The 70,297-nt window shown below is 46.0% G+C and overlaps 3 protein-coding genes and 2 long non-coding RNA genes across 11 annotated transcripts; 1 reads left to right on the top strand and 4 right to left on the bottom strand.

Moving 5' to 3' along the window:
• Positions 1-14,161: 14,161 nt before the first annotated feature.
• Positions 14,162-16,060, bottom strand: LOC126991721 (uncharacterized). Of its 7 annotated transcripts, XR_007745785.1 has the most exons (4): positions 15,807-16,032; positions 15,006-15,136; positions 14,586-14,837; positions 14,162-14,501 (listed from the first exon to the last, which is right to left on the bottom strand). It is a non-coding gene; the product is annotated as an uncharacterized LOC126991721 (long non-coding RNA). The 7 variants fall into 7 exon arrangements; XR_007745783.1 differs by lacking the exon at positions 14,162-14,501 and having other exon boundaries at positions 14,509-14,837; positions 15,006-15,089; positions 15,760-16,060; XR_007745784.1 differs by lacking the exon at positions 14,162-14,501 and having other exon boundaries at positions 14,509-14,837; positions 15,090-15,136; positions 15,807-16,060.
• Positions 16,061-16,534: 474 nt separating this feature from the next.
• On the bottom strand, positions 16,535-20,139 carry LOC126991724 (uncharacterized). The gene is made up of 8 exons (XM_050850420.1): positions 19,900-20,139; positions 19,714-19,837; positions 19,466-19,589; positions 19,342-19,403; positions 19,094-19,155; positions 18,653-18,838; positions 17,351-17,531; positions 16,535-16,566 (listed from the first exon to the last, which is right to left on the bottom strand). The coding sequence occupies exons 1-8, from the start codon at positions 20,131-20,133 to the stop codon at positions 16,535-16,537; spliced, it is 1,005 nt and encodes a 334-aa protein (XP_050706377.1). The 5' UTR covers positions 20,134-20,139.
• Positions 20,140-34,222: 14,083 nt separating this feature from the next.
• On the bottom strand, positions 34,223-36,286 carry LOC126991720 (uncharacterized). The gene is made up of 3 exons (XM_050850417.1): positions 35,980-36,286; positions 35,600-35,729; positions 34,223-35,202 (listed from the first exon to the last, which is right to left on the bottom strand). Exons 1-3 carry the CDS (start codon positions 36,283-36,285, stop codon positions 35,063-35,065), a joined length of 576 nt encoding a protein of 191 aa, XP_050706374.1. The 5' UTR covers position 36,286; the 3' UTR covers positions 34,223-35,062.
• A 120-nt stretch (positions 36,287-36,406) lies between these two features.
• On the bottom strand, positions 36,407-42,513 carry LOC126991723 (sulfate transporter-like). Its single transcript, XM_050850419.1, has 11 exons — positions 42,408-42,513; positions 41,739-41,891; positions 40,336-40,446; positions 39,916-40,154; positions 39,474-39,641; positions 39,121-39,225; positions 38,444-38,577; positions 37,938-38,100; positions 37,488-37,664; positions 37,015-37,287; positions 36,407-36,616 (listed from the first exon to the last, which is right to left on the bottom strand). Exons 1-11 carry the CDS (start codon positions 42,511-42,513, stop codon positions 36,407-36,409), a joined length of 1,839 nt encoding a protein of 612 aa, XP_050706376.1.
• A 2,203-nt stretch (positions 42,514-44,716) lies between these two features.
• Positions 44,717-53,945, top strand: LOC126991715 (uncharacterized). Its single transcript, XR_007745778.1, has 3 exons — positions 44,717-44,932; positions 49,988-50,103; positions 53,814-53,945. It is a non-coding gene; the product is annotated as an uncharacterized LOC126991715 (long non-coding RNA).
• The last annotated feature ends 16,352 nt before the right edge of the window (positions 53,946-70,297 follow it).

Genomic DNA, 70,297 nt, shown 5'->3' with positions numbered 1-70,297 from the left:
GTGAATTGTTTTCACCTCAGGGAACTAGACGTCCCTGCCCTGCATAGTCTCAGGTCACCCTTGGACAAGGTGTAATACCTGATCTGTCTCCCGTGCCAGGGTCACGGTGAAGCCTCTGGGCAGCAGCAGTGGTGGATTGGACTGCAGGCAGAGGATCTCTTTATGAGACAATGGCTGGAGTTCCAGGGTCCTAGTCAGCTGGACCGTGCCTAATTATTTAGGCCTGCGGTGTAGAGGAGTGTGGCGACCTCTACACTAATAAAAGCCTCCCTGGGAACCAGTTGTCGGTGTGAGCTCCCCGTCCCTCCCCTCTATCGACGGTACTCCCATCTCTATTCTGCATAACAGCTGGTTCTTGTTTTTTTTTTTTCTCCTGAAAGAGATATCTTCCGTGGGCCATTTGAGGTTGTACCTCCCGGCTTCTAGGTGGAGTTTCTGAGGGTTTATCTTATACTCAAGGAATATTTCAGTCTTTTGGTCTCTCAGGAAGGGCGTCTGATACTCTCTAGAGTTGGTGGAGAACACCTGGTGACAGGTGCCACTGGCCAGGCCTCGAAAGGGTCGCAGAGTTGGGTTAGACGTTTCGGAAAGTGGGAACGAATTGCTGGTTCCTCTCCTCCATTGCCAGCTCTGCTCTGTGTGACTACGCCGGCCCCGTGCTATGGGACAAAACTTCGAGGACAATAGCTGAAAAGCGCCGGGTTGTGAAAGTCTCTCTCGTGACCGAGGCTCAGGACAAGCTATTGGTCTTTGAGGCGTTTTCAAGACCCTGTGGGAGCGAACTCCCAGTGTTGGAGGCATCTAACACAGCAGTATCTAATTTCCATGCACAATTTTTATACAATTCAATTTATGGTCACAATTTAAAGTATTTCGAAAGCGCTTTTAATATTTGCCCAAACTGTTAACTCGCTTAAAATTCTAACAATGCCTTCGAACCTAAAGTGTGACGTCTGTCCCGGACGTTTTGCAGCTCAGTTCTTCCAGCTGAGTAAAACTTACCGCCTCTGCGTTCAAAGATTACATCTACAGAAGGCTGTGACTGAGTGGAAAGTCAAGCACAATGATCTTGAAAAGAAATTTGTAGCCCTTCAGGAATTTGTTTTAACAAATGTGGCAGTGACTCCACTATCGATGGTGGAGAGGCCCTCCACTGAGACTGTGCCCTCTCCAGACGACCCTCCTGCTTCACGGGAGGACGTGTTACCTGCCTCACAGGTTGACTCCCAGCCTGCCTCACAGGATAACCCCCAGCCTGCCTCACAGGCTAACCCCCAGCCTGCCTCACAGGCTAACCCCCAGCCTGCCTCACAGGCTAACCCCCGGCCTGCCTCACAGAACAACCGCCAGCCTGCCTCACAGGCTGACCCCCAGCCTGCCTCACAGGCTAACCCCCAGCCTGCTTCACAGGCTAACTCCCAGCCTGCCTCACAGGTCAACTTCCAGCCTGCCCCACTTAACGCTCCTCTTCCTGCTTCACAGGATGTCGGGTTCCAACCTGTAAGGAATGGAGCCAAACCGAAGCAGGCAACCAAGGATTTACTGACCCCCACTACCTTCAATAGGTTCCAGGTGCTGGCAGACACCATGGAGGATGAGTTCGAGACTCGCCTAGTTGGGGACTCCATGGTGCGTGGCCAGCTGGTTGAGTTCTGTGGTCGTTCATCAAACGGCCGCAGAAAACGTTACTGCTATCCAGGTGCCAGACTGGACGACATCACCGCAGCGTGCGATGATGTCACGAGAAATGCCGACCGAAACACCCTCTTTGTCATTCACGCGGGGACAAATGACGTAAAGACAACCCTTTCTGAGGAACTGCTTGAAAAATACCGCCGCATGATCAAGCAGTATAAACGTAAAACGGATGCCAGTAACATCATAATCTCAGGAATCCTCCCGAGGGTCGGTGCCGAATCTAGCTTTTACAGTAAGGCCTTCAGCACAAACAACAGACTTCAGTCCCTTTGCTCACAAGAAAACGTCCAGTTCGCTAACTTGTGGAACAATTTTTACTACGATTCGGACTTGTTCCTTCCTGATGGCATTCACTTAAACCCTGTTGGAGCAGCCCGTTTCGGGAGGCTGCTCTGTGACCAAGTGGCTCTTCGAAAGCCAAAAAACGCGGAGGCGAGAACACCAGCAGCTCCACCGTAAGGGTGCACTCAACCCGAAAAACTCCCGACTCGAATCACATTAAAGCTTGCTATGTAAACGCTCGTAGCCTACGTAACAAATTTGAAGACTTAGAAGTCCTCGCAGCTACAAATCATTATCACATCATCGGAGTCACAGAATCTTGGATAGACACTTCAAATAGAGATTTCATTGCGGAATATAGATTACCGGGTTATACCATTTTTAGTCATGAAAGAGAGAACAGACAGGGTGGAGGCGTTATCTTTTATATCCACAACTCTCTCCATCCAGTATCCGTGAAAACAGATATTATAACCAATGTAGACACGGTCTTCATTGAAATTAAAAATAAATCTCGTAAAATAGTAATTTTCTTATCTAAAGAACGCACATTCAGACTCTTGATATATACCACGCATTAAGTGAATTATTATTTGAAAAAAGTAGCAGTTGCGAGGCAGTAATTGTTGGGGACTTTAACGCCAGTGAAAAGATGGGGTGAACCGTTGAACTGTCATACAGGGCTCGACCTGTACACAAATTTACTAGAAAGTGATTTACATCAACACGTTCAAGAACCGACTCGGGAAAATAATATACTTGACCTTATCTTTTCAACGACAGCTGATCTAGTTAACGAAGTAAATGTTGGTCAAATTTTTAGTTCTAGCGATCACCGAACAATCACATTCAACATCAATATGAAAGAAAGTAAAGTAACTCCTAGTAAAGAAAAGGTGCCTGATTATCAGAGAGCGAATTTTGCAAGACTCCGATCAATTCTAAATAATTCTGACTGGACTGAAATCACGGCGGAAACAGATATTGATAAATCTTGGGGGGACTTCACCACAATATTGAACAATGCCATAAGCATATGCGTACCCTATCGTAACAGACGTTCAGCTTCTAAGAAGAAACCCAAATGGTGGAATAACGAAATTCAAAATAGCCTATCTCTTAAAAAACGCGTATACAGTAGGTACATATCATCTCAGAGCGAGGCTGACAAATTAGAGTTGGACAGAATTCGCAGCGAAAGGAAGAAATTAATAAAACGAAGCAAGAAAAATCTTGAAGAATATATAGCGGAAACAAGTAAATCTAATCCTAAATAATTTTTCAGCTATGTAAATAATAAAAAGTCACTCACTTGTGGTATCGGACCGCTTGCTAATGAAAATGGTAACCACACGAACGATGAAAATGAAATGGCTACAATCCTAAATAACTTTTCGCATCCGTATTTACCGACGAAGATTGTTTATCACCTCAACCGCCGGAGGTTAGAAGGACCGAAAAGATGTTATGGCGTGCTCATCTTAGAAAGTGACATTTTACGCACAATTGAAAAGATTAAAGTAAGCAAAGCTCCTGGTCCAGACAAAATTACCCCTAGGTTCTTAAAAGAAATCAAACATCAAATTTGTAAACCGCTCTCCATCATATTCAATAAATCTTTAACAGCTGGAAAAGTTCCGTCGGATTGGAAACTTGCAAATGTCACACCAATTTTCAAAAAGGGGGACAAGTCTCATCCTGGAAACTATCGACCAATTAGCCTGACATCTATTGTTTGTAAGTTAATGGAGACTATCATTCGCGACAATATGGTGAAATTCTTCGAAGAAAATAATATAATAAATAATTCGCAACATGGCTTCCGTAGTAAACGTTCGTGTTTGACTAACTTACTTGATTTTTTCACTATATTTTGAGGTGTTCGATGAAAGCAGATCAGTAGATATCATATATCTGGATTTTCAAAGGCATTTGATAAGGTCCCCACCAACGATTGCTCAGCAAACTACTGGCGCACGGTATCTCGGGTAACATTCACAATTGGCTTGCGGACTGGCTCTCTGAGCGGAAACAGAGAGTAGTTCTAAACGGTGTTACATCTAACTGGCTCGATGTCAAAAGCGGCGTACCTCAAGGATCAGTGCTTGGCCCCATGCTCTTCTTAATTTATGTTAATGATATCGATGATGGGCTCACTTGCAAAGTATCAAAATTTGCTGATGACACAAAAATTGCTAGTAAAGTAACTGCGATACTCGACGAAGAAGCTTTACAATCAGATATAGATCGACTTGCACGTTGGGCCAATCAATGGCAAATGAAATTTAACGTTGAGAAATGTAAAGTGTTGCACATCGGAAAAAATAACAATAACGTTCGGTACGTAATGAATGGCCAACAACTTTCTGCAGTAAGTAAAGAAAAGGATCTTGGAATCACTATATCAAGCGATTTAAAGCCCGGTCAGCATTGTTCAGAGGTAGTTAAAACTGCAAATAAATTGGTTGGCTTCATCGGACGAGTCTTTAATAATAAATCGGAAAAAGTAATATTAAAACTGTATAATTCGTTGGTTCGACCTCGTCTAGAGTACTGTGTACAGTTTTGGTCTCCCTACTACAGAAAAGACATAGAAAAGTTGGAACGGGTCCAACGAAGAGTAACAAAGATGATTCCTAGGTTGAGAAATTTGTCATATGAACAAAGGCTTAAAGAAGTAAATTTATTCAGCCTATCAAAACGAAGAATGCGAGGCGATCTAATAGAAGTGTTTAAAATGTTCAAAGGATTCAGTGATATTAATGCGGAAGATTACTTTACAATTGATCGATCAAATAGAACAAGAAGAAATCACAATTTGAAGATAAGTGGTAAAAGATTCTCATCGCACGAAGCTAAACACTTCTTCTTCAATCGAGTTGTTAATGTTTGGAACTCTCTACCTTGTGATGTCGTTGATAGTACAACAGTTACGGCCTTCAATAATAGATTAGACAAGTGTTTTGAATCCAACCAGCAACTAAGATATTACTCATTGTCGTAATAACGTTAAGTTCTTTCGAATACTGGTGTCCTTGTCCGCTTTTATCGCCCGGTTAGTGGTAGCAGTAATGATAGTTCTTTCCTCTTTCCTACATAAATTCCATGCAGTTTTTCCATGCTGCATGGTTCTTTTTCCTTTCCTGCCAGCTTTGGCTGGAGGGATGGGGGGGGTGGGGAGGAGCCTTCGCCTTTGCTGTCCTTCATCTTCCACCTTTGATTAGATAGTTAGTGTAGCTTGTCACAAACAACCTCGTAAGGACCAGCAGGTCTGCTGTTGTTTGTTCTTCCTTTGTGTTCCTTTGTATATCGGGTTATAAATTTTTCCGAAATGACGCTCCCTTAAATCTAAGAATTCACGGTGTAGGGATTTACATTCGTGATGATATTAAAGTGGGGAAAACTTATTCAGATCATCCGAATACTGTTGGGGTATTTTTGCCTGATTTTGGCATTACTATATTAGTAGTTTACAGGCCCCCAAGTAATTCTTTGGAAGATAATATTGCTCTTGTTTCATACCTGGAATCTTTCTGTGTTGGTAAAGAATTAATACTGGTTGGTGACTTTAATCTCCCTACTGTTGTCTGGTCCACTGAGGTTCCTTATTGCACTTCCTCTATTGATATTAGATTTCTAGATTTGTTTTCATCTTTGGGTCTCATGCAGTGGGTTACGCAAAGTACCTATGTCCGGTCTAATAATATACTTGACTTGGTCTTTACATCTGAAGATGATAGAATCTCCCATGTCGATATAATAGACCCCTTTCCAGGTTGTGACCATTTTCCAGTTTTGTTTGAGTATTTATTTAGTCCTAATCCAAACATTAATAATGTACATAACAACTTTGACTTTTATAATGGCAACTACACCTTGTTAAACCATCACATTTTGAATTTTGATTGGGATAATGAATTCCTTGGCTTAGATATTGAACAATCATATTCAAGATTTAGAAGTTGAATGCTTAATGCCATTCAGCTATTTATTCCAATTAAGAAGCCAACAGGAATCAGGAAACCTCCTTGGGCAAAATCTATACCTCCTTTAAAACGGCATAAACGACAAGTATGGTTGGAGTATAAGGATTCTCGGACAAAGTTTGGCAGATCTTCCCCAATAGCCTTGAGGTTGTGGCATTCTTTTAAGACAATACCTGTTCAATATAAAGATGCTGTCCATCAATCTGTAATTAAATATGAAAAATCCTTAGTTTCTCCCGGAAATCCTGATGTTAAACGTTTTCACTCCTATCTTCGTAGCAAGAAGGGTCAGCGTCCTACTATTGGACCGCTGTTTGGAGATAATGGCTGGTGCACTGACACAACTGACATGGCAGATCTTTTTGTTGATGCATTCTCTGGTGTATTTTCTCCTGCTGACTTATTGAATCCTTATCCTGCTCAGCATTGTGACAATTCATTTATATTTAATATATTTAGTTTTGATATTTTTAAAATTGAGATTATCCTTTCTAAGCTGAAATCTTCTGCTTGTTGTGGCCCTGATGGTATACCTTCAGTATTTTTAAAGAGATGTGCCCCCTCCAGTAAAAAGACTAGTAGGTCAGGCAAAGCGTAGATATGAAGAAAATATTGCAGCCAACTGTAAAAATAACCCGAAATCTTTCTTCAGTTACATAAACAACAGAAAGGCGATCAAAAGTGGTATTGGACCTTTAACAAACAGCGGCGGTGCACTAGTGACTGACAGCCAACACATTGCAAACCTCTTAAACAATTACTTTTCCTCGGTGTTTAATACTAACAGTCTTCCTCTCGCTACCACCAACACCAGTACTATTGTAAATCTCGAGCATTCATTGCCTAATTTTGAAATAACAACCGATGAAGTCCTTAAAGCTCTCCATTCACTTAAAACAAATAAAAGTCCTGGACCTGACAAAGTATATCCAACTCTGCTGAAAGAAACGAAGAGCGAAATACTCTCCTCCCTCACAACCGTATTCAATATGTTCTTGCGACAAGGCATCGTCCCTTCAGATTGGAAAAAGGCTAACGTGACACCGATTTTCAAGAAAGGAGACAAAAAAGTACCAGGTAATTACAGGCCCATTAGTCTAACTTCGGTTGTAGGTAAGCTACTTGAGGGCATAATTAGAGACAAAATTGTGAGTTACCTTGAAAGCCACTCATTGATTGGGGACTCACAACATGGCTTCCGAAACAAAAGATCCTGCCTATCAAACCTATTAACCTTTTATAACGACCTCTTCACTGTTTATGACGTAACCAAATCACTGGACGTAGTCTATCTTGATTTCCAGAAAGCGTTTGATAAAGTCCCGCATCATAAATTACTTTACAAATTAAAGCAAATAGGTATTGACGGTCAAGTAAGCCAATGGATCACGAATTGGTTGAGCAACAGACAACAAAGAGTAGTGATTGGCGGATTTAACTCAGAGTGGGCGCCTGTCACTAGTGGCGTCCCTCAGGGCTCGGTCCTTGGCCCAGTGCTCTTCATTATTTACATCAACGACGTGGATGTTGGACTCAATAACCGCATTAGTAAATTTGCAGACGACACAAAGATTGGTAACTCGGTTCTCACTGACGAAGACAGGCAAAGCCTCCAAGAGGATTTGCACAAAATTTCAGCTTGGTCGGATAGATGGGAGATGCCCTTTAACGTAGACAAGTGCCAGGTCCTTCAAGTTGGAACGAGGAATAAGAAGTTCGAATACGAAATGCGCGGCGTTAAACTCAAAAGCGTTCAATGCGTCAAAGACTTGGGGGTCAAAATCGCGTCAAACCTCAAATTCTCACAGCAATGCATCGATGCAGCAAATAAAGCGAACAGAATGTTGGGCTTCATTAAAAGAAACTTTGTATTCAAGAATAAAGATGTAATACTCCCGCTCTACAACAGTTTAGTCAGACCCCACTTGGAATATGCGGTACAGGTTTGGTCCCCCCACCATGCAAAGGATATTGCTAAATTAGAAGGTGTTCAGCGTCGGGCAACGAAAATGATCCCTTCCTTGCGCAACAAATCCTACGAAGAAAGGCTTTCTACCCTTAACATGTTCTCTCTTGAGAAACGTCGCCTCCGAGGAAAACTGATCGAATGTTTTAAAATACTTAATGGTTTCACGAATGTAGACAGATCAACATTGTTTATGATCGATGACAGTCTGCGCACGAGGAACAATGGCGTAAAACTCAGATGTAGACAAGTAAATTCAGACTGCACAAAATTTTTCTTCACCAACGTTGTAGTGCGAGAATGGAATAAGCTTCCACCATCAGTGGTCCAGTGTAACACGATTGGCTCCTTCAAAAATAAGCTCGACCGTCACTTCCTTCAACTTAATATCAACTAGAGTAGAAGTGCAACGTTTTGGAGTCTTCTGATTAATGTAAAATCACTTAGGTTTAAGGACAGACCACCAAGTCTGGACCATGGGGTCTGTGTGGTCTGATTTTCTATGTAAATCTATGTAAATCCATTAGTTATCCTTTGCTCTTGTTGTTCAGAAAATCTCTTTTATCAATGCAAGTCCCATCTGACTGGAAAGATGCTAATGTTATGCCACTGTTCAAAGGTGGAATCCATTCTGATCCCCTCAACTATAGACCAATCAGTTTGACATCAGTGTGCTGTAAATCTTTTGAAAGAATAATTGTGTCTCAACTTATTTCTTATTTGGAAGATAATAACTTACTTTCACAGCATCAGTATGGTTTTAGATCTGGTAGATCAGTTTTCGAGCAACTGTTGTTTACTTATGACTAGGTGACTCATTTCTATGATAGTGGTATGTCAGTGGATGTGATATTTTTTTTATTTCAAGAAAGCTTTTGATGTTGTTAATCATAGATTATTACTCACAATGCTGTCTAGCATTGGGATTGGGGGGTGTTTGCTGGGATGGCTGAAAGACTATTTGAGTGGGAGAAAGATGCAAGTAGTTGTCCATGGAAGTAAGAGTTATAGAGCGGATGTAAGCAGTGGTGTTCCCCAAGGGTCTGTAATTGGTCCCTTGCTTTTTCTCATTTACATTAATCATGTTGTTTAAGAACTAAATTGTAAGTTTTGTTTATTTGCTGATGATCTTAAATTATACCTAGCTACTGAAATTTCTAAGTCTAACCAATTAATTTCTCACAGTATCTTGCAGAGAGACATCAACACTCTCTAAAACACAAGCAGCTCTTGGGGTTTATCTTTCTCAGTTGGCAAATGTGCCAGAATGAACTTTTGTAGGAATTTCCTTTATGCTCCTGCTCCTTTACCGTATTTTATTGGAAACCAACCCATACAAGATGTAGATAACTATAAGGATCTTGAGGTCAGGGTGGATTCCTCCCTAAAGTTTCATTTACATGTGAGAGAAATCACTGGCAAGGCTGGAGGCATTGGTTACAGTATTCTAAAGGCTACCCTTTGCAGATCTCCTGATTTCATGGAGACAGTTTTTATCTCGCATATTCGCCCTATCTTGGACTTTGCCTCTGTGGTTTGGTTCACTGGTTATACAGGAGACATTAGGCTTTTAGAAAATGTTCAGATGAGGTGGACCAAGAAAATTACCGGTTTCCATGATCTGCCATACAGTGAACGTCTCGTTAGATTGAGTCTTCAATCCATTAAAGGAAGATTGATCAGAGCTGATCTCATTATGGTGTTCAACATTCTGAAAGGGTTTTGTCCGAATCTAGGTCACCTCTTTGTTAGAAATTTCAACAGAGACACGAGAGGCCACTCCTTTAAGCTTTTTGTTCCTCGTTACAATACAGATGTTCGAACTCGTTTCTTCTCTGTGCGGGTCATTAGCATTTGGAATAATTTACCAGAATCAGTTGTTGTGGTGAATTCTGTTAATGCTCTCAAACGGCATCTCCACACTTCTCTCAGTCAAATTTTGTATGATTTTGATTGACTTTGGGTTGTTGAGTATCTCTTTAACTTGTAAACTTGTGTCCTGTTCTGTGCTGTGTCTCCACTCGGGATTGCCAACCTGACTATATTGTCTTGGCACTTACTCAAGAGTATTATGGCAGTTGTTTGTGTGGTCTTGGTGATGCCACATTAGCCAACCACCAGAACATCTAAAGGACAATCTACTTGCTGTCTTGGTTGGAGGCGTCACCTGATTCTAGATGGGGTTCTCCCCATCTAGGTAAGAAATCTAGGTAAGGTTCCCACAGGTCCCCAAGACCGTTTAGGGCAGGGGATAGGCATAACTCGAAAAGTAGACATTTGCGACGGAAATGAGGTACAAAATCGTGCAATTCTCTAAATCTATCACCAGAAAAACATGAACCCCATCAACAATCGTTGGTTGAGTGAAACGGTAAATTGACCGTTTTTTTTTTTTTTTTTTTTTTTTTTTACGACAAAGGAGGCAGCTCAAGGGCACACAAAAAAAGGAAACAATAATAAAGAAAAGCCCGCTACTCGCTGCTCCTAAAAAATAAACAAAAGAGGTGGCCGAAAGGAATATCAAATACGGGAGGAGAGGTGTCCTGGGCGATAAAACAACACCTCTTGCTAGTTTGTGTTTGTGGTTTATGAAGCCAGTGTGTTCATTTTGTAGTCTTTCTATAGTGAGGAAAGTGATCGGCTTAAATAGCTTGTTGAGCCGTGCGTCCTTTTTTAATAGGTACTACTTGTTATGTCTAATTCTCTCTCTCTCTCTCTCTCTCTCTCTCTCTCTCTCTCTCTCTCTCTCTCTCTCTCTCTCTCTCTCTCTCTCTCTCTCTCTCTCCCCAATATTTGTTAATGTCTTGTTGTTTTGGCAAGTGTTTGTTGCATCCATTGTTTTGCTGTGGACTTTGTACAGCACAAGTGCTTGCATTATTTTGTCTCTTTATTGAGCCAGAGGCCTTCCAGTAGTCATGGAGGTCACAGCATCCCAGGCAGTGGACAGCCTGGGTCTGGTCCCCTTTTTTTTTTTTTTTTTTTTTTTTTTTACAGCAAAGGAGACAGTTCAAGGGCACAAAAAAAGCAAACATTAATAAAAAAAAGCCCGCTACTCGCTGCTCCTAAAAAGAATCCAAAGAGGTGGCCGAAAGATAGGTCAGTTTCGGGAGGAGAGGTGTCCTGATACCCTCCTCTTGAAAGAGTTCAAGTCGTAGGTAGGAGGAAATACAGACGAAGGAAGATTGTTCCAGAGTTTACCAGCGTGAGGGATGAAAGAGTGAAGATGCTGGTTAACTCTTGCATAAAGGGTTTGGACAGTATAGGGATGAGCATGAGTAAAAAGTCGAGTGCAGCGGGGCCGCGGGAGGGGGGAGGCATGCAGTTAGCAAGTTCAGAAGAGCAGTCAGCGTGGAAATATCGATAGAAGATAGAAAGAGAGGCAACATTGCGGCGGAATTTAAGAGGTAGAAGACTATCAGTATGAGGAGGAGAGCTGATGAGACGAAGAGCCTTAGCCTCCACTCTGTCCAGAAGAGCTGTGTGAGTGGAGCCCCCCCACACATGAGATGCATACTCCATACGAGGGCGGACAAGGCCCCTGTATATGGACAGCAACTGTGCAGGGGAGAAGAACTGGCGGAGACGGTACAGAAAAACCCAGCCTCGAGGAAGCTGATTTAGTAAGAGATGAGATATGAAGTTTCCAGTTGAGATTTTGAGTTAAGGATAGACCGAGGATGTTTAGTGTTGAGGAAGGTGATAGCTGGGTGTTGTCAAAGAATAGGGGGTAGTTGTTTGGAAGATTGTGTCGAGTGGATAGGTGGAGAAACTGTGTTTTTGAGGCGTTGAAGGACACCAGGTTCTTCTTGCCCCAATCGGAAATAATAGTAAGGTCTGAGGCTAAGCGTTCTGCAGCCTCCAGCCTTGAGTCGTTAAGTTCCTGAAGGGTGGGTCTTCTATTAAAAGAAGTTGAATAATGCAGAGTGGAATCATCGGCGTAGGAATGGATAGGACAGTTCGTTTTGGAAAGAAGATCATCAATGAACAACAGAAAAAGAGTGGGAGATAGGACAGAACCCTGTGGGACACCACTGTTAATAGATTTAGGGGAAGAACAGTGACCGTCTACCACGGCAGAAATAGAACGGTCAGAAAGGAAACTGGAGATAAAGGTACAGAGAGAAGGATAGAAACCGTAGGAGGATAGTTTAGAAAGCAAAGATTTGTGCAAGACCCTATCAAAAGCTTTTGATATGTCCAGCGCAATAGCAAAAGTTTCACCGAAACGGCTAAGAGAGGATGACCAAGAGTCAGTTAAGAAGGCTAGGAGATCACCAGTAGAACGCCCCTTGCGGAACCCATACTGGCGATCAGATAGAAGGTCAAAAGCGGAAAGGTGCTTTTGAATCTTCCGGTTAAGGATTGATTCAAAAGCTTTAGATAGAAAAGAAAGTAAAGCAATAGGACGGTAGTTTCAGGGATTGGAGCGGTCACCCTTCTTAGGTACAGGCTGTATGAAGGCATACTTCCAGCAGGAAGGAAAGGTAGATGTTGACAGGCAGAGGCGAAAGAGTTTGACCAGGCAGGGTGACAGCACGGAGGCACAGTTTTTAAGGACATTAGGAGGCACTCCATCAGGTCCATAAGCCTTCTGAGGATTGAGGCCAGAGAGGGCATAGAAAACATCATTTTGAAGAATCTTTATAACAGGCATAAAGTAGTCATACGGGGGATGAGTAGTAGGAAACAGCCCAGAATCGTCCAGAGTGGAGTTTTTAGAAAAAGTTTGAGAGAAGAGTTCAGCCTTAGAGATAGATGAGACGGCAGTGTTGCCGTCAGGACTGAGGAATGGAGGGAAAGATGAAGAAGTGAAGTTGGAGGAGATGTTTTTGGCTAGATGCCAGAAGTCACGGGAAGAGTTAGAGAAACCAAGGTTTTGACATTTTCTATTAATGAAAGAATTTTTGGTTAGTCGGAGAATAGATTTGGCACGATTTCGGGCAGAAATGTAAAGTTCATAATTAGCATTAGTTTGAAGGCTCTGGTACCTTTTGTGAGCTACCTCTCTATCATTGACAGCAAGAGAACAAGCGTGATTAAACCAAGGCTTTTTAGCGTGAGGAGTAGAGAAAGAACGAGGAATGTATGCCTCCATTCCAGAGACAATCACCTCTGTGATGCGCTGAGCACACACAGAGGGGTCTCTATCCTGGAAGCAATAATCATTCCACGGGAAATCGGAAAAGTACACCCTCAGGTCGTCCCACCGAGCTGAAGCAAAATGCCAGAAGCAGCGCCTCTTCGGTGGGTCCAGAGGGTGTACAGGAGCGATAGGACAGGATGCAGAAATAAGATTGTGATCGGAGGAGCCCAACGGAGAGAGCAGCTTGACAGAATAAGCAGAAGGGTTTGAGGTAAGGAAGAGGTCTAGAATGTTGGGCCGATCTCCAAGACGGTCGGGAATACGTGTAGGGTGCTGGACCAGCTGCTCTAGGTCGTTGAGGATAGCAAAGTTGTAGGCTTGTTCACCAGGATGGTCAGTGAAAGAGGATGAAAGCCTTGTCCGGCACCTTCGCTGCGTCTTCACAGAGAGCAAGAGGGAGCTTTCTTCTTTACTTCTTGGCCTCCGAGAGTGTTTATTTGTCTCCCTGGTTGTTTGTTTCCGGAGTTTTTGTCTCCTTTAATCTTGTTGGTGACAATTTGATTCTTTCATATTTAAACATGTCTGGTTTTATTTATTTATTTATTTATTTATTTATTTTGATCCACGATATCTTGTTGTTCTTTCTCTCAAAGCGGCGACGCTCTGCACACTTCCTTGCTCTGTTCTTTCCCTTCCTTGATGTCCTTTTCTGTGGTGGCTGTTCTGTAGCATTGTTCTGTCTCTGTTTTCCGCTTCCCATATTCACAAGGTGCTTTTCAGCTGCCTGCTGCATGGTTGCCTCCAGGTTGTCAAGGGCAGCTAGTTCACTGCTCTGGGTCTATTTTGCCTCAGTTTCTTTGATGCAGTTGTCACAATATTGGGGTTGAAAACCAGTAACTGTGTTGTGCTCTGCTACATTTTATGGAATTTGTAGATGCTTTTGGTATTCAGTTTGAAGCATGTTTCTATGAGGCTGTGATCTTTGTCCCAACAGCCACCCCTGGTGCTGGTGCAGCAGCGAGGATCTGAGGTGGGTGCCGTGCTGCGTCCTCACTGCTGCTGGCTTATGTTGCAGTGGAGGCTGCAGGGCCGGGCGGCAGCCTGAGGGGCCAGGACCAGCGGGAGCAGCCTGCCACTGCTGTGAGGATCAGTGCCAGACCATGCACTACAGTACAGTGCAATTCCTTCATCATATTTTGTGCCAAAGAAAAAATTCAGTGCCATAACTTTGAACAGCACCTTGCAAACTCTGATCAGGGGTGCTCAGGAGAACCACTACCACCACCACCACTACCTTGCTTCTGGCATCTCCAGCCATTAAGGAAAGGGAGAGTTTGAGTTAGAGAAGGTTTGAGACCGAGAGCAAGTTCACCAGACACAGCCTTGCACACACTGCTGAAGGGAAGCATGAGTGCCAAGAGTGTGGGAAAAGACTCCCTGGGAAGGGTGACCTCAACAAACACACCCACATACTCTGGTGGAAGACCTCATGAATGCCAAGAGTGTGGGAAAGTGTTTGGTCAGAAGAGTGACCTTAACAGACACACCCTTACACACACTGGTGAAAGACCTCATGAATGCCAAGAGTGTGGCAAAGTGTTCAGTAGGAAGAGTCACCTTAACACACACACCCTTACACACACTGGTGAAAGACCTCATGAATGCCAAGAGTGTGGCAAAGTGTTCAGTAGGAAGAGTAACCTTAACACACACACCCTTACACACACTGGTGAAAGACCTCATGAATGCCAAGAGTGTGGCAAAGTGTTCAATCAGAAGAGTAACCTTAACACACACACCCTTACACACACTGGTGAAAGACCTCATGAAAGCCCTGCGTGTGGCAAAGTGTTCAGTAGGAAGAGTAACCTTAACACACACACCCTTACACACACTGGTGAAAGACCTCACGAATGCCAAGAGTGGGGCAAAGTGTTCAGTAGGAAGAGTAACCTTAACACACACACCCTTACACACACTGGTGAAAGACCTCATGAATGCCAAGAGTGTGGCAAAGTGTTCACTCAGAAGAGTCACCTTAACACACACACCCTTACACACACTGGTGAAAGACCTCATGAATGCCAAGAGTGTGGCAAAGTGTTCACTCAGAAGAGTCACCTTAACACACACACCCTTATACACACTGGTGAAAGTGTGAAGTGTGAAGTGTGCAAATACCTACACTGGACCATCTGCAACAGCCTGAACATCAAGTGCTCTAGCAAAGTGTGGGAACATCAGCCAGAGAAAATCACCGGAAATGAGACGCACACCATCTACTATGACCAGGTAATTCCAACAGCTACCTACCTAGATAATGCTGCAGTGAAACCGGACCTGGTTGTGTGGAACAGGAAAGAAAAAGTGGCTATGATAGTTGAGGTCAGTATCCCACATGACAGCGGGCTAAACAGAGCTGAAAGGGAGAAGGTCACCAAATATCAAGGCCTGATGCATGATATGAAAAGAAACTGGAAATTGAAGAACATCTGGATTGTGCCAGTCATTGCCGGAGCAACAGGCCTACTGAAAAAAAACTTCAAAGACCATCTAGCTAAAATCCCAGGAAACCCGAAGGCAACAGAAATCCAAACAATTGCCCTTAAGGGAACCACTACCATCCTAAAAAGAACCCTCGGTTGCAGCCTCTAAAAAGTGGGTGATTGTTAGGCACTTGGCAGAGTGCCCCATCACCCATAATCAAGACTGAAAAAGTAAACTAAAACAAAAAAGTGAAAGACCTCATGAATGCCAAGAGTGTGGCAAAGTGTTCACTCAGAAGAGTAACCTTAACACACACACCCTTACACACACTGGTGAAAGACCTCATGAATGCCAAGAGTGTGGCAAAGTGTTCACTCAGAAGAGTAACCTTAACACACACACCCTTACACACACTGGTGAAAGACCTCATGAATGCCAAGAGTGTGGCAAAGTGTTCACTCAGAAGAGTCACCTTAACACACACACCCTTACACACACTGGGGAAAGACCTCACGAATGCCTTGAGTGTGACAGAAGGTTCTTTTCTAAGTCTGCATTGAACAGCCACGTTGTCACACACTCTGATCTGAGACAGTTCAAGTGTGATGTTTGTCTAAAACATTTCAAGACCAGGCAGAATATTGCCAGGCACATGAAGATCCACTTCCCCTGAGGTGTTGTGTGGTGCCGCAGTATGTGATGGCGGTGGAGGACAGTGTTTGGCATCCCCGCCCTGGCTGAAGAACAAGAAGAAAGAGAAGACGAAGAGAGAAAGACAGACGTGGAGGAACAACAAGAACAGAAAAGAAAGAAAGGAATGAAAAGACTAGTGAAAGAAAGACAGTGACCTCAACACACACACCCTAACACACACTGGTGAAGGACCCCATGAATGCCAAGAGTGTGGCAAAAGGTTTACACAGAAGGGTTGCCTCAACACACATGCCCTTACACACACTGGTGAAAGGCCTCATGAATGTGAAGTTTGTGGCCAAAGGTTTACACAGAAGGGTTGCCTCAACACACACACCCTTACACACACTGGTGAGAGGCCTTATGAGTGTCTAGAATGTGGATAAAGGTTCAGAGAGAAGCAAACCCTGGAGCGTCACATGTTCAGACACTCTGGCCTGAGAGAGTTCAAGTGTGTGGGAAGCACTTTAACACGAAGGAGGACATTGCCGGGCACATGAAGACCCACTTCTGTGGTGGTGTGTTGTGCTGCTGTGTGTGTGTGACGGGGAGCCAGTCATCAACACCACCTGGGGAGGACTGGCGCCGTGTTGTGGCTGACTGCTGAGGGATGCACCGACACCACAGTGAACAGTGCCATCTGCCCCCAGCCATCTTGCCCCGGCACAGTGCAGCAGCCAACACCACAGTGAACAGTGCCGTCTGCCCCGAGCCAACTTGCCCCGGCACAGTGCAGCAGCCAACAATACAGTGAACAGTGCCGTGTGCCCCGAGCTACCTTGCCCCGGCACAGTGCAGCAGCCAACACCACAGTGAACAGTGCCGTCTGCCCCGAGCCAACTTGCCCCGGCACAGTGCAGCAGCCAACAATACAGTGAACAGTGCCGTGTGCCCCGAGCTACCTTGCCCCGGCACAGTGCAGCAGCCAACACCACAGTGAACAGTGCCGCCTGCCCCGAGCCATCTTGCCCCGGCACAGTGCAGCAGCCAACACCACAGTGAACAGTGCCGTGTGCCCCGAGCCACCTTGCCCCGGCACAGTGCAGCAGCCAACACCACAGTGAACAGTGCCGTCTGCCATGAGCCACCTTGCCCCGGCACAATGCAGCAGCCAACACCACAGTGAACAGTGCCGTGTGCCCCGAGCCATCTTACCCCGGCGCAGTGCAGCAGCCAACACCACTGTGAACAGTGCCGTGTGCCCCGAGCCACCTTGCCCCGGCACAGTGCAGCAGCCAACACCACAGTGAACAGTGCCGTCTGCCATGAGCCACCTTGCCCCGGCACAGTGCAGCAGCCAACACCACAGTGAACAGTGCCGTCTGCCATGAGCCACCTTGCCCCGGCACAGTGCAGCAGCCAACACCAGTGAACAGTGCCGTGTGCCCCGAGTCACCTTGCCCCGGCACAGTGCAGCATCCAACATCACAGTGAACAGTGCCATGTGGCCCGAGCCACCTTGCCTCGGCACAGTGCAGCAGCCAACACCACCGTGAACAGTGCCATCTACCCCAAGCCACCTTGCCCCGGCACAGTGCAGCAGCCAACACCACCGTGAACAGTGCCATCTACCCCGAGCCACCTTGCCCCGGCACAGTGCAGCAGTCAACACCACCGTGAACAGTGCCATCTAACCCAAGCCACCTTGCCCCGGCACAGTGCAGCAGCCAACAAGCCACACCACAGTGAGCAGTGCCGTGTGCCCCGAGCCACCTTGCCCCGGCACAGTGCAGCAACCAACACCACAGTGAACAGTGCCGTGTGCCCTGAGCCACCTTGCCCCGGCACAGTGCAGCAGCCAACACCACAGTGAACAGTGCCGTGTGCCCTGAGCCACCTTGCCCCGGCACAGTGCAGCAGCCAACACCACCGTGAACAGTGCCATCTACCCCAAGCCACCTTGCCCCGGCACAGTGCAGCAGCCAACACCACAGTGAACAGTGCCGTGTGCCCCGAGCCACTTTGCCCTGGCACAGTGCAGCAACCAACACCACAGTGAACAGTGCCGTGTGCCCCGAGCCACCTTGCCCCGGCACAGTGCAGCAGCCAACACCACAGTGAACAGTGCCCTCTGCCCCGAGCCACCTTGCCCCGGCACAGGGCAGCAGCCAACACCACAGAGAACAGTGCCATGTGCCCCGAGCCACCTTGCCCCGGTACAGTGCAGCAGCCAACACCACAGTGAACAGTGCCATCTGCCCCGAGCCACCTTGCCCCGGCACAGTGCAGCAGCCAACACCACAGTGAACAGTGCCGTCTGCCCCGAGCCACTTTGCCCCGGCACAGTGCAGCAGCCGACACCAGAGTGAACAGTGCCGTCTGCCCCGAGCCATCTTGCCCCGGCACAGTGCAGCAGCCAACACCACAGTGAAGAGTGCCATCTGCCCCGAGCCACCCTGCCCCGGCACAGTGCAGCAGCCAACACCACAGTGAACAGTGCCGTCTGCCCCGAGCCACCTTGCCCCGGCACAGTGCAGCAGCCAACACCACAGTGAACAGTGCCATCTGCCCCGAGTCACCTTGCCCCGGCACAGTGCAGCAGCCAACACCACAGTGAACAGTGCCGTCTGCCCCGAGCCACCTTGCCCCGGCACAGTGCAGCAGCCAACACCGCAGTGAACAGTGCCATCTGCCCCGAGCCACCTTGCCCCGGTACAGTGCTGCAGCCAACACCACAGTGAACAGTGCCATCTGCCCCGAGCCACCTTGCCCCGGCACAGTGCAGCAGCCAACACCACAGTGAACAGTGCCATCTGCCCCAAGCCACTTTGCCCCGGCACAGTGCAGCAGCCAACAAGCCACACCACAGTGAACAGTGCCGTGTGCCCCGAGCCACCTTGACCCGGCACAGTGCAGCAACCAACACCACAGTGAACAGTGCCGTGTGCCCCGAGCCACCTTGCCCCGGCACAGTGCAGCAGCCAACACCACAGTGAACAGTGCCGTGTGCCCCGAGCCACCTTGCCCCGGCACAGTGCAGCAGCCAACACCACCGTGAACAGTGCCATCTACCCCAAGCCACCTTGCCCCGGCACAGTGCAGCAGCCAACACCACAGTGAACAGTGCCGTGTGCCCCGAGCCACTTTGCCCTGGCACAGTGCAGCAACCAACACCACAGTGAACAGTGCCGTCTGCCCCGAGCCACCTTGCCCCGGCACAGTGCAGCAGCCAACACCACAGTGAACAGTGCCGTCTGCCCCGAGCCACCTTGCCCCGGCACAGTGCAGCAGCCAACACCACAGTGAACAGTGCCATGTGCCCCCAGCCACCTTGCCCCGGCACAGTGCAGCAGCCAACACCACAGTGAACAGTGCCGCCTGCCCCGAGCCACCTTGCCCCGGCACAGTGCAGCAGCCAACACCACAGTGAACAGTGCCGTCTGCCCCGAGCCATCTTGCCCCGGCACATTGCAGCAGCCGACACCACAGTGAACAGTGCCGTCTGCCCCGAGCCATCTTGCCCCGGCACAGTGCAGCAGCCAACATCACAGTGAACAGTGCCATCTGCCCCGAGCCACCCTGCCCCGGCACAGTGCAGCAGCCAACACCACAGTGAACAGTGCCGTCTGCCCCGAGCCACCTTGCCCCGGCACAGTGCAGCAGCCAACACCACAGTGAACAGTGCCATCTGCCCCGAGCCACCTTGCCCCGGTACAGTGCAGCAGCCAACACCACAGTGAACAGTGCCGTGTGCCCCGAGCCACCTTGCCCCGGCACAGTGCAGCAGCCAACACCACAGTGAACAGTGCCATCTGCCCCAAGCCACTTTGCCCCGGCACAGTGCAGCAGCCAACACCACAGTGAACAGTGCCATCTGCCCCGAGCCATCTTGCCCCGGCACAGTGCAGCAGCCAACACCACAGTGAACAGTGCCGTCTGCCCCGAGCCATCTTGCCCCGGCACAGTGCAGCAGCCAACACCACAGTGAACAGTGCCATCTGCCCCGAGCCACCTTGCCCCGGCACAGTGCAGCAGCGGTGACTCGGGCCGCCACAACAGACTATCAGCAGGATTACCAAGGGGACGCTGTGTGAGGGTTTGTCAAGTTTCCCTGCGCTCCACAACAAACCCGGTCCAGCAGAGACCACTGGTGCAGAGTGCCGGCCTGGGAGCTGTGATGGCTTGTTAAACCCGGCCCAGCAGAGACCACTGAGACAGAGTGCCGGCCTGGGAGCTGTGATGGCTTGTTAAACCCGGCCCGGCAGAGACCACTGGGGCAGAGTGCCGGCCTGGGAGCTGTGATGGCTTGTTAGGGCTGCTGCTCCGAGGGAATTGAAGGCAGAATATGTAATGGGTCAAGGCAGGAACACTCCAGTGGTGCTTGTCAAGCCTTGTATTGTTGGCCAGTGGCTGGGTGATGGACGGGCAAGTGGCTGCAGCAGGGAAGGCTGAGCACTGTGCTGGGGCTGAGGGGAGATAAAGGCACAGGCAGTACAGCAGTGTGCTGCGTAGAACACTCTTGGCGGAAACACCCAGAGGAAAATGACTGAAGAACACAGATGAAGGAAGACCAGAGAGGGAGGAAGGAAAGCATGCTGGGCCTCAGAGGTCTGGAGAAGAATGAATGAAGAGTGAGTAGCGTAGGATTAATGAAGAGGAAGAAGAAGGTGCCGGCACTCTGCGGGTGAGTGCCCTGCCCACAGGCCTGGAGAGGGGCCGTGTGCCTGCTGGACGCCGCCTGCTAGGGCACCCTTGTCTGAGGCAGCTGCTGCCTGCACCCTCGGCCAGGCCCACAGACACACCACAGCGGGTGAGTGATGTGGCTGCTACACACACACACACACACACACACAGAACAGCTAAACTAAGGGAAGGGGAAGATTGTAAGGAAATAAATTTATAGAAAAACAGAAATGTTAAGATATACCCTGAGACTCCATCAGTTTTTTTTTTTTTTTGTTTGTTTTTTGTTTTTTTTTACGTCTATCCCTATAGCGCTGGTAGGCTTGCTTGAGGGGCCTGGATGGTGTTCGGCCCCAGCCCGTCATGGCGCAGGCAAGTGTTTATAGTGGCGCCATCTTCTCATGGCTCATGCTGCCCCCCAGAACTCCTTCTTGATTCACTTGGACGGTTTCCTCTAGAGTCTGGGTTGATGGGTGGTCTTCAAGACAGCATGTAGGTAGTTTTAAGCCACTCGGCGGTGACTGAAAAATCCCAGGTGGTAGCGTGGGGATTCGAACCCGCGTCGTCCATCACGCGGTGAATGTGGGCCCAGCACGCTACCACTCAGCCACCGCCTACCTGGCTACAGCTTTCCTCTCTTCCAGCTCCCCCAACGGTTTATATACCGCCTCTTTATATACTGAGACTTCCTCCATGTGAACATTTGTCTTGTTTTCTTGTGGTTCGTTGATTCTTTAGTAAAAACTTGCTGGAACTCTTTGTTTAGTAACTCCGCCGTGTCTTGAGGATCAGCGGTTGTCACACTCCCGTCGCTCAGTCTATCAATTGTTTCTCTTGGTTCAATCTTTCCATTTATGAATCTGTAAAATAGTTTGGGTTGTTCCTTACACTTTTCCACAATATCCTTTTCATATCCCTTCTCTTCTTCCTTCCTTATTTTCACGTATTCATTTCTCGCTGCCTTAAAATCTTCTTTATTCCTTTGGTTTTTATTTCTTTTTAGTCTTTTCCTTGCTTTGTCTCTTTTTTTTCTTTTGCCTTAGCACACCTTGCATTAAACCAGTCCTTTTTCCCTTCTCTTTGGGTCTGTTTCTGGTACAAACTTCTTGATCCTGTTTTATACGCCTCCATAAAGATATCACACTTTTCTTGCACTTCACTTGTTCCCATTAGCTCATCCCAGTCCAGCTCCCTGTAATGTTTCCTGAGGTTTTCCACGTCTGCCTTCCTTTAGTGTTCCTAACTGACGAGGATTCTGAGATATTGGCAGTTAGAGTTGAAGTTGTCATTGAGTTTTGGATATTTTTATGTTGGAAAGTTTTTAGTTAAGTGCAAATTTCTCATGAACTATAAGGTTATGAGCACTGCCAGTTATAGGTGTTGTAGGTGAGTGTTACGAGCATCTTGTGTTAGGATCTTGTGTTCCTAACTGATGTGCTTGCCGAGATATTTCCAGTTGAAGTTGTCATTGAATTTTGGATAGTTATATTGGATAGTTTTTAGTTCAGTGCAAATTTCTCATGAACTATAAGGTTATGAACACTGCCAGTTATAAGTGTTGTAGGTGAGTGTTACGAGCATCTTGTGTTAGAATCTTGTGTTCCTAACTGATGTGCTTGCCGAGATATTGGCAGTTAGAGTTGTGGTATTTTGATGGAAAGCTTTTAGTTAAGTGCAAATTTCTCAGGAGCTAGAAGGTTATGAACACTGCCAGTTATAGGTGTTGTAGGTGAGTGTTAGGAACATCTTGTGTTAGAATCTTGTGTTCCTAACTGATGTGCTTTCCGAGATATTGGCAGTTGAATTTGATGCACCCACCCACACACACACACATGCACACTAACTCTGTGATGGTTCTTGCAGGGAAGGAGCTGAGATGAGACCAGACTCAGCCCTCCAGTGAGCCGAGGAGACCACCAAGGGGACACCCACGCACCTCATCACCTGGGGGGAGGATGCATGGAGGCTGTCGGTGAGTGAAACAACCCACCCCCAGTGTATGCTCAGGCACAATGTTACGCCAGGTCAGGGGCTGGCTCAAGAACAGGTACTTCCCCTCAGGGAGATTAATTGAGCCAAGGAAGGAGAGAGATGAGGAGATGGAACACTCTCTCTCTCTCTCTCTCTCTCTCTCTCTCTCTCTCTCTCTCTCTCTCTCTCTCTCTCTCTCTCTCTCTCTCTCTCTCTCTCTCTCTCTCTCTCTCTGTATTTCTATAAAAGATAAGACTAATAAAGTTTGGAAATATATATAACAATGGATATATTTAAACCTATTACTCTTCTTTTTCTTCTTCCTCTTCTTCCTCCTCTTCCTCTTCCTTCTCCTCTCTCTCTCCTGTCCACCAGTGAGCTATTGTATTCTTTCTCCTTCTCCTCCTTCCTTTTCCTTTCTTTTCCTTCCCTTCCTTCCCTTCCCACCTGACCGCCAACAACAACAAACAGCGTCAACTCTAGGTATTCTTGTGTTGGGAATCATGAGTACTGTATTGGTATGAGTTAATTTTGTGTGTGTGCTGGACAAGGCTGTTGAATGAGTATAACCACTGCTCTTCTGTATTAACCAAACGTGTGTGTGTGTACCAATGCTTTTTTTTTTAACTCAAAGATGACTATAATTGACAATGTGTGTGTGTGTGGCTGTCATGTAGGAAGGGAAGGGAAGGGAAGGAAGAAAGTAACATCGCAAACTTCACTGAACCGACTACTGTGTGGATGCAGGAGAGAGAGTGTGTGTGTTCCATCCTCCAGTCCCTTGCCGAGATGAGTGGGCCAGATAGCACCAGCCAGTCACTCTGAAAAGGTTATGTTATAATCAGCGGCTGACACACACACACACACACACACACACACACACACACACACACACACACACACACACACAAATAAATAAAATAAAATGAAAAAAAAAATTTAAAATAATAATAAGGAGATGTTGGACAAATACAGATACGGAGATGGGACCACACGAACATAAGCCCTGTGAGACTACAACTAGGTAAACACACACACACACCCTAACCTAATGAGCCTGCAACTACTAATGAAGAGCTTGTTAGAAATATTAAAAGAAAACTGAAATACAACCTCCAGCACCCGACGTGGTGCTAAGGGCCGCTTTCACAGTCGTTTTGTTTGTTTTGATCGTTAGCAATGGCTGTTATCGCCGCTATAGTATTTCCACGTGAAACTGGCCGATGGGGTAGTGGCGGCTGCAGGGTTAGCCTAGCCCCGCACCTTGCCACACACTCTCAACACCTCTCGCTTCCTCTGCAGCCGCCACTACCCCATAGGCCAGTTTCACGTGGAAAACTATAGCGTCGATCGCCGCCATTGGTAACGATCAAAACAAACAGAGTGACTGTGAAAGCGGCCCTTAGTGAAGACACCAAAAGTTTATTATTATTATTATTATTATTATTAATGAAACACAAGCGGACAACTTTACATTTTTCCTCCCGCACCGTCCTGGTCATGAAGGCAAGAGTCTTCCAGTGTTGGTGGCCAAGCCTTTTGAGGGGAACCAGTGGACACCAGAGGAGGAGGAAGAGGGAGGGAAGGAACTTGCAAGGACTGTGGGCTCCAAGGAAACATTCTGTGCCACGGCCAAGGGGGGAAAAGGTCTGGCAGAAGTAAGAACACTCCCAGTGAAAGGTTTGTTTAGTGGCGCAATATCTGTGGTCATATGCCGGAGAGACAGAAGGGGAAGGAATTACAGGAGAAGGGAAAGTAGAAAGTTTTGTTTAGTGGGCGCAACATCTGTGGTCATATGCCGGAGAGAGACAGAAGGGGAAGGAATTATAGGAGAAGGGAAAGTAGAAAATTTGGTTTAGTGGGTGCAACATCTGTGGTCATATGCAAGAGAGAGACAGGAGGGGAAGGAATTATAGAAGGGAACAGACCCCAGGAGACGGGACACAACCCCCGATTAATACCTGGGTGGACAGGGGCGTAGGGTATCGGAAAAGCAGCCCAAATTTTTACACCGCCCGGGAATCGAACCCGGGCTCTCTCGATTGTGAGCCGAGTGTGCTAACCACTGCACCACGAACCCCCCCCCCCCCCCCCGGCGATCAGGAAGAAAATGGAGAGATTTATTGAAGGTAAACAAGATAATGATGATTGGCTGTTAAGTTTGAGGGATAAACACAACATTGTTTTATTAAGAAATGATTTAAGATGCAAGGCTGACATCAACACTTGGGAAGGAAGAGATCCAAAGAGTGTGATGCCTTAGTAAAGCCTCAATTATACAGCATACATGTAACTCTCGATTTACGCGAGTTTGGTTTATGCATTTTTTAAATAACGTGGGGTCCAAAATCCAAATAAATGTTTAATTTACACGTTTTCTTAATCACTTTTACGCGATATTTTATGGAGTGGCCACCAGATGTCTCATGCAACTGGACTCACACGGCCACACAGCTGAGCTCAGTTCTTCCCGCGCACCACTTGAACAACAATACAGTACCCACGCAACTCAACAACAACAACACCCTCGCTGCTGTGTTACCACGAGGGGAAAGGCAGCCAGAGGAGGAACCACGAGAAGGAGAGGAGTCAGAGTGATACAGTAGGCAATAAAGGTACAAACCTACCTCTTGTTGGATTTACATTGTTTTTGATTTACGCAATGACCTCTTCACAATACTCACGTAAATCGAGAGTTACCTGTATGCTCTCCCTACCACAACGTAACTCATCTCAAAACGTAACTTCTCCGAAATCTCAATTCTTCTGCAAACACTTCCTACGTACCTCCACGCAGAGCTGAGAACCTCACAGACGGCAGCACTGGTGGGGCGGGCACACAGCGCACAGCACCGGGGGCTGGACGGTGCTGTGCGGAACAACCTCGGCCATCGCTGACTCTGTTCCTGTAAACCTCCCCCTGCTGACTGCTGCCGCCTCTGCCTCTACTGACTCAAGCAGGCTGCCCACTGATCATCCTGTGCAAGTAGTAACAGTAGTAGTAGTAGTAGTAGTAGTTGTGGTGGTAGTAGTAGTAGTAGTAGTAGTAGTAGTAGTAGTATATTTTTGCTTCTAACTTTTCTTTTTTTTCAATTAAGAAACATCAAATTTCATGTGCGCATAGAAAGGACATTCACGCACATGTGCACCAAATCCAAAACTTGTAAAGCACACACACACACAGAAATATGAGCCAACACACACACACACACACACACACACACACGCACACACAGACATGAGCCAAAACACACACACGCACATATATGAAAAAAAAATTGGTTGAGATATATTTTACCCTTAATTTGAATGCAGTTTTCTCAGTAACTATTAACACTATGGCAAAATGCAAACTACCACAAGACACTACAATGGGTCGTATTATAAGACATTTCGCCGTCCAAGAACACTCATTTGACAAGGCTTTCGTAGGAGTTTCGGGCATTTCCAGGGGTAATTTATTGACCCTTCCTCTGTACCATGAACCTAAAGAAACACACATTTGACCAGGCTTTGCTAGGAGTTGTGGGCATTTCCAGGGGTAGTTTTGTGACCCTGGTGTTAGTCTGACCCTTCCTTTGTACGATGAACCTAAAGAAACACACATTTGACCAGGCTTTCCTACGAGTTGTGGGTATTGCCAGGGATAGTTTTGTGACCCTGGTGTTAGTCTGACCCTTCCTTTGTGCCATGAACCTAAAGAAACACACATTTGACCAGGCTTTCCAAGGAGTTGTGGGTATTGCCAGGGGTAGTTTTGTGACCCTGGTGGTAGTGTGACCCTCTGTACCGTGAACCTAAAGAAACACACATTTGACCAGGCTTTCCTATGAGTTTTGGGCATTTCCAGGAGTAGTTTTGTGACCCTGGTGGTAGTGTGACCCTTCCTCTGTACCGTGAACCTAAGGGAACACATATTTGACCAGGCTTTCTTACGAGTTTCGGGCATTTCCAGGGGTAGTTTTATGACCCTGGTGTTAGTTTGACCCTTCTTCTGTGGCATGAACCTACGGAAACACTCATTAGAACCCGACTGACCTTTAGAAATCGTTAATGTGAGGAGCGATAGTAGTAGTACCTTATAATAGCAACCTGTACAACTCTTTCACTGTAACAGCCATCCATAACACTGTTCCCAGCACTGCCTGTAACACCAGTAGAAGCAATCATAACATTTTTTACCCTTAATTTGAATGCATTTTTCTCAGTAACTATTAGCACTATGGCAAAATGCAAACTACCACAAGAAACTACAACTCTTTCACTGTAACAGCCATCCATAACACTGTTCCCAGCACTGCCTGTAACACCAGTAGAAGCAATCATAACATTTTTTACCCTTAATTTGAATGCATTTTTCTCAGTAACTATTAACGCTATGGCAAAATGCAAACTACCACAAGAAACTACAACTCTTCCACTGTAACAGCCATCCATAGCACTGTTCCCAGCACTGCCTGTAACACCAGTAGAAGCAATCATAACATTTTTTACCCTTAATTTGAATGCATTTTTCTCAGTAACTATTAACACTATGGCAAAATGCAAACTACCACAAGAAACTACAACTCTTCCACTGTAACAGCCATCCATAACACTGTTCCCAGCACTGCCTGTAACACCAGTAGAAGCAATCCTGTCATAACATTTTTACACCTTTAATTTGAATGCATTTTTCTCAGTAACTATTCATGCTATGGCAAACTGCAAACTACCACAAGAAACTACAACTCTTCCACTGTAACAGCCATGCATAACACCGCTCCGAGCACCGCCTATAACACCAGCAGTAGCAATCCTGTCATAACATTTTTTCTGACTTCACAATCATATCTGCTAAATGCCTCTCCATGCTAGGTTGCTTTATGTTTTGGGTTCTAACTCTTTCTTTGTTTAATTTAGAACTCTCAAAGTCTGTGTGCGTATAGAGGGAAGATTCACGCACATGTGTACCAAATCTCAAAGCTCTAGCACACACACACACACACACACACACACACACACACACACACACACACACACACACACACACACACACACACACATACACTATACGTCCAAGACTGGAATATGCAGCATTAGTGTGGTCACCTAGATTGAAGAAAGAAATTAGATAGTTGGAAAGAATACAAGAAGCAGTGACTAAATTACCGAAAACTCTGAGAGAACATACTTATGAAGCAAGACTGGAGAAATAGGGACTAACAACACTGGAGAGCAGATGAGAGAGAGGGGACCTAATAGCATTGTACAGGATACAAGAGGGACTGGAGAAATTGGACAGGGAAGACCTAGTGGTGCGTGACAGAACTGTGACAAGAGGCAATGGTAAGAAATTGAAGAAGAGCGACTGTAGGAGAGACATCAAGAAATACAGTTTTCCATACAGAAGCATAACATGGAACGGACATGACAAGGAGACTGTGTGTGCATGAACGATTCATGAATTTAAATAATAAGCGTTATGGAGACGGGACAGCACGAGCCTAGTAAAGCTCCTTTCCTGTATTTCACAACTAGGTAAATACACACACACACACACACACACACACACACACACACACACACACACACACACACTTTCATTCCATTCTGGTGTAAATATCTTAAATAATGTTTAGTTTGTGTATATACATGGCTTAAGTATTACATTAGCACTTTATTTAGTGCAGTGAACCCTCGACATAACGCACTAATTGGGGGACCTTTGTCCGTTAATGCCACAAGTCCGTAATAAGTGCCGAAAAAAAACCTACAATAACACCGACGAACCAATAAACGTACGTATATATATTTCTTTCTTGTGTGTGTTGTGTGCACGTTGTCTGTATGGCCGCACAGCACACCTGGCAACGGACTGCGAGGCACTGAGGCTGCCAGTGGGGCCTGTGGGGGGTTGTATTGTTACAGGAACAAAAGTTGGAAAGTTTGGTTTAGTCGGTGCAACATCTGTGGTCATATGCCGGAGAGAGACAGAAAGGGAAGGAATTATAGGATAAGGGAACGGACCCCAGGAGACGGGACACAACCCTCGATTAATACCTGGTACCCATTCGCTGCTGGGTGGACAGGGGCGTAGGGTATCAGAAAAGCCGCCCAAATTTTTCCACTCCGCCCGGGAATCGAACCCGGGCTCTCTCGGCTGTGAGTCGAGTGTGCTAACCACTGCACCACGAAGCCCCCTGGTGTTTGGCGGTGGAAATACACGGCGCAAGACATGACAGGGCGGTAGTGTTGCGAGAAATAAGTCACTCTGGCGTCCACTGTACTTTCCTGCCGTACCGGACTTGAGGAAACATATCAAACCGTTACAAAGAAACGTACTTCTGGCACTAAAATAACCGCACCGTACCGTGATACAGATAACTCTCGATTTACGCAAGTTTGGTTTACGCGTTTTTGAACTAACGTGGGGTCCAAAATCCAAATAAATGTTTACTTTACACGTTTTTTCATTTATACGCGATATTTTATGGAGTGGCCACCAGGTGTCTCATGCAACTGGATTCACACGGCGCCGCGGCCACACAGGTGAGCTCAGTTCTTCCCGCGCGCCACTTGAACAGCAATACAGTACCCACGCTACTCAACAACAACAACAACAACAACACCCTCGCTGCTGTACTACCACGAGGGGAAGGGCAGCCAGAGGAGGAACCACGAGAGAGGAGTCAGTTTGATACAGTAGGCAATAGAGGTACAAACATACCTCTTGTTGGATTTACTACATTGTTTTGGATTTACGCAATGACCTCTTCACAATACTCGCATAAATCCAGAGTTACCTGTATATCGAACCGTTACAAAAAACGTACTTCTGGCACTAAAATAACCGTACCGTACCGTGATATCATACCGACACACTACATGCCCTGCCCCCAGGCCTTATTATTCTGAGGTAAGTTAACAAGGTATATACAATCATCTGTGAAAATTTCATGCCAATCAAATAAGTACAAATGGTAGGACAAGGGTGAAATGGAAAAAAAAATGTAGGAGACAATATCTCGAAAAGTAGTTTTTTACACTTCAAAAAATTTCACAAAATTGGTAAAAAGTCTCATCGACTTTTGTTAGGTATCATTTGAAACTACAACTAAAGGACAATTTTTGCCCGCTATAAAATTTCTAAAAACGTCAAAAGAAAACGGGACACAGTGGAGAAAATTATAGGTTACCAAAAATTTAAACATTTTTTTTCGAAAACAAAACAAAAAATCTTAAATTTTCTAGCTGGGAAATGTAGATAGGTAAACAAAGTTTCTATGGTATTTTTTTCAAGGCGATTAACTGAAAAATAAAGTATGAAACAAAAAAAAGAAAAATACGCTTTGTTTGAGTCTCTCCTAAACCTCACCCGAATTTAATGAAATTCACAGAATATCATACCTTTACACCTACAAACAACATACTAAAACTTCAAAGTAACAAAACCCTAAACAGTTACTACAGGTCTTGACTCAGAAAATTCATCTATGCTTCCTTGCTAATGAGACTTCCTATGCAACACAGTGAGGTCATTCTGTGTTGATTTATACCATAAGGTGCTGGCTGTCATGTGTTAGAAGATACCCTAAATTTAACCAACCCTAACAAAGCCATAAACAGTTACTACAGGTCTTGACTCAGAAAATTCATCTATGCTTCCTTGCTAATGAGACTTTCTATACAGCAAAGTGAGGTCATTCTGTGTTGATTTATACCCTAAGGTGCTGGCTGTCATGTGCTTCAAGATACCCTAAATTTAGCTAACCTAACAAAACCCTAAACAGTTACTACAGGTCTTGACTCAGAAAAATCATACATGCTTCCCTACTAACAAGACATTTTATACAACAAAGTGAGGTCATTCTGTGTTGATTTATACCCTAAGGTGCTGGCTGTCCTGTGTTTGAAGATGACCTAAACTTGACCTAACTTAACCTATCAAGCCCAAAGCAGACACTCTCTCTCTCTCTCTCTCTCTCTCTCTCTCTCTCTCTCTCTCTCTCTCTCTCTCTCTCTCTCTCTCTCTCTCTCTCTCTCTCTCTCTCTCTCTCTCTGTCTATCTATCCGTCTATCTCTGCTATCTTACATGGTTTTCATACAGGCTTGAGGCACTAAATATTTTTCCTTCTATAATCTAATCGCGAGTAAATAATGCTAGCTGTATAAAGATAAACAGTTTTGTCAGGCGTTCCGTCAGTGTGACCTGGTGACATTGGCTTGCTATATATATATTTTTGAGCAGTCAGGGAGAGAAGTGAGAAAAGCCGTGGTTGTGCATTAAGAGGATGTGCCGAACTTTCTTTCAACGGTCATGAACAGAAGTGACAAAATCGTGTTGCTCGTAACTTTTCTTTTAATTTCTCGTCGCTGTGAGGTAAATCTTTCTTTATTGTCTTGATCTTCCTCATTCACCCAAGTTGTGCAGTCAGTCAGTCACGTCACCTTCACCGATGATGATGATGATGATCATGTGCATGACCGTTTAGCATCTTTGACATGTATATATAAGCAGGAGGTAGAGGTGATGATGTCAGACTATTACCAGGCTCATCAAACTAGCCATGCACTCACAGCCTCTACGAAAGCCTTATCAAATGTGGATACTCGTGTAAGCCTCGCAATGTCTAAGATTATGGACCTACACCACTTATTACTACATGCTGTTTGTCAGTCACCTCTTTCTACTTCCTTCCAGTCTGATCCTCGCCTGGATGAAAATAGAAGTCAATCGGCGCGTCGTAGCTCCCTAGTGTTTTGTTCAGGGCTCAGTGAGAGATGACGTGAACTTATATAGCATTGATTATTCATTGAGGGGGACTTCTGCGTGCGTAGGGGGGAAGCTTTAATGGTTGACCTGGCTGCCTGATGGGTAGTTGAGGATGGGAAGGGGAAGGGAGTGGTGGATAGGGGTGTAGGAAGGAGAAGAGTTGGTGATGGGTTTGGTTATGGAGGTGGGGTGATGGGGGATGGGTTTTGGGGTGTTTATCTGTATGTTTATCTATCTAACTTTCGATCTATGAATGTATCTATCTATCTATCTATATATTATCTATCTATGCATCTGTTTAGCTTTATCCGTCTATCTGTTCGCTACGTCTTCCATAACAGGAACTCGGTAGCAAACGCCGATGAGTGCGTGACATCATATTAGATTTCGTAAGGTTCACATTCACAATCTCTTGCGGCGCTCACAGTAAATATTTCCAGAGGCCACGAATTAGGCATACAATTGTCAATGGAAAAACCCACGACAGATAGATCACGCCACCTTATAGGAATGTCGTCCGTCAGTGTTTACCGTCTCAGTTTTGTATACTTCGCACTCCGATGGTGCGCGGAGGTCACCTTGACATACGTGACCAATTGTAACAATTATTTTCCAACCTGTAACTCGCCACTCCTTCACGAGAGTCCGACTGACACACAACGACAGTCGCTCTCGCTCCGACGCTTCTTGTACATAAAGGCTACGAATATAATTCGCCTTAAGGAAGCTGAGGTCTTAATCAACACCCTTTAAACGCCCCCCGACAAGCCCGTTACATTTGGTTGGCAGCGGTCACCCTGCACCTGTGCCTTCGCTGCCTCGTTCTCCTCCAAGCCACGAGATCTCACCAACAAACTCCGGTGACAGGCGTACAAGGGAAGAAGGAGTCAACGCACCTGCCGTCCGCGGCAACGCACCTGCCATCCGCGGCAACGCACCTGCCGTCCGCGGCAACGCACCAGCCGTCCGCGGCATCTCACAAGGTGCCAGCTGCAAGCAACTCACAAGGCGCCAGCTACAAGCACCTCACAGGGCGCCGGCTACAAGCAACTCACAAGGCGCCAGCCACAAGCACCTCACAAGGCGCCGGCTACAAGCAACTCACCAGGCGCCGGCTACAAGCAGCTCTACAGGCGTCCAGCTTACAAGCCCAGAGAACACCAGCTTCAAGCAACTCTACAGGCGTCAAGCCTACAAGCCCCGAGCACACCCACAGGCCTAGGCAGCCGAAAGCGAGAGCCACAATCTACAAGCCGCTCCCCCACTTCAAGCCAGCACTGCTACCAACACTGCAAGTCACTCCGCGATACGGCAGAAGTATTCACACCAGCAACGAGGAGGCACGCCCCGCTAACCTTGGGACACCCCACATGCCCCTCGCTCCACAGCTGGCGGCAATACCGCCGCTGCCGGGAGCATCGGCCCAAACCTCTTCCGGCAAACAGTCAGCAAGGGTACCCGCGGCCATCTCCCGGTGACTGCAAGCTGTTCCCACTACCGTTTCTTGCAAGGCGTCTTTTCAAGAGGTTACACACCCAAGTCGTCTTATCTGCCACCGCCGCCCATCTCTTACTATAACAAGGACGACGCGGCAATCATACGTCTGGCGGCAGTGTACCGGCTCCCATCCGCGGCCGCTCAAATTGGTGGGTCAGCAGTTTTTCAACCTCCTTTGCGAGTCTTCCGATGTCAGCCCATCCCTCACCTCTCACCGCTGCTGTGGCCGCAGCCGAGGTTCCCTGACGCGCCTACAACGACTGCATGTACCCCAGGGCATCACAAGCCGTCGCCCTCTCTACTACATCAGCTGATTAATCTTGGTATTTGTGGATATTCCCTTGTCCAAATATGCCGACTCGGCTTATTTTCATTATTATCCGTGCAGAGGCACGATTTTTTTTATTTCTGTGTTCCTAACACTGTTAATCAGTCATAATTGTGAGAGTAACGTTCATTCGCATACGATATTGATACTTTCTTATTGTTTGCTAGCGAGTATATTGAGTATAGTGTGATTTCCCTGATCAAAGTTAATCTTCAGCAGTGTGCCCTGCCTCTGTTTTTTTTTTCACCGCTCGAGAGAAAACGCGAGCTTCAATGGTATACCCACTTAAAATACCACAGTGTTTATAAAGGCACTTTGCTAGCCATTCTTTCTTGCCTTTCGGGTTTCGACGCAAACTATTAATTCATATACGTTCCGTTTATTGGTTCATATTTCCAGCTATCAACATATGCTCCTATACTTAACATTGTACTGTGTTTCACTACTGTATTTTTTTTTTAAGAGATAGATCAACGTTTCATTGTCTGTAACTATGCCAGTTGATAGCTTCTTATACATGTGTCCTTATATTTATCTTTTGAGAGGTTTCTTATGTTTCATGTCACACACGTTGTGTTTTACCTCTCACTATTTATATTATAACTCCACATCTGTTCTTACATAGCCAATGTTTTAATGTAATTGTATCATAGGCAGTCTGCTTGACAATCTCCCACTATGTATGTTCATGGTAACTAGACTGCTATTTAGATTTTTGTATATCGCGAGGTCGCGATCACTGGTAGTTGACCGAGCAGTGTTTTAGTAGGATATCAATGTATTATTATTATTTAATATCACCACGAATTAGGCATACAATTGTCAATGGAAAAAAAACACGACAGATAGATCACGCCACCTTATAGGAATGTCGTCCGTCAGTGTTTACCGTCTCAGTTTTGTATACTTCGCACTCCGATGGTGCGCGGAGGTCACCTTGACATACGTGACCAATTGTAACAATTATTTTCCAACCTGTAACTCGCCACTCCTTCACGAGAGTCCGACTGACACACAACGACAGTCGCTCTCGCTCCGACGCTTCTTGTACCTAAAGGCTACGAATATAATTCGCCTTAAGGAAGCTGAAGTCTTAATCAACACCCTTTAAACGCCCCCCGACAAGCCCGTTACATTCCACTTAAAATATAAAAAAACTGCCTTCCATTTACATTTTTCCTGGTCACTTTGCTCTAATAGCCTTAGTGCATCTATGTATATACATGAAATTATGGCGAAGTTTTATTCTCTCGCACTACATTACGCTCCTGTATAAAGAAGGCTGGTGGGTTAGCAGTGTTACACAGTGGTCTCAATAAATGTTCACAGCGATGCAAACAACACGACAGGTCAGTGGATGCCCTGAAAGGTTTAAAAGTATTTTGAAGAGTAAATCCACGTTAGACAAGCGGCGCTGGCCGATACTCAAGTGTGGGCTGTTTGTACCCAGGAAAAAGCCACGTAAATGAGGGTGAATAAGTTATTGTAGAGTGACGACGAGCTCAAGATGAGTTATCGGGAGACTGTGCGGCCCCGAGGAGACCTTCGGCGAAGTGGGAGGGAGGGGGATCCGGGTGAGCATTGTCCAGCGACCAGCACCCCTGCAGCTATATACGCGGCGAGCACGCGTCGGGCGGCTCTTGTCTCTATTGGTGGTGCTGTTGCGGCTGTTATTGTCCGTGTTTAGCGTCGACTATGACTTTTGCAGGTCATTGGCCTGGTGAGCCTTGGTGCAGGTGATGACTGCCACTGCGTCATGTATGGAGTGGAAGATCAGGTCACTGGTGATCTCCTGCAGGACGCCGCACTTTTCAAGGGCTTGCAGTACCCTGTCTGGAGGAGTGAAGGAAAGAGGGTTGTCAGGGTCAAAGGTCGCGGGGACTGTCCACGTGTTAGTGCCAAGATACTTGTTCAGAATTATAATGATCAACTGTTTATCATTAAGGGTGATAATGAAATATTTCATATAAAACTTTCAGGCAATAATGTATGTAAAAAATATGCTCAGTGAGATAGTCATGCACAAATGGCTTCACAAACTGTATTGATGATGAGTGGAATTTGTTTGGCACCATGTGGTCAGTGTGGAATTTGTTATATTTCAGAGGAAAGTTGAACAGTTTCTTGGATGGTAATAACTTATAACACATAGAAGGTTTACAAGAGCTGCCGTGTGTGGTCCGTCGAGCCCCTGATAGATTCCAGAATTCCGTTTCCTGGTGTCTCTTACCTGAGGCTGAGGCGAGGCACAGCTTGACCCCGGCGATCTGGAGGTCGTGGTGCAGCTGCTTCAGGACGGCGGCGCTCGCCGAGTCTACGAAGCTGACGAGGGTAAAGTCGAGCACCAGCCAGCGGGGCACCTGCAACACGTGGTGATTGTTAGCGACGGGATGGGCGACGGTGGCCAGCCGGCGACGAACCACCTGGCTCCCCGCGGGGCACACAGAGGGGGTGTGGCCCCTGACAACTCGACACAATCTTTTAAACTACTATATATCCCCTGTTCTTCGATAACACTCAGCTGTCCCCTTCTTCCATACTAAACATTCTCGGTCTATCCTTAACTCCAAATCTCAACTGGTAGCCAGGCATTCATTGTCCACAACTTACCGGCAGCGTGATGCAGGTGGACTCCTTGGCGGCGCCACTGTTGGCCACCAGTGTCCCTTCTGTGTCCGTGAGTCTGGAGAAGAAGGGGAAGGTGCTGACTGCGTCAACCACTGTCATGTCTGTGAGCGATGGGCTGGCTGATACGGTGCTGGCCGCGTCATCGTTCATCATCCCCAGAGTCCGCTCTGCGAGACGCGGGGTGGAGGGCGAGGCTCTGGTGGCTTCCTGCGTGGTGACCTGACTAACGCCACTGTCACTGCTGAGCGGTGTAGTCTTCAATTCAGGCCCGATTATAACGACAACCATTTTTTTTCCACCTAAAAGTAATATGAGACTCAGATTAATATGCTATATAATAAGCTACTTACAAGACAGATAGATAAAAAAACTTACACCTTTAGGTCAAAGATTATACTAGCATGATTAGTCAGTCTCGTCTGGATGGGAAGAGAAGCACCTTGTACAGGGAAGCGTCAGTAGGCGGCTCCTCCATCTTGGGGGAGGAAGTGTTAGTAGCCTTGAGGGCGTCGAGGTCAAGGCCCGTTGTGGAGAAGAGGCTGGAGCGGAAGTAAGGGGCGTTGCCGAAGTGGAGTGGCCCGCCGAACTGGAAGATCTTTACGCCGGGCACCGCCACCGCCTGTAAACAAAAGGGAGACAAGGCTGATCGTGACTGTACGAGGGCGAGACAGTGAGTGCGGGAAGGACGAGGCATTGGGCTGTACACTTGTATGGCCTATATCTTCTTAATGTGCGAAGATTGCTTACTGACTCCTACCATGTACTACCACATCGCAGTGGGAGCCAGATGATTGGACGCAGTAAGTATCATGCCGACACTCAAGTTGACTTGGAGGCGCAAAATGTTTCTTTAAGGCCACAAAGCTGACAGCTGATGATGGTAAACTCGTCCCGTGTCCTCCACTGACTAAGGTCAATCTTCTCCCTCTGGCCCAACACATGCACAGGTGGAAAACACTTCATTAGCCCTGCGGCACGTATACGTAGTGTCTCGCTCTGCAGTAAGTTTGGCCTTACCTTGTGGTACCTGTCCAGGTCAAGGTAGAGGTCGGTTGAGGGCACGTGTCCGAGGCTTGCAGTGGGCGGCCGTTGGGCGCGAAGCAGCAGCACCATCAGGGAGGTGACCACGCCCGCCAGCAGCCCGTAGTCCAGGTCCACCACCATGGACATGAGGCAGCTCACCAGCCAGATGACGGCGTCCGGGCGAGAGGACAACCACAGTCTGAACAGGTCGTGCACTTGCAGGAATATTCCCTTGAGCGCCACCAAGATGATGCAGGACAGCACACACTGCAGGTTGAGAAGGGGCCGTCCGGGGAGGCAGAGGCCGGGGGGAGGAAGGTTAGTCATCTAGTTTTGCTAACTTGAACAAATGACTAACGCTATGGATAGAGGCCACATAATATACTGGCAAGCCTCAGTGTACATAACGTCACCTCTTCTCAGTATTCATGAGTGCTGGCAAACAGTAGGGATATCCAGTGACTTACGATGGGGAGCGACTCAAAGAGTTGCCCAATGGAGTAGAGCACTGCGATCAGGAGGCCGCTGGTGAAGAAGCAGGTGATGTTGGTGACGCCGCCCGCCGCCTCCTGAACCATCGACCTTGACAGCAACACGGACATGGGTGCGCAGGAGAAGAACGACCCGAACAAGTTGATGAAGCCCTGTGTAGGGGGACAGATGTCAACAAAACCATTGGGGCTGAAGACTGCGCCAAACCTTGAGTTTCCGAACGTTTTTATTCTTGTTTAAGTGACGACAGTATAAGATAAAAAAAAGTTTTATCTTTATATAAAATGTCAGTTTGCGACGTCTGCTGTTTTTTCAGAGTTATCACAGTAAATAGAGACCATTACGAGAAGAACCGCCGGCTTTACTTGGGCGTGTCTGAAATAACACTCGTGATGGCGGCGTTGGGGGACGGCTGCATGGCTTACCTGGGCGTACATCTCCTGGGTGGGGTCGATCGTGTAGCCTTTTTTCTTGGCGATGATCTTTGTCATGGAAATAGCCAACGTGTAGCCGATCACCGCGACGAGGAAGGTGTCCAGAAGCATGCTTGGGGCCAGCTCGAGGAGGGGCATGGACGGCTTGGGGAACCTGGCGAAGCGGGGCGAAAGTTAGAGGCGGCTCCTTAGTCTGTCAAGGAGCATATTCGATCCTACCTAGATGATTGAGATACAGACAGGTAGCCATTTAAAGCCTTACGGGAACTAGACCTGTCTGCTGCACATTAGATTTACTTTTCTAATATCAGACCCGTAGGTTTCGTTTGTTATTTTGCTTTTTTTTTTTTTGTAGAATTCTTGTTATATTTTCCTCTAGCCATTGTATTATCACCACATTGAACGAAGGGTACATGTAAGCTCAATAAATGTATATGCTCTGCGGTAAGTTGTTGCTGTCTATCTGATCAACAAAAGACGAACGTTGCGTGACTCACCCTTTGGGCACGTGGCCGATGACCGCAATGTTATTGTTGTCCTTCATGTTGAGCAGGTAGCTGGCCAGCGTGCCCACGCCCACCACCAGCAGCTCGATGGGCAGAGGGATGCGGCTCACCTTCCGCATCTTGGGCTGCGGCGGGACGGGGTATTAGGGGAGCGCTGACTCATTAATGTTTCGCGCCAGAGTATTCATTAGCCTCGTCCGCAAAACCCTAATCCAGCTTTTGAGTGAGTCCAGACTTGTTTGTGGCCGCTGAGGGTGCATGGAAAGTCTGAATCCGGTCTTCGTTTATCAGCAAATCTACATCATTAAGATCAGCACTATTTACGGAAAGTTGTATTATCATTCCAACTAGAATAGCATATATAAACAGAATGGCTTCTATCAACTTTATTAGCAATTTATTTTAAAGTGTAATCGGCATATCGCCGCTGCCAAAGCTGCAATAGTCTTGGATTTTGCAATACTTCTACATCTCAGTTGTTGTCGTTGTTTTTTATGTGACGTGTTTTGATGTGTTGTATTGCATTACCCTTTGTATTGTATGACTATCTTTACTTATATTACTATGACCTAGACGTAAGGCAGAAGGCAGACACACGCTATAATACATGTGACTGCCGCCTTACCCCCCTGACCCTCCCCTCAAGTCACCCCTGCACAGCCGCTCACCTTGATCACCTCGTTGTTGACAACCAGCACCACCATGCAGATCGCCGACACCACCACCGCCGCCGGGTTGGCGTTTAACAGATTCTTGAACAGGTCTCGGTATGTCTGGGGAAAAAACTCTTTCATTAGCCTCGTTTACCTACTTTTCATTTTCCCAATATTTTCCCTCCTCCTCCCCCTTTTACTGTCACATGCCCCGTCAACCCCACATCCACCCCCAGCCAACCAGCCCCGTCATTTCTGTTGTCATGAACTAATCACCCCTTACTGTCGCCTTTCTTGCCCGCTCCCTCCTCTCGCCAGCCACCCCCGTTGCTAGTACTATCAAAGGTCAAAGTGTCGGCTGCACTTACGAAGAAGGCCTTGAAGGGGCCGGAGTAGCGTGGCACAGCGATGCCCAGCAAGTTCTTGGCCTGAGAGGTGAGGACATGGAAAGCGACGCCGGTGGTGAAGCCCGAGATGACCATTTCTGAGAGCAGGATAGTGGACACCTCCCCGAGCTGGAACACGCCCATCATCACCTGCGGGATAGGCGGGAGTGATGACTCCCAGCATCGCGGACGCTCATTCACCAACACTCATTTTCTAACAAGGCCATATCAGATCGTGCTGGTGAAAATTCTCAGTAGTAACACATTCGTAGATTATTTTCATGGGTGTATGTGTGTGTGTGTGTGTGTGAGAGAGAGAGAGAGAGAGAGAGAGAGAGAGAGAGAGAGAGAGAGAGAGAGAGAGAGAGAGAGAGAGAGGGGGGGGGGGGGTCGAGGACGAGTATGGGTCAGGTAAGGCAATCACCTGCCACACCCCAACGATGATGACCAGCGCTGAAGCCACCTGGATGGGGCTGTAGGTCGGGTCGGCGGTGGTGTTGAAGTCGGCGTAGTCGCTGAAGTGATAAGTAGTGAAGTCCCCGGGGCTCTGCGGTGCGGTGGAGGTGGAGTAGAAGTCCGTGGCGTTGGCTGTGGGCGGAGCGTCGAGGGTGGCCAGGTCCGCCACCACCTTCCCAGTCAGCATGCACAGGGACGCCGACAGCCCTGACGGAGCCATGCGCTACTCAATGACTCACATTGATGGAAAATCGACCACTAAATGCTCACACATGGACACTCTGCCCACGAAGGAGCTGCATGTTGCGCTACGTCAATGAGCCGCGCCTCCTGGCGGAGAGCATCACTGTGCTTCGTGCTGACAGAAATGAATCGCGTCACTACTCACCGAGGGAGACGTGGCTTGACGTGCCCAGGAACATGTAGATCAGCGAGGAGAAGATGCTGGCGTAGATGCCCATAATGGGGGGCAGGTCGGCCATTAAGGCGTAGCCCATCCCTGCGGTAAGGGGAAGGGGAGGGGTTAGAAAGGGTGCGAGTTGAGGCATAGCTGGATGGTGTGACATGCCCCTCACTCCCTTGCTGGTGGATGTGGTGGACTGCACATCCTGAAAGTGTCTGGTGCGTGCGTTCCATTGTAACACAAAGGCGTTTGTAGGGTCACTTAACATAAGAACATAAGAACATAGGGAGACTGCAAGAGACCGAATGGCCTACACACCTGCCTATTTCCCTCTTAAATCTATACTTTTCTTATTTAAATCCATTACTGCGTGATCTATCCTGCTGGCTAATTCTCAGTACTGTACTTATATCGATTTTGTTGTAACCCTTGACCCACTTGAATACTTCTATCAGATCTCCCCGCACTATTCGTCTTTCTAGAGAATGCAAGTGAGATGTTTCAGCCTATCTTGATATGGGAGGTTCCTAAGCCCCTGAATCATCTTGGTCATCCTCCTCTGAACTTATTCTAGCAAGATGATGTCCATTTTGTAGTGTGGGCACCAAAACTGGACAGCATAATCTAAGTGTGGCCTAACTAACGCTAAATAGAGTCTGAGGATGAACTCTGCACTTTTGTTGGTTACCGTCCTGTTAATAATAAAGCCTAATACCCTGTTAGCCCTATTCCTCGCACTAATGCATTGCTTCCTTAGTTTTAGGTCAGAGTTCATTAACACCCCCAGATCCCTTTCACACTCAGACCTGCCTATCGCTGTGGAGTCTAAACTATACCCGTGTAATGGGTTGCGTGTTCCTACACTTAGTACGCTACACTTGGTGATGTTAAAATTCATCTGCCATTTCTCTGACTAAGCTGACAGTTTGTTGAGGTCCTCCTGCAGTGCTCTAGCATCCTCCCCTGTCCTAATAGTGCGTCCTATTTTGGTGTCATCCGCAAATTAACCTATGTCACTAGTTATCCCATTGTCTATGTCATTGATGTAGATAATGAATAAAAGCGGGCACTGAACCTTGAGGAACCCCACTGGTAACACTACCCCATTCGGATTTCTTACCGTTAATGGTCACCCTCTGTTTCCTGTCGCTAATCCACGCTTACTATTCATTTAATCCGACAAAAGAAAATATTAAAAATGACTAAATATAAGTGGAAGATTCCATCAGCTGAAGTCTCGGTGATCAGATCAGGTCACTACAAGCGTAGATTATACGGATTCCGCGGCAGGCCACACGCCACAGTAGCAGCCACCATCTGATGGTATTTCCTTCGCCAGTTATTTTCGTGTACATAAAGTGTGAAGCATCAGAGGGCGTGACTCTCACCTTGCGGGGTGCTCATCACGCCGACGGTGAGGCCGGCGATGAGGTCCCCAAGGAAGGCCTGGCGGGGATTGTACTTGAAGAGCCAGTCGAGGATGGGCAGACGGGAGCACCTGCCACACGCCTGCACCCGCTTCTGTAGCCTCTTCCGCAGACCTGGAACATAAGACTGTCCCTCAGACCCGCCCACCATCCCTCCTTGCCTCTGTATGAATAATCCTTCTCTGATCTCTCTGCCAGGCGCTCACACCACACTCACCTCAACACCACCACGTCATCTCTCTCTCTCTCTCTCTCTCTCTCTCTCTCTCTCTCTCTCTCTCTCTCTCTCTCTCTCTCTCTCTCTCTCTCTCTCTCTCTCTCTCTCTCTCTCTCTCTCTCTCTCTCTCTCTCTCTCTCTCTCTCTCTCTCTCTCTCTCTCTCTCTCTCTCTCTCTCTCTCTCTCTCTCTCTCTCTCTCTCTCTCTCTCTCTCTCTCTCTCTCTCTCTCTCTCTCTCTCTCTCTCTCTCTCTCACACACACACACACACACACACACACACACACACACACACACACACACACACACACACACACACACACACACCTGCAATATAAAGTACTTGTTCTTCATTAACTAAGTCATTCTTCCCGCTCACCACTTCCGTACTGACGGTCACGCCACACAACCCACCTGGGCGTTCCTCGGGGCAGTAGTCGTACAGGTGGGAGCGGCGGGGCACAGTGAGGGTGGGGCGCGTCACCCGCACCTCGGACGGCACCGATAGGGATTGATCCATGGTGGGCATCGGTAGCAGCAACAACAACGGCAACAGCAGCAGCAGTGGCCGATGGATCTCTGCCTGAAAGAAAACAGCTTGTGATGGTCACGGAGGCACTGCAGTCTCTTATAAGGGAGGAGACGGGGCCTGTGTTGGTGCTGTTTTGTTGGTGTTGGTAATCTGCTCAAGTTAACAGGATGATATGATAGATATCGAATGATAACGACCCAAATACCATAATGTTTCAAACAAATACAAGTAAGGAAGCTTCTTGTTAGACGGGAAAAGATGCTCTTAACAGGTCTATAGGTCTTTAATGTCTCGGAATGATTAGTTGCCTCAGGGAACGACCCGGCCGACGACCAATTAGACACGAGGATTGCAAACGGGCGACTAATCATGCGGAATGAGGCGGGCCAGGTAACAAGGTGGGAGGTAATGATGCTCGAACTACTTTTAGATTGAGTCAACGAGGAGGTGAGGCGCTGGCAATCCCCGCCGGAGGAAAGGGCAACTCACTCCTCCTATCTTCTCCCTCCTCCCTTTCTCCCCTCCCTCTCCTTCCCTCCTTGCCTCCTCTCTCAACTCCTCTTCCTCCCCCATCTTGCCTCTTCTACTACTACTACTTCTATTACTACTACTACTTCATCGCCTACTCCTCCCTCTTGCCTCTTCTCTCCTCCCCCTCCTCCTCCTCCACCTCCTCCTCCTCCTCCTCCAGGCTGAAGTGGAAGCGGCTTCAGTCTTCTCTCTGCTCGTAAGGAACAAAGGAGTGTGGCTATGATGAACACACACACACACACACACACACACACACACACACACACACACACACACACACTATTAATACGATAGCTGTTGTTTTTTCTTCACGGTCCACTTTTGTGTATCTCTCTCTCTCTCTCTCTCTCTCTCTCTCTCTCTCTCTCTCTCTCTCTCTCTCTCTCTCTCTCTCTCTCTCTCTCTCTCTCTCTCTCTCTCTCTCTCTCTCCCCCCACCCCCCCGTCTCCCTCGTCCAATAAGGCGTTTACAAAATCTCAAGTTCAGACAAAAGCATTTAAGTAACTCCAAAACTAGCTAATATTCAAGTAAGTCTCAGAAGAAGTATAATAATATATGTTGAGGTGCGCGGTTCAATCCTCTCAACCAGAAGTGAACTGAAACATGCAGTGATTCCGCCTCTTCTAACTTTTTCCAACGAGTGGCTGGAATAACCTACTGTAAAGATGCCTAGTCCAAACCTGTGACGGCGAGGGCATACTCAAAGGGTCATATTCTTAAATTAGGTGATATAATCAGTGACCCACTAACCGACATCTTTAAGATATCGGTAAATACTGGCTATGTGCCGAGCCAATGGAAAGTAGCTAATGTGACGCCGATTTTTAAAAAGGGGGACAGGTCAGTTGCTTCAAACTATCGCCCAATTAGCTTAACATCGGTTATAGGGAAGATGCTGGAGTCCATAATAGCCAGGAACATTCGGGAGCATTTAGAGAAACATAGCTTAATTCACGACTCGCAGCATGGGTTCACAAAAGGTAGGTCATGCCTCACCAATCTCTTGTCCTTCTACAATAAAGTATTTGAGGCGGTTGACAGAGATGAAAATTATGATGTAATATATCTTGATTTTAGTAAAGCGTTTGACAAAGTTCCTCACCAACGACTGTTGCTTAAATTACAGGCTCACGGAGTAGAGGGTAAAGTTTTGAACTGGGTCAAGGCGTGGCTTAGCAATAGGAAGCAAAGAGTGCAAATCAATGGTAAAAGATCTGACTGGGGATGTGTTACGAGTGGGGTCCCACAAGGCTCGGTATTAGGTCCACTTTTGTTTATTATTTATATCAATGACTTAGACACAGGAATTAGTAGTGATGTTAGTAAATTTGCAGATGATACCAAGATCGGTAGAGTAATTGAGTCGGATCAGGACGCTAGTATTCTCCAAGGTGAACTCAACAGATTATATGACTGGGCGGATAAATGGCAGATGGAGTTCAATGTAGGGAAGTGCAGTATTCTGAGTGTAGGTAGGAACCCCTCACATAACTATTGCTTAAATGACACTCTCATAAGTAGGTCTGGGTGCGAGAGGGATTTAGGGTCTTAGTGAGCTCTGATCTCCGTCCAAGGGCACAATGCATTCAAGCTAGAAATCGAGCTAATAGGGTACTGGGATTTATTTCAAGGAGCGTAAGCAACAGAAGCCCCAGTCTTCCTCAAACTATATTTAGCATTAGTTAGACCTCATCTTGACTATGCGGTTCAGTTCTGGTCACCCTACTATAGAATGGATATCAAAATGTTAGAATCGGTGCAGAGGAGGATGACTAAGATGATTCAGGGGTTGAGAAACTTGCCATACGAGGAAAGACTCAAACAGTTAAACTTGCATTCTCTAGAAAGGCGAAGGGTGCGTGGAGACATGATCGAGGTTTATAAATGGATGAAGGGCTTTAATAAGGGAGACATTCATAAGGTTTTGTTGGTAAGAGAACCGGGTAGGACACGAAGTAATGGGTTTAAACTGGATAAATTCAGATTCAACAGGGACATAGGCAAAAATTGGTTTACTAACAGGGTGGTGGATGAGTGGAATAGGCTTAGCAGTCATGTGGTGAGTGCCAATACAATTGTCACATTCAAAAATAGACTAGATAAATTCATGGACAGCGATATTAGGTGGGATTAGATACACGGGAGCTTAGGGTCAAAGGAGCTGCCTCGTACAGGCCTACCGGCCTCTTGCAGACTCCTGCGTTCTTATGTTCTTATGTTCTTATGTTATGTTCATTTCGGCGCTCAAGCATGCACACATGTTTGACTGGACTTTCGTATGAGTTTCGGGCATTTCCATTAGTAGTTGTATGATCCTTGTGGTGGCTTGACCATTTTTCTGTGTACCATGAACCCAAAAAAACTCACCAGAACCCGACAGATCTCCTTTTCAGTCTTTGGAAGTAGGTGAAGCGTACTCAAATATCGCCTCTTGAGGCCAGGGTTTGGTGGTGTGTGTGTCTGAAAGAATGATCGACACCGGAGTGACGGACAAGGTGCTAACCTTCTTGGGCACCGCGGCAACACCCTAACATGACCATCTTACAAGGGAGTGAAAGACGACCGTCCACCGCGCATGTATATATTGGAGTGTGGGATCCCGCCGACGATGATGCAACACACACACTCGCTGTTAAATGGGTGACATGCACAGACTCGTCCCAGTAACTTATTCAGCCTCACGCCGCTCCTAGATATCGTTATATATTTAATCTTATTTTATTCTTGTTATTTAATTTTATATATATATTTCTCTCTCTCTCTCTCTCTCTCTCTCTCTCTCTCTCTCTCTCTCTCTCTCTCTCTCTCTCTCTCTCTCTCTCTCTCTCTCTCTCTCTCTCTCTCTCTCTCTCTCTCTCTCTCTCTCTCTCTCTCTCCTTTTCTCTTTAATACATTTCGAGTAAGCACCTCCTAGGCCTACGCTACGTACTCGATTTTTTTTCCAGAGAAGAAGAAAAAATCGGAAAGGCGTGTATTTCCCTCTTTGCTTCACCCCATACCCTCCCTCCCCCTTGCCCTTCCCCATTCCCTCTCCCCCGGTGCCCCCCCTCCCCATATCCCCCCTGGGTGGGTCCAAAGGTGCGCATAACGTGATTATAGCAATATATCGCCGACCCCCTTCCCCCCCTTCTTCCTTTCTTCCTCCTCCTCCTCTTCCTCCTCCTCCTCCCTTGCTTCTCATCCGCACTTTCCTCCCCTTCTCTCCACCATGATCAGTTCCCACCCGAGGGACTGCAACCCCATTCTCTCTCTCTCTCTCTCTCTCTCTCTCTCTCTCTCTCTCTCTCTCTCTCTCTCTCTCTCTCTCTCTCTCTCTCTCTCTCTCTCTCTCTCTCTCTCTCTCTCTCTCTCTCTCTCTCTCTCTCTCTCTCTCTCTCTCTCTCTCTCTCTCTCTCTCTCTCTCTCTCTCTCTCTCTCTCTCTCTCTCTCTCTCTCTCTCTCTCTCTCCTCAGATTCTGCTCCCCATCAACCCTCGCTCGTCACTCCTGCCTGGAGATTTCCTCACTCCGTTTCCTCCCCTTCCCTCCCATTCCCTCCCCTTCTTCCCTCCTGCCTCACTCCCCCTCTCCCTTCTCTTTCCTCCTCCCTAACACATCACTGATCATGGCCCCCAAATTCATCTTCTCCTTCTCTCCCTTCTCCCACCCTATTTTTTTCCTCTCTTTCTTTCTCTCTCTACTTCTCTTTCGCTTTCTCTTCCTCTTCGCATCGCTTCCCTTTCTGATTTCTCGTTTCCCTGTCTTACTCTTTGTTTCCTCCTCATCTTTATCTGTCTGTTCTCTTTATCTCTTTCTCCTCCTCCTCTTTCTCCCTCTTGTCTCTATTTCCCCTTCTCTTTCTCTCCCCTTCACTTTAGCCTCCCTTCTCCTTCGCCCCTCTTCTCCTTTTCTATTCCCTCTTTTTCTACCTTTTCTTTTTCTTCTTTATTTTCATCCATCTTTCTATCCTTCCATCAGTACCTCCACATTCGCTAAAACTCCTCTTCTCCCCCACCCTGTTGTGTCCCAATCTCTCCCAAGCTGTGTATTTTCTCTCACTCTTTCCTCCTTCAGTTGTCTCTCCTCTCGCTTTTTCCTCCACTTCTACCACTACCTCACCCTCATGCTGCCCCCTTCCCCTCCTTTCCTCCGTCACTGTCATATTCCTTTTTCTCCCTATCTGTGTTTTTTTTATCCCTTTCTTCTACTCTATATAGTTGTCTCTCTTCTGGTTCTTTCCTCTACTTCACCCAACACCCTGTCCCACGTCCCTTCCAGTCCCTCCACTCTCCCCAATAAAACTTCTCTCCCACCCTTTTGTGTTCATGTTTCTCCTTATATAGCTGTGTGTTTTCTCTCCCTCTCTCCTACTCTAGTTGTCTTTCTTGCTGTTTCATCCACTCCCACCACCACTACCATTTCGCCCCGTGCTGCCCCCTCCCCCTCCTTCATCTCCCTCCCTCCTCCTCCTCCTCTCCCTCCTCCGTCACTAAGACTCCTAAGACACGATTGAACTGCGAAACGAGTGAGTCGAGTTTTACGCGTTTCTCCACCGGCCAGATTGTTATTCGTTGCCTAAAATTGACGGTTTAATGCCGGCGCGGACTGCTGTCGGGGCGCGGCGGGAGATCCGGGCCGGCGCCAGGAACCCCCTTGGGCGTGATTGCCTGGGTGGTAATCGTGCTGCCGTCATGATTTGTTGCCTCAGGGAACGACCCGGCCGACGACCAATTAGACACGAGGATTGCAAACGGGCGACTAATCATGCGGAATGAGGCGGGCCAGGCAACAAGGTGGGAGGTAATGATGCTCGAACTACTTTTAGATTGAGTTAACGAGGAGGTGAGGCGCTGGCAATACCCCCCGGAGGAAAGGGCAACTCACTCCTCCTACCTCCTCCCTCCTCCCTTTCTCCCCTCCCTCTCCTTCCCTCCTTGCCTCCTCTCTCAACTCCTCCTCCTCCTCTTCCTACTCCTCCTCCATCTTGCCTCTTCTACTACTACTACTTCTATTACTACTACTACTTCCTCGCCTACTCCGCCCTCTTGCCTCTTCTCTCCTCCTCCTCCTCCTCCTCCTCCTTCAGGCTGAAGTGGAAGGGGCCTCAGTCTTCTCTCTGCTCGTAAGGAACAAAGGAGTGTTGAGATGATGAGCACACACACACACACACACACACACACACACTCACTATTAATACGATAGCTGTTGTTTTTTCTTCACGGTCCTCTTTTGTGTATCTCTCTCTCTCTCTCTCTCTCTCTCTCTCTCTCTCTCTCTCTCTCTCTCTCTCTCTCTCTCTCTCTCTCTCTCTCTCTCTCTCTCTCTCTCTCTCTCTCTCTCTCTCTCTCTCTCTCTCTCTCTCTCGTCCAATAAGGCGTTTACAAAACTCGCTGTTATTCAAGTAAGTCTCACAAGAAGTTTAATAATGTATGTTGAGGTGCGCGATTTAATCCTCTCAAGCTGGAGTGAATGGAAACATGCAGTGAGTCCGCCTCTTCTAACTTTTTCCAACGAGTGGCTGGAATAACCTACTGTAGAGATGCCCAGTCCAACCCTATGACGGCGAGGGCATACTCAAAGGGTCATATTCTTAAACATTTCGGCGCTCAAGCATGCACACATCTTTGACTGGACTTTCGTAGGAGTTTCAGGCATTTCCATGGGTAGTTGTATGATCCTTCTGGTGGCTTGACCCTCTTTCTGTGTACCATGAACCCCAAAAAACTCACCAGAACCCGACAAATCTTCTTTTCAGTCTTTGGAAGTAGGTGATGCGTACTCAAATGTCGCCTCTTGGGGTCAGGGTTCGGTGGTGCGTGTGTCTGAAAGATTGATTGACCCCGGAGTGACGGACAACGTGCTAACCTTCTTGGGCACCCCGGCAACACCCGAACATGACCATCTTACAAGGGAGTGAAAGACGACCTACTGTGTCCACCGCGCATGTATATATAAGGGTGTGGGATCCCGCCGACGATGCAACACACACACTCGCTGTTAAATGGGTGACATACACAGACTCGTCCCAGTAGCTTATTCAGCCTCACGCCGCTCCTAGATATCGTTATATATTTAGTTTAGTTTATTTCTTGTTATTAATTCTTATATATATTTCTCTCTTAAATGGGCGACATGCACAGACTCGGCCCAGTAACTTATTCAGCCTCACGCCGCTCCTAGATATCGTTATATATTTATTTTAATTTTATTCTTGTTATTAATTCTTATATATATTTCTCTCTTAAATGGGCGACATGCACAGACTCGGCCCAGTAACTTATTCAGCCTCACGCCGCTCCTAGATATCGTTATATATTTATTCTTATTTTATTCTTGTTATTTCATTTTTATATTCTCTCTCTCTCTCTCTCTCTCTCTCTCTCTCTCTCTCTCTCTCTCTCTCTCTCTCTCTCTCTCTCTCTCTCTCTCTCTCTCTCTCTCTCTCTCTCTCTCTCTCTCTCTCTCTCTCTCTCTCTCTCTCTCTCTCTCTCTCTCTCTCTCTGTCTATCTATCTGTCTATCTTACATGGTTTTCATACAGGCTTCAGGCACTAAATATTTTTCCTCCTATAATCTAATTGCGAGTAAATACTGCTAGCTATATAAAGATAAACAGTTTTGTCACGCGTTCCGTCAGTGTGACCTGGTGACATTGCATTCAAGCTAGAAATCGAGCTAATAGGGTACTGCATGGGATTTATTTCAAGGAGCGTAAGCAACAAAAGCCCCGAAGTCTTCCTCAAACTATATTTAACATTAGTTAGACCTCATCTTGACTATGCGGTTCAGTTCTGGTCACCTTACTATAGAATGGATATCAAAATGTTAGAATCGGTGCAGAGGAGGATGACTAAGATGATTCAGAGGTTAAGAAGCTTGCCATACGAGGAAAGACTCAAACAGTTAAACTTGCATTCTCTAGAAAGGCGAAGGGTGCGTGGAGACATGATCGAGGTTTATAAATGGATGAAGTGCTTTAATAAGGGAGACATTCATAAGGTTTTGTTGGTAAGAGAACCGGGTAGGACACGAAGTAATGGGTTTAAACTGGATAAATTCAGATTCAACAGGTACATAGGCAAAAATTGGTTTACTAACAGTGTGGTGGATGAGTGGAATAGGCTTAGCAGTCATGTGGTGAGTGCCAATACAATTGTCACATTCAAAAATAGACTAGATAAATTCATGGACAGCGATATTAGGTGGGGTTAGATACACGGGAGCTTAGGGTCAAAGGAGCTGCCTCGTACAGGCCTACCGGCCTCTTGTAGACTCCTGCGTTCTTATGTTCTTATGTCTAAGATTATGGTCCTACACCACTCATTACTACATGCTGTTTGTCAGTCACCTCTTTGTACTTCCTTCCAGTCTTCCAGAGAGATGACGTGAACTTATAGCATTGATTATTCATTGAGGGGGACTTCTGCGTGCGTAGGGGGGAAGCCTTAATGGTTGACCTGGCTGCCTGATGGGTAGTTGAGGATGGCAAGGGGAAGGGAGTCGTGGATAGGGGTGTAAGGAGAAGAGTTGGTGATGGGTTTGGTTATGGAGGTGGGGTGATGGGGTGATGGGGTGTGGGTTTTGGGGTGTTTATCTGTATGTTTATCTATCTAACTTTTGATCTATGAATGTATCTATCTATCTATCTATCTATCTATCTATCTATCTATCTATCTAACTATCTATCTATCTATCTATCTATCTATCTATCTATATATATATATATATATATATCTAGCTATCTATATATATATATATATATATATATATATATATGTATATATATATATATGCATCTGTTTAGCTTTATCCGTCTATCTGTTCGCTACGTCTTCCATAACAGGAACTCGGTAGCAAACGCCGATGAGTGCGTGACATCATATTAGATTTCATAAGGTTCACATTCACAGTCTCTTGCGGCGCTCACAGTAAATATTTCCAGAGGCCACACAAGGAGAATAGTCTGGTTAGCGTGAGTCTTTTTACGCTTTCATGGTGCAGAAGCCTCGTCAGATTGTCACCAGGCTCATAAAACTACCCATGGAAAGGCCCAAAAACTCGACGAAAGCCTTATCCAATGTGGGTGGGTGTGCCCCGCGATAATGATAAATAATTGGAGTCGCTCGTTGCGACCCCCGACCTGTCCACGCCCGTGACCTGTCCCGGAGGCCGCCCACCACTCTGTCGCTCAGTCTGTGATGCGTCATTTCAGTTCAAGGGAAGTGTTAGATTATGCAGTGAAATTAAATGAAGTAATACTTAAATGGTAGCATAATGAACATAACGTGAATGAAAGTGTCTGTACAAAGAGTGACAAGCGCATCATTAGGCGGTGGATCAACAAGGAACACGTTTGTACACTTGAGTTATGAGAGGAACAGAGTGCGTCCTGCAACACCCCGGAGGGGAAGAGATGAAGATAGCAGACAGTCGTCCTGAGCGTTGGCAGGCGCCGGCATGCGGTCAGCTGCTGTTCCTGCTGTGAGTGAGATGATGAGGTTCGTGTCTTGACATGAATATAAGTGAGTTGATATGATATGAATATGCATAAAGTATAAAAGATATTCCACTTAAAATAAAATAAAAACAGCCTTCCATTTACACTTTTCCTGGTTACTTTGCTCTAATAGCCTTAGTGCATCTATGTATATACATGAAATTATGGCGAAGTTTCATTCTATCGCACTACATTACGCTCCTGTATAAAGAAGGCTGGTGGGTTAGCAGTGTTACACAGTGGTCTCAATAAATGTTCACAGCGATGCAAACAACACGACAGGTCAGTGGATGCCCTGAAAGGTTTAAAAGTATATTGAAGAGTAAATCCACGTTAGACAGGCGGCGCTGGCCGATGCTCAAGTGTGGGCTGTTTGTACCCAGGAAAAAGCCAAGTAAATGAGGGTGAATAAGTTATTGTAGAGTGACGATGAGCTCCAGATGAGTTATCGGGAGACTGTGCGGCCCCGAGGAGACCTTCGGCGAAGTGGGGGGGAGGGGGATCAGCCAGGATCCGGGTGAGCATTGTCCAGCGACCAGCACGCGAGCACGCGTCGGGCGGCTCTTGTCTCTATTGGTGGTGCTGTTGCGGCTGTTATTGTCCGTGTTTAGCGTCGACTATGACTTTTGCAGGTCATCCTTGGCCTGGTAAGCCTTGGTGCAGGTGATGACTGCCACTGCATCATGTATGGAGTGGAAGATCAGGTCACTGGTGATCTCCTGCATAACGCCGCACTTTTCAAGGGCTTGCAGTACCCTGTCTGGAGGAGTGAAGGAAAGAGGGTTGTCAGGCTCAAAGGTCGCGGGGACTGTCCACGTGTTAGTGCCAAGATACTTGTTCAGAATTATAATGATCAACTGTTTATCATTAAGGGTGATAATGAAATATTTCATATAAAACTTTAAGGCAATAATGTATGTAAAAAATATGTTCAGTGAGATAGTCATGCACGAATGGCTTCACAAACTGTATTGAGGATGAGTAGAATTTGTTTGGCACCATTTGGTCAGTGTGGAATTTGTTATATTTCAGAGTAAAGTTGAACAGTTTCTTGGATGGTAATAACTTATAACACATAGAAGGTTTACAAGAGCTGCCGTGTGTGGTCCGTCGAGCCCCTGATAGATTCCGGAATTCCGTTTCCTGGTGTCTCTTACCTGAGGCTGAGGCGAGGCACAGCTTGACCCCGGCGATCTGGAGGTCGCGGTGCAGCTGCTTCAGGACGGCGGCGCCCGCCGAGTCTGCGAAGCTGACGAGGGTAAAGTCGAGCACCAGTCAGCGGGGCAACTGCAACACGTGGTGATTGTTAGCGACGGGATGGGCGACGGTGGCCAGCCGGCGACGAACCACCTGGCTCCCCGCGGGGCACACAGAGGGGGTGTGGCCCCTGACAACTCGACACAATCTTTTAAACTACTATATATCCCCTGTTCTTCGATAACACTCAGCTGTCCCCTTCTTCCATACTAAACATTCTTGGTCTATCCTTAACTCCAAATCTCAACTGGGGTTTAAGGAGCCAGGACTGGCAAGCCCTTCCATATTTGTGTTGTCTGTTATCTCACAACTTCTCACTCTTCCAGGGCAGACCTTCACAGCAGAGGACAACACATGCATTGGCTGTGGATGAAGGACTGAAGCAGGTATTCTAAGGCACTGGGCTGCCTCAAGGATGAAAAACTGAGGCTCCTATTCCCTGACACTCTGGGTTCTCACGACAACTGTTTCCCAAGACCACGAAGGAGGTTAGTCGGATTCTCATGAATGTCTTTTTACAGGAAGAGAGAGAAATATAGGCAGGAATGAAGACAGAAGAGAAAGTGAGTGTGTGAGGGTCTTAGTGAGCTCTGATCTCCATCCAAGGGCACAATGCATTCAAGCTAGAAATCGAGCAAATAGGGTGCTGGGATTTATTTCAAGGAGCGTAAGCAACAGAAGCGCCGATGTCTTCCTCAAACTATATTTAGCATTAGTTAGACCTCATCTCGACTATGCGGTTCTGTTCTGGTCACCTTACTATAGAATGGATATCAAAATGTTAGAATCGGTGCAGAGGAGGATGACTAAGATGATTCAGGGGTTGAGAAACTTGCCATTCGAGGAAAGACTCAAACAGTTAAATCTGCATTCTCTAGAAAGGCGAAGGGTGCGTGGAGACATGATCGAGGTTTATAAATGGATGAAGGGCTTTAATAAGGGAGACATTTATAAGGTTTTGTTGGTAAGAGAACCGGGTAGGACAAGAAGTAATGGGTTTAAACTGGATAAATTTAGATTCAACAGGGACATAGGCAAAAATTGGTTTACTAACAGGGTGGTGGATGAGTGGAATAGGCTTAGCAGTCATGTGGTGAGTGCCAATACAATTGTCACATTCAAAAATAGACTAGATAAATTCATGGACAGCGATATTAGGTGAGGTTAGATACACGGGAGCTACACGGGAGTTTAGGTTCAGAGGAGCTGCCTCGTACAGGCCTACCGGCCTCTTGCAGACTCCTATGTTCTTATGTTCTTATGTGTGTGTGTGTGTGTTTGTGTGTTATTATCCAGTGTTTACTTCCTCCTCCTTTTCTTCTTGTTCCTGTATTTTATTCTGCTTCACTTCCTCCTCTCTCTTGCTCCTCTTCATTATTCTATTCTTTTTACCGCTATTATTATCCAGTGTTTACTTCTTCCTCCTCCTTTTCTTCTTGTTCCACCATCATATTAAGCTTTACTTCCTCCTCTCTCTCTCTCTCTTGCTCCTCCCCATTAATCTGTTCTTTTTGCTATTATTATTATCATCCAATATTTACTTCTTCCTCCTCCTCCTTTTCTACTTGTTCCACCTTTTGTTCAGCTTCACTTTTTCCTCTCTCTCTTGCTCCTCCTTATTATTCTATTCTTTTTACTGTTATTATTATCCAGTGCTTACTTCCTCCTCCTACTTCTCCTCCTCCTCCTTTTCTTCTTGTTCCAGCATTTAAGAACATAAGAACGTAAGGAGTCTGCAAGAGGCCGGTTGGCCTGTACAAGGCAGCTCCTGTACACTCAACCCCACCTTACCTCACCATCCATGGCTTTATCTAACCTCTTCTTGAATGTATCTACGGTATTGGCACCCACAACATGGCCCCCAAGTCTGTTCCATTTGTCCACCACTCTATTGGTGAACAAATTCTTGCCTATGTCTTTGTTAAATCTGAATTTGTCTAACTTAAAACCATTGCTATGTGTCCTACCTGGCTCTTTTACTATCAAAATCTTATTGACATCCCCTTTATTAAAGCCCTTCATCCATTTATAGACTTCGATCAAGTCTCCTCGTAACCTTCGCCTTTCTAGAGAGATTTAAATGCTTCAGCCTGTCTTCATAAGGCAAGTTTCTCACCCCCTGAATCATCTTTATCATCCTCCTCTGTACAGATTCTAACATCTTGATATCCATTATATAGTAGTGGGACCAGAGCTGAACTGCATAATCGAGATGAGGTCTAACTAGTGCTAAGTAGAGTTTGAGGATGACTTCAGCGCTCCTATTGCTTATGCTCCTTGAGATGAAACCAAGTACTCTGTTTGCCCAATTTTTAGCCTGAATGCATTGAGCTCTAGGACGGAGGTCAGCGCTCACTAGGACTCCTAAGTCTCTCTCACGCCCAGACCTGCTTAGAAGAATGCCATTTAAGGAGTAATTGTGTGAGGGGTTATTCCTACCTACACTCAGAATGCTACACTTCCTGACATCGAATTCCATCTGCCACTTCCCCGCCCAATCATATAGTCTGTCAAGCTCATACTGGAGAACGCTAGCGTCCCTGTCTGATTGGATTACTCTACCGATCTTGGTATCATCTGCGAACTTGCTGACATCACTAATAATTCCTGTGTCCAATTCATTGATGTAAATAATAAAAAAAACAGAGGACCCAGCACTGACCCTTGTGGGACGCCACTCGTAACACTGCCCCATTCAGATTTTTTTTACCATTGATTTGTACTCTCTGCTTCCTAGCACTAAGCCACACCCTTATCCAGTTCAAAACTTCCCCATCTACGCCGTGAGCCTGTAATTTTAGTAATAGCCGGTGATGGGGAACTTTGTCGACCGCTTTACTGAATTCTAGATACAATATGTCATAGTTTTCATCTCGGTCAACCGCCTCTATTACTTTAGTGTAGAAGGACAACAGGTTAGTAAGGCAAGACCTACCCTTTGTGAATCCATGCTGTGAATCTTGAATTAAATAATGCTTTTCTAGATGGTCCCGAATGCTCCCGGCTACAATTGACTCCAACATCTTTCCTACAAATGATGTTAAGCTAATTGGGTGATAATTTGAGCTGACTGACTTGTCTCCCTTTTTGAAAATCGGCGTCACATTAGCTACTTTCCATTGATTGGGCACATTCCCAGAATTTACCGACATCTTAAAGAAGTCTGAGGACCTACTTGCACTCTTTCAGAACCCTTGGGAATACTTCGTTTGGGCCCGGCGACCTGTTTTTCTTCACCCTACCAATCTCATCCTGGACTACTTGCCTAGTGATGATCACATCCCTCAACTTGTCGTTCTCGTCACCCTCATATATCGGAACTCTCTCCGGAATGGTTGTTAGATTTTCCTGCGTGAAAAGTGATAGGAAATAGTTATTCATCATTTGACTCATATCCTCTCCATTGCACCATCTATTTTTTGGGGTTTATATCATGGCACAAACTTGGCCCGCCGCTGCTACACGGTAAAGTCACAAATTTGGGCCGTCGCTGCTACCGGGTTAAGGTCTTGTCTGCTACGTCCAAGCCTAAACGGTTTGCTCACACTCTTACACCGTGAAAAATATCATTCCATAATCAGGGTGTCTTCCAAGAGGCAGCGTCTTACGGGCCGAACAATACAGCATGTACGTGTTTTACCTCTGAATTCACTCTGCTAACATTTCTGTGGTTTCTGACTCACATAATTAAGTGAAATTCTGGTGTAATAAGCTTTCACAAAATCTCTGTCACTAGTAAAATTGAATGCAATAATTGAACCGTGTAGCAGCGACGCGCCAAATTTGTGGTTTACCATGTAGCAGCGACGGGCCAAATATGTGCCATGATTTAAGCCCCTATCTATCCCCTATTTATCTATCTATCTATTACACGAGTGAGGAGGTGTGTCGGGCAGGTGAGGTGTGGAGCTGAATCTTCTCAAGCCATTTTATTAGTAAGAGAAGGAGGAAAGTTGAAAATAAGCGTGATAAAAATGAAGGAAAATACAGGAAGCGGGTGAAGGTTAGGTAAGGTAAGGTAAGGTCAGGGAAGGTGAGGTCAGGTCAGGTAAGGTAAGGTAAGGTAAGGTCAGGTCAGGTAAGGTAAGGTTATGTAAGGTAGGGTAAGGTAAGGTAAGGTAAGGTAAGGTAAGGTTATGTAAGGTCAGGTAAGGTAAAGTAATGACAGAAAATTTACAGGAAACCAAAAACGGGAATAATGAATAACGAAGAAAAAGAAGCAAGAAAGTTATATACTGTAAAAAATATATATAACAGGAAATCCATAACAGACACACAAAACGTAAAAAAATCAAGTAAAAAAAAATAAATGAAGGAAAGTATGCTTAAGAAACACTCAAAAAAACTTACAAATCAATTAAAAGTAACCTCAAGTTCTGCTCATAACAAGAAATCAATAACAGGCAGACAAAACGTAAGAAAATAAAGTAAAAATAAAATAAAAGGAGGAAAATATGCCTAGAAAATACTATCAAAAAACTAACAAATCAATTAAAGTAACCTCAAGTTTTCCTCTAACAAGAAATCAATAACAGACACACAAAACATAACAAAATAAAGTGAAAGTAAAATAAAAAGAGGAAAATATGCCTAGAAAATACTATAAAAAAACTAACAAATCAATTAAAGTAACCTCAAGTTCTGCTCTAAGGATGCCAGTAGGAATGTGTCAGCGTGCGAGGAGGAAAAAAGCTTCAATTGATATGTTAATGAAGGTTATTGAAAGCGGGGAAGTATGTTGTAGGATATGTTTATATGAATCTCATGTACACAGGGCGGGGGTGACGTGTTTATTACAGGTGCACGGGCAGGTGAGAGGGTGTGTTAAGGTCTGTGTGTTAGTGATTCTGGCTACACCTATACCTGTCTTACGTCCAGGTGAGAAATATATACTCAAGGTGTTTGTTCTCCTATGTTCTCTTTTTATGATAATCCGTCAAATAAAAGTAAAGAGGTAAAAACGAAAGTGTGGTGAAGGCGTAGAAAGGTAAGGGAAGGGAAGGAAAGGGAAGGTTAGGTAAGGTAAGGTAAGATAAGGTAAGGTAAGGTAAGGTAAGGTAAGGTAAGGTAGGGAAAGGGAAGGTAAGGCGAGGTAAGGGAAGGTAAGGTAAGGGAAGGGAAGGGAAGAGAAGGGAAGGTAAGGGAAGGGAAGGGAAGGTCAGAAAGTCAAGGTAAAATTAAGTAAGTCTGACCACTATTATATCAAGGTATACATAATTCATCTCTTGATATTAGTAAAGAGCTTAAATTGAGTACACGGGTAAAAACTAAGGTGATGAGGTCAGGTGATTTAGTCAGGTAACATTATAACAAGGTACACATAATTCAATTCTTGATTTAATTAGATTCCTATAGACAGTGTTGATTATCTGCCACAAAACACCTGAGACGCAGAGAAAGAGAAAAAGAATGTGTAAGCAATGAACGTGAATGAGAAAGAGAACGAGAGAATATAAAAGAGAATGAAGAAGGTGCACTTATAATACAGCTGCTTTTTAATTCATCTCCTATTAACTTTGCATCGTCCGTGAGTTATTTCCATCATCGTAAGAGCATTTGCAAGGACGAGGCTGAAGGTACACTTATAATACAGTTTTTTTTTTTAATTCATCTCCTATTAACTTTGCATCGTCCGTGAGTTATTTCCATCATCGTAAGAGCATTTGCAAGGACGAGGCTGAAGGTACAATTATAATAGTTTTTTTTTTTTTTTAATTAATCTCCGTCAGTTATTTCCATCATCGTAAGAGCATTTGCAAGGACGAGGCTGAAGGTATACTTTTAATACAGTTGCTTTATAATTCATCTCCTATTAACTTTGCATCGTCCGTAAGTTACTTCCATCATCGTAAGAGCATTTGCAAGGACGAGGCTGATTCCAATGCTGTATCAGTCTCGACACGTGTAATTTAAACGTTAATGAATTACTTTAACAGATGCAAACGTTGACAACTCATTAATTATACTTGTACAGGTGATAAAACTGTGATTGGTCCGGCAACACCTTTGTATGCAGGTAAGCGTTGATAAGCCAGGTGTTCATTAGTTACGTACGTGTGTGTGTTGGTTGATTTATTTTATCGTGTACAGGTAAGGGTTGACTAAAGGTCTGGGCAACGTGTCGGTAACCTTCAAACACTCGGCGATGGTTTGAAAATTGTCGGTGTCCATCGGTGGGAGTCGAACTTGATCCACGCTAGGTTCTAAGGCTTACCACTCAGCCACCGCCTCCCCGCTATTGTTGCTACTGTATTGTTGCTATTGTATTGTTGCTATATATTATCTTTAAGCGGTATCGTATTTCTATTCTCGCTATTCTTTCTACAGTCCAGTCACTTCCTCCTTGACGCCTTGCCCGCCAGTGATATCCTTGGCACCGCGTCACTCTACATCGTCATTGTTATACCTTAAGATATTCTTCTCATCCTGCATTTGCTATATATATTTGTTAGGCAGTATTGTATTTCTATTTTCGCTATTATTTACACTCCAGTCACTACCTCCTTGCCGCCAGTGATATCCTTTGGCACCGCGTCACTCTACATCGTCACTCGCAGCTTTCTTTCAGTCAAATTCTCATCCAGCTCTTGCTATATATATTTTTTAGGCGGTATCATATTTCTATTTTCGCTATTCTTTCTACACTCCAGTCACTTCCTCCTCGACGCCTTGCCGCCAGTGATATCCTTTGCACCGCGTCACTCTACATCGTCACTCGCGGCCCTCTTTCGTTCTATTCAAGTACAAAGTTAGGTCGGGCGAATATAAGTCACGCCACATAAGTAACACCAACAATAAGTAAGAGCCGCTCGTAAGAAAGGAAAGTGCGAGGAGGAGGAGGAGGAGGAGGAGGAGGAGGAGGAGTGGGTCAAAGGGGTGGTTCATATGTGCGTTTAGTGTTAAATATTAAACCCGTGCATGCCTTTGATACTCTCGTGTGTGTGTGTGTGTGTGTGTGTGTGTGTGTGTGTGTGTGTGTGTGTGTGTGTGTGTGTGTGTGTGTGTGTGTGTGTGTGTGTGTGTGTGTGTGTGTGTGAGTTAAAAATTTATGTAGGTTAGATTCCTTTAAGCAACTCATTGTGTGTGTGTGTGTGTGTGTGTGTGTGTGTGTGTGTGTGTTAAAAGCTCATGTAGGTTGGATTCCTTTAAGCAACTCATGTGTGTGTGTGTGTGTGTGTGTGTGTGTGTGTGTGTGTGTGTGTGTGTGTGTGTTAAAAATTCATGTAGGTTAGATTCCTTTACGCAACTCACGTATGTGTGTGTGTGTGTGTGTGTGTGTGTGTGTGTTGGTATGCGTACTACTGAGAAACACGTCTTATCGAGTAACACGGCCCCGCGTTCATGAGCTCCAGGAGGGACGCGGGTTCGAATCCTGTCCGCCGCACAGCTGAGGTTTTTCAGTCACCGCCGAGTGGCCGAAGACTACCCACGTGCTAGCCTGAAGACCACCCATCAACCTGGGCTCTAGATAACCTCTCCAATGAGAGGCTCAAAGATGAGTTCCGGGGGGCAGCATGAGCCAACACAAGATGGGGCCACTATAAACACTCGCCGGCGCCAGAACGGGCTGGGCCGACCATCAGGCCCCACCGGGAAGAAGCCTTGGGCCGACCATCAGGCCCCACCGGGAAGAAGCCTACTGGCGCAATAGGCCGCGACGTAAAACACACACACACACACACACACACACACACACACACACACACACACACACACACACACAGGTAACGTCAAACACTGGATAACATGTCTTCATTATAATTTTTTCACCTTTCTTCCATTCCCCCCCTCCTTCTCTCCGTTTCCTCACCTTTCTCTCCCTTTCCTATTACTCCTTACGTTACTATATCTCACACACTCACAGCGAACACTTAGAAAAGAAAACAATGATCCTAAGTGGATGACTCGTGGGCTAAAACACGAGATTGGGTTAAAGAAGGGAATTTATCAGAAAATAAAGAATGGGGAAACACATCTCAGGGGCCGGTACGTCTAACTATCTAGATTAGTTAAGAAAAACACCAGGATAGCAAAAAAGAACTATGAGATCAAAGTAGCAAATGAGGCGAAGAGTAATCCTAAGGGCTTCTTTCAGATGTATATAACAAAAACACGGGAGAAAATTGGACCGCTGAAAACAAACACAGGGGAGCTAGTAGAAAATTACGAAAATATGAGCACATTGTTGAACGACTACTTCCTTTCAGTATTCACACAGGAGGATCGAACGACTATACCGGAAAGAGTTCAGGTGTACGAGGGCGGGGATGGCGATAAATTGAGGGATATAATCATTACCAGGCAAGTAGTTCAGGATGAGATAGATAAGCTTAAGAAGAACAAGTCGCCAGGTCCTGACGGGATATTTCCGAGGGTATTAAAGGAGTTAGGTGATATAATCAGTGACCCACTAACCGACATCTTTAAGATGTCGGTAAATACTGGCTATGTGCCGAGCCTATGGAAAGTAGCTAATGTGACGCCGATTTTTAAAAAGGGGGACAGGTCAGTTGCTTCAAACTATCGCCCAATTAGCTTAACATCGGTTATAGGGAAGATGCTGGAGTCCATAATAGCCAGGAACATTCGGGAGCATATAGAGAAACATAGCTTAATTCACGACTCGCAGCATGGGTTCACAAAAGGTAGGTCATGCCTCACCAATCTCTTGTCCTTCTACAATAAAGTATTTGAGGCGGTTGACAGAGATGAAAATTATGATGTAATCTATCTTGATTTTAGTAAAGCGTTTGACAAAGTTCCTCACCAACGACTGTTGCTTAAATTACAGGCTCACGGAGTAGAGGGTAAAGTTTTGAACTGGGTCAAGGCGTAGCTTAGCAATAGGAAGCAAAGAGTGCAAATCAATGGTAAAAGATCTGACTGGGGATGTGTTACGAGTGGGGTCCCACAAGGTTCGGTATTAGGTCCACTTTTGTTTATTATTTATATCAATGACTTAGACACAGGAATTAGTAGTGATGTTAGTAAATTTGCAGATGATACCAAGATCGGTAGAGTAATTGAGTCGGATCAGGACGCTAGTATTCTCCAAGGTGAACTCAACAGATTATATGACTGGGCGGATAAATGGCAGATGGAGTTCAATGTAGGGAAGTGCAGTATTCTGAGTGTAGGTAGGAACAACCCCTCACATAAATATTGCTTAAATGACACTCTCATAAGTAGGTCTGGGTGCGAGAGGGATTTAGGGGTCTTAGTGAGCTCTGATCTCCGCCCAAGGGCACAATGCATTCAAGCTAGAAATCGAGCTAATAGGGTACTGGGATTTATTTCAAGGAGCGTAAGCAACAGAAGCCCCGAAGTCTTCCTCAAACTATATTTAGCATTAGTTAGACCTCATCTTGACTATGCGGTTCAGTTCTGGTCACCCTACTATAGAATGGATATCAAAATGTTAGAATCGGTGCAGAGGAGGATGACTAAGATGATTCAGGGGTTGAGAAACTTGCCATACGAGGAAAGACTCAAACAGTTAAACTTGCATTCTCTAGAAAGGCGAAGGGTGCGTGGAGACATGATCGAGGTTTATAAATGGATGAAGGGCTTTAATAAGGGAGACATTCATAAGGTTTTGCTGGTAAGAGAACCGGGTAGGACACGAAGTAACGGGTTTAAACTGGATAAATTCAGATTCAACAGGGACATAGGCAAAAATTGGTTTACTAACAGGGTGGTGGATGAGTGGAATAGGCTTAGCAGTCATGTGGTGAGTGCCAATACAATTGTCACATTCAAAAATAGACTAGATAAATTCATGGACAGCGATATTAGGTGGGGTTAGATACACGGGAGCTTAGGGTCAAAGGAGCTGCCTCGTACAGGCCTACCGGCCTCTTGCAGACTCCTGCGTTCTTATGTTCTTATGTTCTTATGTTCTTCTCTCCCTTCTCCTCCCTTTACTTCTTTTCCCCCTTCCTTCCTTCCTTCACCAATCCATCTCTTCCTTTAACCTTTCTCTTATCTTTCGTCCCCCCCCCCCCCTCTCTCTCTCTCTCTCTCTCTCTCTCTCTCTCTCTCTCTCTCTCTCTCTCTCTCTCTCTCTCTCTCTCTCTCTCTCTCTCTCTCTCTCTCTCTCTCTCTCTCTCTCTCTCTCTTTATTCCCCTCCACTTCCATTTCCTCCCTCCACTTACTGATAATAACCTCCCTCCACCCTTCCCTCCCTTCCTCCCTCTCTTTTAAACACAAAACTCTCCCTCTAATTCAACTCTCCCACTCTGAAATTCTTACCAAAATCACTCCTAACCACACACCCTCGTGCCCCCCCCGCCCCCCGCACCCCATCACCTCCCCCCCCCCATCATTTTCCAGGTAACAACTTTATTCCTTCTCAACTTTCCCTCGTCAGGTGTATGGAGGCAGGTGTGTGAGGGCTAATGACAGGTGAGGGGAAGGACAGGTGAGGGGAGGGACAGGGGTGAGGGAAGGGAAGGAAAGAGGAGTGAATTTTAGATGGGAAATGGCGTAGCTATAGTCAATCCAGGAGGAGCTGGCGGATTGGGGGGTGAGAGGTGCGGGTCAACCCCGCCCCGCACCTTGCCACACACTCTCGACACTCCTCGCTTCCTCTCATATGTCAGCTATTTACTATCTTTAAATGAATTTAATTAAATAAGTGGATAATCCAATAAGGTCATATAGCGTTAAGATTGTTTCGTTTTCAAGATAATAACAAATACTTTGTATAAATACCACGACACTTGACAACGTTGTATTCCAACGTTGTCATTCTACACATCCAGAGCCAAGATCACTTCTCTCAAGGTCATGGAAGGGTCAGCAGGTGGGCCCATGGGTGGCCCGCTCCCGCCTCTGCCTCTCCCTTTCCTCCCTCTCCCTGCCTCTCCACGTCGTTGGCTGCACAGCCTCGAGAAAGAACTTATTTACAATGTAAACAAGTACTTCTTAGACGAAAAAACAACAGAGGATTTATCATACCACTCACAAGAGTAACTGCAAGCCACTAATGTTAGTGAAAGACCTATTTAAAGAGTGCGCCAAAGTGGATCATGAGTGTATGACGAACAAGTCACCAAGACAGCCTGTATTCTCGTCCCCGAAGAAAAGAGAGAGAGAGAGAGAGAGAGAGAGAGAGAGAGAGAGAGAGAGAGAGAGAGAGAGAGAGAGAGAGAGAGAGAGAGAAAGAAGAGAAGAGAAGAGAAGAGAAGAGAGAGAGAAAGGAAGAGGAGGAGGAGGAAATGAAGGGAGGCTAATGGTGGTCCACTTAACACCTTGACTCAAATCCCATAATTGGAGACAAAAGATGTGGCAGAGTGGTACGGGAGGAGAGACCCCCGCAGAAACACCCCAATCCGCCAGTTCCTCGTGGATTCACTATAGTGTAGGAGAAGGAGGAGGGAAGAAGTATAAGAAGGCAAGGAGTTAAACGGATGGAGAGAAAGGAGGAGGAGGAAACATGGAAACATGGAATAGCAGGCAGCAGAAAGCCTGTTGGCTCATAACTAGGCTGCCTGCGTTCAGTGATTTAATCAATCCGTTTGCCATAGGAGTGGCTTGCAGGGAAGGATTAAAGCACTTGTGTACCTACTCTTGGGAACGTTCAGTTCACACCCGTTGCAGCAAAGTGGCGATCAATGCGTTTCTTGAAGGAGTTGATGGTCTCTGCGCTAACCACTTCTGAAGGAAGGCTGTTCCAGTGGCGAACAACTCTATTTGAGAAATAACTCCTGCCGATGTCGGTATTGCATCGCTTTGCTTGAATTGTTTTTCCGTTGTTTCTTGTTCTCAGGTTAGTTTGTAGCGTGAAGAGTTTGGAGTGATCAACGTTGCTGAGCTTGTTCAGGTACTTAAAGACTTGTATCATGTCTCCCCGCAGTCGTCTCTTTTCCAACGTTAAGAGGTTGAGTCGCTCGAGTCGTTCTTCATAGGGTTTCGTCCTCAGTGATGGTATCATCTTCGTGGCGCGGCGCTGTACTCTCTCAAGTAATTCAATGTCTTTCCTGTAATTAGGAGACCAGAATTGCACGGCGTATTCCAGGTGGGGCCTTACCAGCGAATTATACAAGGATAACATAACTCCCGGCGTTTTGTATTCGAAGTTCCTCGATATGAACCCAAGCATTGTATTGGCTTTCTTACAGGCGGACTTGCAGTGTTTTGTTTGTTTCAAGTCACTGCTGATGGTGACCCCGAGGTCTCTTTCCTCTTGCACAACATGTAGTGGTTCGCCACCCATGTGGTATATGTGGTTGCTGTTTCTGGATCCGATATGCATTACTTTACATTTGGCAGTGTCGAAGGACATCTGCCATTTTTCTGACCACCGAGTGATCAGGTCCAGGTCTCTCTGGATAATTTCGCAGTCTGCCGTCGTGAGGGCCTTCCCACCCACCTTTGTGTCGTCGGCAAATTTTGAAAGATTGGATTTTAATCCTAGTTCTAGGTCGTTGATATATGTGATGAAAAGTATGGGTCCCAGCACTGACCCCTGTGGCACTCCACTTGTGACCGGGAGCCACTCGGAGGCCTGTCCGTTGAGTACAACTCGTTGTTTTCTTTCAGTGAGCCAGTCTTTGATCCACGCTGTCAGATCGTCGCCTAATCCCGTCGACTTAAGTTTCTTGAGGAGTCTTTCATGTGGCACTTTGTCAAAGGCTTTCTGAAAGTCTAGATATATAACATCACTGGGGATATGATTATCCCAGTTTTCATAGATACCTTGGAAGAAGTCCAATAAATTGGTTAAGCATGAGCGCTTGTTCCTGAAACCGTGCTGAGCATCGGAAATGATGTTGTTGTCTTCAAGGAACCTAACGAGTTTGTCTCTGATGATCTTCTCGAGGATTTTACCCGCCACTGAGGTCAAGCTGATTGGTCTGTAGTTTAGGGCCACACTTTTGTCTCCCTTTTTGTAGATCGGTGTTACGTTCGCTTGTTTCCAGTCTTTCGGGACTTTGTTTTGTTGTAGTGACTGATTGTAGATGGCGGTGAGTGGCTTGAGGATTTGCTGCTTGAGTTCCTTGAGCAGCCTGGGTGACAAGTCGTCGGGTCCGGTAGACTTGTTTGTCTCGAGTTTGTCTAGGACCTAGACAAACTCGAGACAAAAGAACCTAGACTCTAGGTACTTTTTCACATCCCGTTCGTCGATTGTACCAATTTCTAGGGGAGTGATTCCCATCGGTGGGGAAGGGCTCTCGGGTACGGATTGGGTATTCTCGACCGTGAACACAGACGCGAAGTTCCTGTTTAGGATTTCGACCATTTGTCTACTGTCCTGTGTTAGTACGTCACTTTCATCTTTTAGGGGACCGATATTGCTTTTTGTCTTCTTTTTGGTTCTTATATACGTGAAGAACTTTTTCGGGTTGGACTTGGCTTCGCGTGCAATTTGCTTTTCATAGTCGCGTTTACTCTGGCGAATGAGTGTTCTGCAAGCTCTGAGGCTTTGATGGTGCTGTTCGCGTGCCTCGTCAGTGCTGTTTTCCTTTAGCAAGTTGTATTTTCTCTTCTTCAAATTAATCGCCCGTCGAACTTGGGTAGTCATCCATGGTGTGCTTGTGGCATTATTTGTTCTCCTTGTCTTCATGGGAACAGTCGTTCTCTCTACCTCCAGGAGTTTGTTCTTAAAGCCTTAAAGCCGTCCAGAAGGAATAAAAAGGAGGAAAAAAAGTTTAATTAAAAGGAGTTGGTAAGGAGGAAAGGGGGGAGAGGGGGGAGGGGGGAAGGGGGGGTAGGAGGTAGTTGAGGAAGAAAGAAATGAGGAAGAAAAGGAATAAAATAAGAAATAGCAAAAAAAAAGGATAGAAGGAAAGGGATAAAAGAAAATCAATTAATAAAAAAGGAGATTAATAAAAAAAAATCAATAAATCAATAAAAATCAATAAAATAAAAATCATAAAAAAAGGAAAAAAAAAGGAGAAAAAGAAAGGGATGAGAGAAAAATTAAAAAAAAGTTGATAAGAGGTCAGGGGGGTGAGGGGGGGAAGGGGGGTGAGGGGTGAGGGGGAGTGAGAGGGGGGGAAGGGGTGATGAGGGAAGTGAGGAGGAATGACGAGGGGGGTGAAGGGGTGAGAGGGGGATGAGGAGGGGGGTGAGGAGGGGGTGTAGGGGGGCGAGGGGGGTGAGAGGGGCGCGTTGCATCTCAGCTTGAGTGTTACAATGATTCTCTCTCTTATTACGGACACGCAGCCCCCCTCCCCCCATCTACCCCCCCCTCACCCCTCCCATCACCATTTCCTTATCACCTCCACCTTCTATTTTGCCTTCTTCTCCTTCCTCCTCATCTTCTTCTCTTTCTTCTTCTTCTTCTTCTACCTTTTCCTCTTTCTTCTTCTTCTTCCTCTTCTTCTTCTTCTTCTCCTCTTCATCTTCTTTTTCTTTTTCTTCTCCTCTTTCTTCTTCTTCTTCTTCCCTTTCTTCTTCTCCTTCCTCCTCCTCCTCTTCATCAAAATCCCCTCTTCCACAACCTCATTCTTAATATCTTTTTCTTCTTCTTATTTTTCTTCTTCTTCTTCTTCTTCTTCTTCTCCTGCTCCTCCTCCTCCTCCTCCTCCTCCTCCTCCTCCTCCTCCTCCTCCTCCTCCTCCTCCTCCACCTCCTCCTCCTCCTCCTCCAACAAGACTTATTATATATATTTCTCATCACCTCCTCCTTTTCTTCACCTCCTGTTACGCTTCCTCCTCCTCCTCCTCCTCCTCTTCCTCCTGCTCCTCCTAGAGTTACCCTTCCTGTCAACAGATTTTAACCTCCCCATCATCACCAGCATAACTACCACCACCACCACCACCACCCTTCTCCTGTTACCCTCAACACCACCACCATCACCACCACCATCACCACCTCCATCACCACCATGTTTCAAGCTCACGGTGATACAGACAGCCGATAACCCCCCACCCCCTACACCCCTCCTCCTCCTCCTCCTCCTCAAATTACAGGCACTTTCTATCACAAGCAAAGAAAAAAAATAAAACTCTTAATCAGCAGAAAACAATATCTTGGATTTTATTGAATGTTTTCAGTAGGAGGAGGAGGAGGAGGAGGAGTAGGAGTGATGATAGCTTATATATGTGGAAGACGAGGAGTATTAACACGAGAGAGAGAGAGAGAGAGAGAGAGAGAGAGAGAGAGAGAGAGAGAGAGAGAGAGAGAGAGAGAGAGAGAGAGAGAGAGAGAGAGAATGACGTGACGTAACATTTTATCCTCCTATTTTCTCTCTTCTCTTCCTCCCTTTCTTCCTCCTCCTCCTTCTCTCCTCCTCCTCCTTCTCTCCTCCTCCTCCTCCTCCTCTAAGATTGAGACATTGAGAGAAACAATCTTCCACTGACACGCCAGCTCTTCCTCCTCCTCTTCCTCCTCCTCCTCCTCCTCCTCCTCTTCTTCCTCTTCCTCCTCCTCCTCCTCTTCTTCCTCTTCCTCCTCCTCCTCCTCCTCATTATTACATTGTTATCCGGACTTGATTTATAAGTTAACAAGAAATAGAATCGAGAGAGAGAGAGAGAGAGAGAGAGAGAGAGAGAGAGAGAGAGAGAGAGAGAGAGAGAGAGAGAGAGAGAGAGAGAAAAACAGCTGAAAGGTTAGGTCAAAAATATGTATTCTCGTGTGTGTGTGTGTGTGTGTGTGTGTGTGTGTGTGTGTGTGTGTGTGTGTGTGTGTGTGTGTGTGTGTGTGTGTGTGTGTGTGTGAAGAGAAAAATGAGGAGGTGAAGAAGGGAAGAGATGAAGGAGATAAGCGAGTGAAGGAGGAGGAAAAGGAGGAGGAGGAGGAGGAGGAAGGAGAAGTAAATGAGACAGTTGAAAAGAGAAGGGAGATGAAGGAGGAGGGGAGGAAGGAAGAGAAGGAGAGGGAGAGGTGAGGGAGGTAAAGGGGGGGTGAGGTAAGGTAAGGTAAGGTAAAGTGAGGTAAGGTGAGGTGAGGTAAGGTAAGGTAAGGTAAGGTAAGGTAAGGTAAGGTAAGGTAAGGTAAGGTGAGGTGAGGTGAGGTAAGGTAAGGTAGGGTAAGATAAGGTAAGGTAAGGTAAGGTAAGGTAAGGTAAGGTAAGAAAAGGTACGGTAAAGTAAGATAAGGTAAGGTAAGGTAAGGTAGGGTAAGGTAAGGTAAGGTAAGGTATAGTAAGGTAAAGTAAGGTAAGGTAAGGTAAGGTGAGGTATAGTAAGGTAAGGTAAGGTAAGGTAAGGTAAGGTAAGGTAAGGTAAGGTGAGGCATAGTAAGGTAAGGTAAGGTAAGATAAGGTAGGGTAAGGTAAGGTAAAGTAAGGTAAGGTAGGGTAGGGTAGGGTAAGGTAAGGTAGGGTAAGGTACAAAGGAACACAAAGGAAGAACAAACAACAGCAGACCTGCTGGTCCTTACGAGGTTGTTTGTGACAAGCTACACTAACTATCTAATCAAAGGTGGAAGATGAAGGACAGCAAAGGCGAAGGCTCCTTCCCACCCCCCCATCCCTCCAGCCAAAGCTGGCAGGAAAGGAAAAAGAACCATGCAGCATGGAAAAACTGCATGGAATTTATGTAGGAAAGAGGAAAGAACTACCATTACTGCTACCACTAACCGGGCGATAAAAGCGGACAAGGACACCAGTATTCGGAAGAACTTAACGTTATTACGACAATGAGTAATATCTTAGTTGCTGGTTGGATTCAAAACACTTGTCTAATCTATTCTTGAAGGCCGTAACTGTTGTACTATCAACGACATCACAAGGTAGAGAGTTCCAAACATTAACAACTCGATTGAAGAAGAAGTGTTTAGCTTCGTGCGACGAGAATCTTTTACCACTTATCTTCAAATTGTGATTTCTTCTTGTTCTATTTGATCGATCAATTGTAAAGTAATCTTCCGCATTAATATCACTGAATCCTTTGAACATTTTAAACATTTCTATTAGATCGCCTCGCATTCTTCGTTTTGATAGGCTGAATAAATTTACTTCTTTAAGCCTTTGTTCATATGACAAATTTCTCAACCTAGGAATCATCTTTGTTACTCTTCGTTGGACCCGTTCCAACTTTTCTATGTCTTTTCTGTAGTAGGGAGACCAAAACTGTACACAGTACTCTAGACGGGGTCGAACCAACGAATTATACAGTTTTAATATTACTTTTTCCGATTTATTATTAAAGACTCGTCCGATAAAGCCAACCAATTTGTTTGCAGTTTTAACTACCTCTGAACAATGCTGACCGGGCTTTAAATCGCTTGATATAGTGATTCCAAGATCCTTTTCTTTACTTACTGCAGAAAGTTGTTAACCATTCATTACGTACCGAACGCGATTGTTATTTTTTTCCGATGTGCAACACTTTACATTTGTCAACGTTAAATTTCATTTGCCATTGATTGGCCCAACGTGCAAGTCGATCTATATCTGATTGTAAAGCTTCTTCGTCGAGTATCGCAGTTAGTTTACTAGCAATTTTTGTGTCATCAGCAAATTTTGATACTTTGCAAGTGAGCCCATCATCGATATCATTAACATAAATTAAGAAGAGCATGGGGCCAAGCACTGATCCTTGAGGTACGCCGCTTTTGA

This window comes from Eriocheir sinensis, unplaced genomic scaffold (assembly GCF_024679095.1).
Source record: "Eriocheir sinensis breed Jianghai 21 unplaced genomic scaffold, ASM2467909v1 Scaffold328, whole genome shotgun sequence".
NCBI lineage: Eukaryota > Metazoa > Arthropoda > Malacostraca > Decapoda > Varunidae > Eriocheir > Eriocheir sinensis.
Note: the sequence above shows the minus strand (reverse complement) of the source record. Positions and strands in the feature narration are given on the sequence as shown.

Bases quoted from the DNA above. Each gene is read 5' to 3' on its own strand.
- LOC126991724 (XM_050850420.1), bottom strand. From the start codon at position 20,133: ATGGCACTGTTCACTGTGGTGTTGGCTGCTGCACTGTGCCGGGGCAAG. The intron at 19,156-19,341 runs GTGGCTCGGGGC...TGCCGGGGCAAG, and splicing joins CTGCACTGTGCCGGGGCAAG to GTGGCTCGGGGCACACGGCA. The intron at 16,567-17,350 runs GTAAGATGGCTC...TCCACATTCTAG, and splicing joins GGCTGCTGCACTGCGCCGGG to ACACTCATAAGGCCTCTCAC.
- LOC126991720 (XM_050850417.1), bottom strand. From the start codon at position 36,285: ATGGTTGTCGTTATAATCGGGCCTGAATTGAAGACTACACCGCTCAGC. The intron at 35,730-35,979 runs GTAAGTTGTGGA...CACGTGTTGCAG, and splicing joins CCACCTGCATCACGCTGCCG to GTGCCCCGCTGGCTGGTGCT. The intron at 35,203-35,599 runs GTAAGAGACACC...TCACTCCTCCAG, and splicing joins GTGCCTCGCCTCAGCCTCAG to ACAGGGTACTGCAAGCCCTT.
- LOC126991723 (XM_050850419.1), bottom strand. From the start codon at position 42,513: ATGGATCAATCCCTATCGGTGCCGTCCGAGGTGCGGGTGACGCGCCCC. The intron at 40,447-41,738 runs GTGAGAGTCACG...CCCTTACCGCAG, and splicing joins CGTGATGAGCACCCCGCAAG to GGATGGGCTACGCCTTAATG. The intron at 37,665-37,937 runs GTAAGCCATGCA...CCCCCTACACAG, and splicing joins CCCAGGAGATGTACGCCCAG to GGCTTCATCAACTTGTTCGG.